This window comes from Vicia villosa, unplaced genomic scaffold (assembly GCF_029867415.1).
Source record: "Vicia villosa cultivar HV-30 ecotype Madison, WI unplaced genomic scaffold, Vvil1.0 ctg.000685F_1_1, whole genome shotgun sequence".
Lineage (NCBI taxonomy): Eukaryota > Viridiplantae > Streptophyta > Magnoliopsida > Fabales > Fabaceae > Vicia > Vicia villosa.
In genome coordinates this window covers 487,886-559,974 of record NW_026705307.1, presented here as the reverse complement: position 1 = coordinate 559,974, position 72,089 = coordinate 487,886, and the positions used below count along the sequence as shown (strand labels likewise).

Genomic DNA, 72,089 nt, shown 5'->3' with positions numbered 1-72,089 from the left:
TTAAAAAACTAATAAAATAAAAAATAAAAATAAAAAATTGCTAATTAAGATATATAATAATAAAGAAATAAAGAAATAAATATAAATTAGAATTATGAAATTACAAAGTTAACCTCAATTTTGACTCCAAAATTGTGAAGAGACTTAACAACTTTAATTAATAAGATAACAAAGATCAATACTTATAATAAAACAATAAAAAAATTAACAATATCATTAAAGAATAATGAAAATAAGAAATCATCTACATATATTTTGTGATTTTTCAAATTTTATATCTATAAAACTAACATCAATAGAATTAGAAGGAAGCAAAATAATTTAACATTAGATGGTAAGAAACTAAGAATTGTAAAAACAAAAAATAATTTAGGGCCAGTTTGTTTCAGCTTTAAAAAAATAGATTTTTTCTTTGTATTTTTAAAAATAGATTTTCCAAAACCGTTTTTCAAAATATTATAAGTTTTTTTATATTTGTTTTTTCTAAAATGAAACACTAATTTTGACCTCCTATAACATAAACATACATATTGAAGACCAAAACTTAGTCAAAATCGCAATTTTTTCAAAAAGTTGTATTTCGAAAATGATTTTTATGAAAATCTATTTGAAATAGCTTCAAAATTAAGTGATTTTTTGAAATTTTGATATCCAAAATTTTTCCCCATAAATAGATGAAATACCTAAAATCACATTTTAAGAATAACTATTCAAACAAAATTTTCATTTGAAGCTTTTATAAAAAGTTTCTTTATAAAATTTTTTTTCACAAAATTATGTAACACTATAAAAATCATTTTTAATAAAAGCCAAAACAAATGGGCCCTTAATCTTCTACATGGATTTTATGAACGTGTAAATTATTACTCCATGACAAATTAAATATTTTATTGAGAGAGGGAAAAAAAACCCATAAATATAGGAATTGATTGGTTGATTTTATCATCCAAGACATTGAATAACTTAGCTTAATTTTTAAAAGAGAAAATGAAAAGAAAAAAAATAAAGAGAGAGAAACTGTGTAGGAAAGAGATAGAGACAAAGTCATTATAAATTTGCTACACAAAGTCACTGAAATTCATCCCAATATAAAAAATGACTTCTATTTATCTTGTCATCTCTTTCTAAGAATGTTCTTTGTCACTGAAATTCATCCCATTATCTTGACATCTCTTTCTAAGAATGTTCTTTGTCACTGAAATTCATCCCATTATCTTGACATCTCTTTCTAAGAATGTTCTTTGTAATGTTTCATATACAAAATAAAATAATTAAAAATTATCAAATACTAACATAAATTGAGAAGAGAAAACAAAAATTATATAAAAAGAAAAGGAGAAAACTAAAAAGAAGAAGGAGAGATTTACTTTCAAATATAGATTACCTATACAAACAATCCCTTTATTAGAAAGAAAGGTATATATATATATATATATATATATATATATATATATATATATATATATGACATATCATATGAGAATTCATTTTTTATATGAGAATGTGAGAATGAATCTGAACCATTGGATTTTAAAATAAATGGTGGAGATTATGGGTGAATCTTTTTTTTCTCTCTCCTACTTCATTTATTTCAAGATGCAGGAGAGAGAAAAAAAAGATTCCCCACAATCTCCACCATTTATTTTAAAATCCAATGGTTCAGATTCATTCTCACATTCTCATATAAAAAAGGCATTCTCATATGATATGCCCCCTCTCTCTCTCTCTCTCTCTCTCTCTCTCTCTATATATATATATATATATATATATATATATATATATATATATATATATATATATATATATATATATATATATATATATATATATATATATATATATATATATATATATATATATATATATATATATATATATATATATATATATATATATATATATATATATATATATATATATATATATGTGCGATCACCATTTTTATTGTTCAAATCTAACAATTTTTTTCTGTATAATAAACAACTAGATTTTTCTTCAAACTCACTATCTTTTTGTTAATATTTTTTTTATATCTTCATTTTTTTTTCTATTTAATTTTCAAATCAATTTCAAAACGCCCTCTCTATATTCTTAATGTTGTATCTGCAATCTAATTTTGTAGAGATTTTTTTCCAGATTCTCCATGAAAACCCAAAACAATGAATATTAGTTTTTTCTTTCGATTCTTAAAAAAAACTCAATCCAATTCTCACTTTCTTGGCCATTGTAGATACAATACTCTTGAATCCAGTTCTTCCACATGGTAACAGCAACGAAAACTTACAGATAATATTTAATATTAATTCTAAAATAAAATAAAAAATGTTTAATGTTATTTTTTTAAAAATATAATAATTTTTTATTTTAAAAACTTGCCATTTGGAATCCATGTCATCAAAAAGTATAAGTACTCATTCAAACAATTGGTACCTAAAAATTTACCATAAATAAATATTTGAATAATAAATTTAAGAAAGTAAAATTATTATAAATTTAAGAAAGTAAAATTTAAGAAGGTACAACATTTAAACACCATCTTCTGTACTTCCTCTTCACATCAGAAAGTAAAATCAACAAAAAGTCCTAACACTCTCACTCTCTACATATCCCCCCAAACACCAATAATCCTTATCTTATATGTTCATACTCCGCCGAGTCAGTAAAAAAAGAACTAAGACATCAATCTTTCTCTCTCGCTTTACCTTCACGACCCTTTGTTGTTTCTTCTTCCACTTAGCTTCTTGCTCAACTCAAACATCAAACAGCAAGACTCGCGCGGTGGTCTGTGAGAGTAGCTTCGTGGTTGACGTCCGGTGGTTGATGCTATATATAGGTTCACCTTTAAACCCAGCCTCTACAGTCTTACAACCACCATTTTTGGATGTTCAAAGAGAAATCTTTGCAACAAGAACCAAATTACATGAGTTAGGAGATTTTATATTTTTTTGAAGTTTTAACGTGTTTCACCGATCTACTTTTCTTCTTTTGTCATGTTAAATATCCAGATTAAGTAGGATTTCACATTTTGAGTGTTATTGGGTAATAAAGTTTGGATCTTTAAGCATTATCTATGAGTTTTCATGAGATCTGTTTGAATTTTTTTTGGAGAAATTCTTTTTGGAAGATTACAGAATCTGAATAGTATTTGAGAATTGATGATTCATAGAGCAGGAGAAGATACAAGTTGTGATTTTGTTAGAGATTTCTAGAGATTTTTTATGGAATTGTTTTGAAGATTTTGTGAGATCAGTTTGGAGTTATTTCGAAAAAAGTTGTTTTTGGAAGATTATTGTATCTGCGTAGTATTAGAGAACAAATGATTTCTGGAGCAAGTTGTGATTTTTTTGTGTGTGGAGATTTTTGAGATTTTTTATGGAATTGTTTGGACATTTCATGAGATTGGTTTGAAAAATTTTAGGAGAAATTATTTTTGGAAGATTACTCAGTCTATTTGGGTAGTATTTGTGTTAATCAATGCTGGAATGGTGTTGAATATGTCTAGATAGTATTTGTGTTAATTGATTTTTTGGGAGTTAATGAAGAGCAATGATAATTCTGATTTTATGATCAATACGTGATTTTATACGGGATGAAGAAAACTGTTAACAAATTTTCTGGATGGGAGAAAATATGATGATGAGCTCAAATTAAGTTTTATTAAAGAATTATTAGTTTGAGATGATGATACATGGATCAGTGATGGTGAAATTCAATTACCGAAGATAATTTAAAACAAAAATAATGATAATTCTCATAACTTGTGTTAAAGATGATCATCTATAATATAAGAAAATTAGTTGTAATGAAAAACACCAAAATAACCTTTTGTCTTTGCCCTCTACCACATCAATTTAGGGGCATTTTGTGTCCAAAAATTATTTTTTTGCAACCGATGATATCATGTTGTTGAATTCTAACTATATTGTTATTGTATTATGCCTTTGCTTATTAGGTTTGAATTATTTGATGATGTCACTTTCTTCTTGTCTTGTTTTGTTGACTGAAAAAACTAGGATTTTTTACTCTGATGATAATGTCTGATGTACCCTTTTTTTTTTCTTGAAATGTGTAGGATATGAGATTATTTAAGGTTGTTTTTTATACCAAATACTCTTTTGTAAAGGATATAGAGTTAATATATGAAGCGCGGGGGGGGGGGGGGGGGGGCATTTATGCTATAAGTGGTCAAGACTCTGATTATTGGTCATACTTTGAAGCCTGTGACTTAATTAAGGGCATGGATTCTTCGCTTAAAATCGAAGATGTTAAGATGTGGTGGAAGGATGAAAAGAAATGTCTTGAAAATGATCTTAAATCCTTTGTTAATGATGATGACGCGACAAAGTTAGTTTGTATGCTGAGGAGACTAAGTGTGGTGTTGAGATATATATATACAGAGGCAATATTATCTGGTGGTGAGAAGACTTACATGGAGAGGTTAATAGAGAAAGAAAAAGGCCATGCTAGTGTTGAGGAAAATGAAGAGGTTGAGGATAGTGAATCATTTGAAGACTCTTTGAATGGTATACACTTTGAAGAGAATGCACGATTTTGATGAAGTCACTGGTGAAGGGTTAAACAATGCAGTGGACAATGGTGTTGGTACAAGTCATATGGACATGGTTGATAGTACTAGTCAAGTGGATGATGGTGTTATCATAGGTCCACCATTGATCATATTTAATGAAGTTCAAAAACTTAGAAAATAATTCTTATTCAAGGTGGTAATGGAATTTGCATCTCTGAAGCAATTTAAGAAGGTTGTACTTGAACACAATGTGTTGAATGGTAGGGAGGTGATTTCAGATGCTTTTGAATGGCTAAATTCTATACCCAAACATAAGTGGTGTGAGCATGCATTTCCCTTTTACTATAAGTGTGAAGTTCTTATGAACAACCTTAGTGAATCCTTTAATGCAACAATTTTGTTGCAAAGGGATAAACCAATTATCACCATGTTTGAGTGGATTAGAAACTATCTTATGGGTAGGTTTTCCACTATTAGGGAGAAGGTAGAAAATTACAAATGAGAGATCATGTCAAAACCACTTAGGAGGTTAGATATGGAGATAGGAAAAAGTGCAAATTGGTTGCCAACCTATGCAGGTAGATTAACCTTTCAGGTAACTCGGGTAATGTTCACAAATAGTTTTGTCGTATACTTGGCAAAAAATACTTGTTCATGTAACTTTTGGGACTTAGTTGGGATTCCCTGTAGACATGTTGTTACAGCCATACATAGAAAAGTTGATGATCTCATTAAGTATGTTCACAAATGTCATCATAGGAATACTTATGTATCATGTTACAATGAAGTTATCACTCCCCTTAATGGCCAAAACAAATGTCCAAGAACCACCGACCCTGACATATTATCACCTAGTTTCAAGAAAGGTCTAGGTAGACCCAAGAAAATCAGAAGAAGAGATCCAGACGAGGCTTCCCAAATCAGGTGGAAAAAGACAAACACAAGTCATAGGTGCAAGACTTGCTTGGAATATGGGCACAACACAAGGAGTTATAAGAAAAACAAACAACTAATAGTTGTTGAAGGTGAACTACCAAGAGATGTTGTAGCCACCCAAGAAAGTCAAACTCAAACTGTGGAGACAAGAAAAAAGAAGGGTTAGTAAGTCAAACTATCAACAGACTTTATTTCTGAATGTATTTTTAATTTCTCAGGACTTGTTTTAATTTTCATGGTTGCAGGGTAGACCAAAGGGAACAAATAAAAAGGAGGCACAATTAAGAAATCTAAGACTTCTGCCCCTGTTGAAGGAACTTCACCACTTGAAGCTACTACGCCAGTTGAAGCAACTGCACCACTTGAAGCTGCTACACCAATTAATGTTACTGCAAACAATGAGGCAAATGCACCACCTGAAGTGACCACTGCACAACCTGAAGCAACTGCACAATTTAATGTAACCACTGAACAACCTAAAGCAAATCCTACATAATCTTCTGTAAGCTCTGCTGAGGCAATGAGAATGTATTATGGTATAGATCCTGATGAATTGGAAGCATTGTTGAATGATGATGACATACTAGATGTTGAATCATTGAGTGTTAATACAAGTCCTGTGAAGTCAAATAGCGCTGGTCCCAAAACTTTTGTAGGTCGATGTCCTAAGGTACCAAAACCTTCTGTCAAAACCAACAATGGTCCAAGACCTAAGGCACCGAATCCTACTGCCAAACTTGTGTCAGCTGAAGCAAACAACCCAATTGTGACAGATCCTATAAGTGTGTAAATAATGATATCATAGGCACAACAAGCCAAGTGTATTTAGATGGATAATTCTCTTCTTATTATAACAGGTGAAAATAATATATCTCCAAGGAAAAGTCCAAGATTGTTGCATCTCCTAAAAGAAAAAGTAACAAACTTAATACTTCGAAGACAAAGAATATAGTGGGACCTAGGAGGGATCCAAAGGATCCACTTGTAATTCCTGAAGAAGAAGAAAGTGTTCGCAGTGCTAGGGGGAATAACAAGTGGGATGACATCCAAAAGAACATGACTCAATGAAGACCTATAAGTGCTTTGTTTTGGAACTTATGAACATTATGTGTTTTGGTTGAAACTTATGTATTATGAACCAAGTGTTTTGTTATGTACTATGAACCTTATGTATTAGAGCTCCACATTTTGTACTTTGCAACTTATGTAATAGAGCTCCACATTAAGTATGTTTTATTTTGGACCTTATCATATTGCCAATTACAATCATGTTACAAGTTTTTTATACCAAATTTTGCAAATTCAGGTAAAATAGCCAAGTACATTACACATAGTTCAACAACTTCACTTCATTAAAAATCAAGTTCAACAACTACATTACAACATTAATCAAGTTAAAAAGTTACATTACAAAATCCAATACATCACACCTAGTTCAACAACTACATTTCATAACAAAATACACATTGATCATAAAGGACACAACAAGACAAAACATCTTCAATCTTCCATTAAATTTCTCTGTTTTCAACTTGGTCTTCAAGTTCTTGGTCTTCTTCATTGATTCTTCATACAAGGACTTCATATATCCCACAAATGCCATGGCTTTTGAATCCGTGTTTGTCATAGGTGCATCTTCAGTTCCAGATTTTTCTGCAAAATCTTCATTCCAGATGAACAAATTACACATATTTGCACTCCTCCAATAAGGACATCTCCAAAACAACCTACCTTTGTTTGGTTCATTCTTGCAGTGATATGACACCATACGAACCTGACACCCACAAAACTTCTCAACTCGAGATTTTACCGAAGCAGATGACGTGATGTTGGAGAGCCGAAGAAGAAAGTAAGTAGAAGGATGAGGAAGACGAGCAAATGGGAAAATAAATAGGAAGTATGATTTTGACGATTTTCCGAAAGAGGAGAGGAAGAAGAAGATGAACATGAGGAATGAAATTAGGGTAAATGACAAGGAATTCCTCTTTAAATTGGACTATTGTACACGCTGTCACTCAAGGAACTTTAATGAAGAAATTTTTTATTCCACGTGTGCTGCCACATAAGCAGCCGTTGGTGGCATTTGACGTTAGGGATCAATTCTTCAAAAGGAAAATTTTGGAGGGACTAAAAACAAAATTTGGAATATTTAAATGGACCAAAAAGTTCATTAACCCTTAAATTTTTTATATAAATATGTGGTATCTCTAAGAATCATCTCTACTATATCCTTGACTAAAACACTTTATAAATATCTATAACCTCAATATTTTAAAATTTTATGTAAATGTTTGGTATCTCTATGAATCATCTCTACTATATCCTTGACTAAAACAAATTTGGACACAACTCCCAATAGAAGAGTAATTCAGGCTAAATATAGATTTTTTTTTACTCAAATGTCACATGAAACAAAAATACCAATCTGCCATAATTTTTATAAAAAAAAAATTCCAATCTGCCACCTTTTCTAGTTATGGTTCGGCCAATGGTTGGTTGAACCTATACATGCATTTTTTTATGTTGGAGTCGGCCAATGGTTGGTTGAACCCTAACGAGGAGTTTCTTTTTTGTTTTTTTTTTTTTTAATTTGTATGAATTTATTTGTAATGTTTTTAAACTATTAATAATATTAATTAATTATTTTAAATATTAGTTTAATTTAATATAATATAATATATTCGGTAATTCAATGGCCAAACAGTTGAAACGAGTATATCAAAGTGTCACACGTTGAAAAAGTAATTTAGGTAGTCATATTTTTTGAGCAACTTTGGCCGAACCTATGAAGATTACATTTTTTTTCATTTTCTAAATAATTTGAATCAATTTATAATGTTTTCCATTTCAACTGAGGAGGTGCATTTTGCTGAGATGGACTGTCGCCCATTACAAATTCCATTTTTTCAATAGTGTGACATTTTGGAAAACAAACAAAAATCAACCTTCATAGGTTCGGCCAAACCTGCTCTAAAAATGCGACTACATGAATCACTTTTTTCAACATGTGACATTTTGGTATACTCGTTTCAACTGTTTGGCCATTAAATTACCGAACATATTATATTATATTATTTTATTAACTTAAATATATTATTAAATAAATTATTAAATATTTATATAAAATTATTATATTAAAAAATTATATTAAATTAAATTAATATTTAAAATAATTAATTAATATTAATAAGTCAAAAACATTAAAAATAAATTCATACAAATTAGAAAACAAAAATAAAAAACTTTTAGTTAAGGTTCAACTAACTATTGGCCGACCCCCAACATAAAAAAAAATGCATGCATAGGTTCAATCAATCATTGGCCGAACCATAATTAGAAAAAGTGGCAGATTGAATTTTTTTTTTCAAATTGTAACATATTGATATTTTTGTTTCATTTTTGTGGCATGAGTAAAAAAATCCTAAATATATATATTTTAAATATTTTAAAAAGAATGTGTTCCTAGTACTATCCACTCTAAAATTACATGACTTTTTAGTTTAAGACCTCTTTTTCCTTCTTCAATTTATAAATTAAAAACAATATTTGTGGGTATTATTTATTAATTGATACTAAAAGGTAAGCAATTGATGGATTCTTATTTGAATATAGGAATGAACAATGAAAATATGAATAGAAGAATTAAAAGAGTGTCAATTATAGAAAACTAGCAGTGATGAACATAACAAACTGATAAAGAATATCTATCAGCCCCTAAGCACGCCGTGCTCCCCTCACCAAGACGGTGATTTTCAAAACCTAAGTAGAATCCTAAATCCCTTATTTCTACCCTCTTTTATAGCCCTAAGCTTATTCCTATTTTATAGGAACAGACTCCTATAAATAATAACAAACTCCTATAATAACAAAACTCCCATAATTATAGTAACATAATCCTATAATTATTCTATTCTTTTATTCCTTTACCACTTCTTCTAGTATAAATCCTCCAGACTTTTGGCTTAGGTCCATAGTTAAAGCCCACCTCGTCATCCATATCTCTATCAACACCTCCCTCCTTAAAACTAGCCTTGTCCTCAAGGCTAAATTCAGGAAATTGTCCCCTCAGATAAGCATCATCTTCCCAAGTAACATCATCCAAAGACTTATTCTTCCACTTAATAAGACTCTGTGGAACAGTCACACCTGCCTGTACTGTGATCCTTGTACCCAACACTTTGTCAGGATAGATGTCATCAGTATCAACAACCTCCAGTTCTTTAGGAAGTTCTCCTTGACCTTGTAATACAACAGATTTTCCTTCATGCTGAAATTGCATGGACAAGGCCTTCCAATTCATTATCACTTTACCCAAAGTACATAACCAAGAGACGCCCAAAATCACATCCATTCCTCCTAAGTCTAACACTAAAGCATCCACCACCACCTCTATAAGACCCAGTTTCAATTTAACTCCTTCACACACGCCCTGTGAAACCACATTGTGACCATCTCCCAATTTAATTCGTTTAGCTGCCATGGGTGTAATAGGTAAACCCAAAGCAGCAGTAATTCGGGAGGATATGAAATTGTGGCTAGCTCCGCTATCCACCAACACCACCACATCAATACTTTCTAACTTACCGCCAATCTTCATAGTGTGATACTCCCCCATGCTCCCTAAAACTCCCATCACTTTACATTCAGCTTCTGCCTCTTCCTCCTCAATTTCATTAACTTCCATGGATATAATCTCCCCATCTTCGTTCACACTTTCCCCTTCACCCAGAATCAATACTCTTAAACTCTTCTCAGGGCACTTGTGAAGGGTTGGGTGGAATTTACCTCCACACTTAAAACAAAGTCCCTTTGCTCTTCGTTCAGCCATCTCTTCATTGTGGAGACTCTTCACACCCTTCCATCGCTCCGAAGAACTCAGACTGTGGTCGGAATCGCCTTTTCGTCCTGTGGAAAGCATCGAGGAATTGTAACTTTGATTGTACCCAGTGGAACCTGTATTTTGATTCGGGGTGGATCCACCCGATTGAGACACTCGGGTTAAATCCTTGTTAGACAGGTTATACCCACTTCTATTTTTGTTTGTAGGCCCAGCCCACTCACCACGACCCAAGCGGTCCTCTCCTTGCTTCTTCCTGTAACTTCTTTCTCCGTCTTCGTCTTCCTCATTCAATTCATTCTCTACATCTTTAGCAATTCGCATTATCTGCATCCGTGTCATAGGATTCAGAGTGCGAACACGCCTTCTAATTGGAGGTTTCAACCCACTCATGAAATACCCCAAATATTGCTCCTCGGGCAATCTCCCCACTTGTGATGACAGTAACTCAAACGCCTCAACATATTCTTCCACGCTGCCAGTTTGACACAAGGTGGATTGCTCCTCAAATGGATTTTCTAATCGGCGACCGCCGTAACGCGCGATCAACGATTTCTTCAATTTCTCCCAGGACAGATCGTCCTCTGTTTCCATGAGTAAGTTGAACCAATGGATTGTTGTACCTTCCATGCTCAGTCGAGCCAATTTCACTCGCATCGCATCCGATGTATTCTGAACATCGAAGTAAATTTCAGCTCGTGTGATCCACGCCACCGGATCACCCCCTTCGAACAAGGGAAGTTTCACCTTCTTCCCCTTAAGACGCGATTCGCTCTGTGATGAATCACCAATAACTGTCTCTGCTTCCAGTGTTGTCTTACTAGTCTGTTTGCTTAATTCAGTTAATAGCACACTCTGCTGTTGCATCTGCAGAACCAGCCCCTGCAGAGTCGTTGTTACATTCTCCATCTGTTTCTCCAAAGCTTCAACCCGGTCTCCCATCTTAGGTTGCCTTGGCATCTACAATCTCTGTTGGTAGGGTTTTCGAATCCGGTAGGTCGGACCAATTGATGGATTCTTATTTGAATATAGGAATGAACAATGAAAATATGAATAGAAGAATTAAAAGAGTGTCAATTATAGAAAACTAGCAGTGATGAACATAACAAACTGATAAAGAATATCTATCAGCCCCTAAGCACGCCGTGCTCCCCTCACCAAGACGGTGATTTTCAAAACCTAAGTAGAATCCTAAATCCCTTATTTCTACCCTCTTTTATAGCCCTAAGCTTATTCCTATTTTATAGGAACAGACTCCTATAAATAATAACAAACTCCTATAATAACAAAACTCCCATAATTATAGTAACATAATCCTATAATTATTCTATTCTTTTATTCCTTTACCACTTCTTCTAGTATAAATCCTCCAGACTTTTGGCTTAGGTCCATAGTTAAAGCCCACCTCGTCATCCATATCTCTATCAGCAATCAATTCAGTTGACTGTTAAAAATACAAAACAATTCTTGAACACCAAGAAATTTGTGAGCCATTTCTTTCTTTTTGTCACTTTATAGTTTTTGAATATTGTTACTGTTTATTTGGAATATTTGCAGTTTGCAGAGCACAAAATGTATCAGAAGTTCCCTTTCTGTACAAAAGTTGCTCTTTTAGGCCAACACTTTGTACTTGACTACATCTTTTTTGAATTGACATTTTTGTCATCTGCTCAATTATTCCACCAAATCTTTTCTAATCAACACCTAATTTCAAACCTTTTTGTTGGCCTAAAACTTCAAACCAAGAATCCACTTGCACTCTCTTCAACAACTTTTTTACATAATCTCTTTTCAACACACTTAACAGTTCATTCTAGCACACAAAAAACTCAAGTACAAAGGTTGAAAACCAAAAAGGCCAAAAAGGTAATAACACTTTTCTTTTGACATTCTGCACAGTTAATACATCATTTGGTATTAAAGGATAATGCTTATTTACAATACAACCTTTAAAACACTAAAGTGAAAGGGTTTGTCAGAAAACTTCAGGCAAAGGGGTTCCTTCCAAGAATGATTTGAATAGCACGAGTGATCTTTCTGGCTGTGAGAAAGGAGCTTCATGTGCAGCACCTCTCACTGTGGCAAATGACAGAATATTTCCATACACTTGAGTCCATCCACCAACCTATGTTTCATTCAAATTCACATTAGTTTCTCAAAACTCAAACCAGATAAAACAGACAATACTTCGTAGTCGCAATGCATTATACTCGAGGGCTTACACAAAACTCGATGTGATGATAGATAATAGTGAATAAGTGCTTTCCTTGTACTATTGTTGTGAATAGAGACATAAGAAAGTTCAAAGAAAGAATAAAATCTAAGTCTACACAGAAGCCAATTGACAAAGACTAAAGCCAAGGGAAAGGGATCTTTCTACATTGGGGGAAAGACTAGTCAGTATTCCCTAGTCAGTCCACTGAGGGCTTTCTGTTCTCTTAAATAATGGAGCCAACATTCTTGAAGTGATGATTTCTCAACAATTCAAATAAGCAATATTATATATATTTACCTGTTGTCTTTCAAACCAGACTCTGTAAGGGACTGTTGTATTCAGCCCTATTTGTCTGGCCAATTTTTGAACTAAGGTTCTGCTTCCAGTCAGTGGAATCACTGAGTCTTGATCTCCACTATAGCAAAAAAAAAAAATATTAGTGCACATGGTTATGTTAATTTAGCACTAAATCAAATTGAGAAGGAAAAGTTTAGGTTTTAGCCTTTAAGGTACCTGTAAATTAGGACCTTAATTCCAGCTCTTATTAGTGATCCAACAATAGGAAGTGTTGGCACTTCCAAGTTAAGCAAATCATAGTCCAAAACACTGTCATCAACCAAACAAAGAACAGTCATTTCATAGATCGATTGCGAATGAGGCCGTAACGATTATGTTTAAATGTGATTCCGTGTAATATTTTGAGAAATACGGACGCAACTGCAATTTAAAACTTTGAGAATGACTTACTTGCTGCATACATCCCACTTGCGAACTCCGACTAGCTTTGCATGAAGTGCTTCTTGCACATCTCTCCTGTTTAAGTAGTTTGTAACCTTGTCATCCACACACACATCTATCATCTCTTTTGCTTGCTACAAGGACACATGACAACAATCAAAATACATTGGTTATTAAACTTGACACTTCACATCGGCACATCGGCACATCGGAATCATGTCAATATGTGAAGTCATGTCAACGTGTGCACCGACCGATGAAATTTATAGGTGTCAACAAGTCGTGTCATGATTGTGCTTCATAGTTCAGAAGTGATGGAAAAACATGTGAAAGGAAAGAGTACTAGAGAAGAGACTTACTTGAGGTTGAGGAGAAATAACCTTAGATTGTGACAACACAGAGGAAATACAAACATCAAGAGTGACATCATATTTATCCACAAATCTACTAGTTTCCTTGCTCACCAATCCCATAACATTTGAACAAACAGATGAAACAGAATCTCTATTGTACTCACGAACATAGCGAGAGTAATTACACACTCTAGTGAACATGTTGTAAGTTGAATCAGATATCAGTCCATGAGACCAAAAGAATTCAGCCCTTGAATTGAAATCAGTTGCATATTCCAGAACAGGATTCCCCAACTGCAATCCAATTTTCACATTAGCATCAATTATCACAAATCGATAACAAAACAACAGAATCATCAACATTTCTTACAGCTATGCCTTTGAGATTGAATATCTTGTTTCTCTTGTTCACTTCAATCATAAGCTTTGCAAGCTGAGGAACATAATGACCTGAAATGAAACATATCATAAATATTTTCAACTAATAAACAAAATGTGTGAACATTAACATGCTTTTAAGTGTTAGAATCAAAGGTGAAAAATTTACCTGCATAACTTTCACCAGTTAGAAACAAATCTCTGTTTCTATATTGAGGAAACTTATCAAACCATCTTTCCAAGAACACAAGATTGTCCCTAGCTTAACAATTCAAAAAAGCACCATTTCAGAATACAAAAACATGTACAAAAAAAATCATAACCATCATCATTATCATTATCATACATACTGATATAAAAAGTATATAACAGTTTAATGTTTGATTAAAGAACAAGACATGAAGAATAATAATGTAAAGTGGCATATAAAAGTTAGTGATGACATTACATTATACACAATAAATCACTGTTTTATCTTTATCTAAACTTTTTAAAAGCCTAAGAAAGTATAAATACATAAATATATACTACTTTTGCCTATAGAAGTAGGATTTAAAAGGAAGTATCTAAAGAGAAACATTTTTAGTAGTACCAAAAAAGATTCAATAATGAATACCTGTTTCCTCATCATTCACTGTTGTTGTATAAGCAGAACTACCTTTTGCATAAGAGAATCCAACTCCAATTGGTGTCTCCAAATACAGCATATTGGCCTCTGAACACACAAAATAAAAAACCAAGTCAATCACTTGAAGAATTCAAAATGAATGCATGTATGTCATTGTGGAAGAAGCTATATACCTTTGTTCCAACTATGTTCATTTTTGATGAGAAATTCACCATTTGGTCTAAAGGGTCCATTTTCTGAGAATGCACCAACTCCAAGAGAAGAACAACCAGGTCCACCATTGAGCCAGAGAACAAGAGGCTTTGAAGAAGGGTCGGTTTCTGATTCAGCAAAATAGTAAAAAAGTGACTTGTGTTCTTTGTCATCAACTGTGACATAGCCTGAGAATTGTTGAAAGGCTATGTTTTGATATTGTCCAGGGAGGGAAATGATTCTGTCTGCATGAGAATGAGGATGAGAATGAGAAGAGAAAACTTTCAAGGTGAAAAAAGTAAGATGAAGAAGTAAGATAGGAAATGCCATGGTTTGAGAAATGAAGAGAAGAAGAAGAGTTGTTTTGGTGGTAAAGGGGGAAAGAGTGATGGGGTGTATTTAAAATGATGAGTTGTTGGTACAAGGTTGGGGGGGTAAGTGTGGTGGGGTAATGAGGTGGGTGGAATTTGTGTAGAATTATGATTACAATTTTTACTTTTTTTAATGGCAGGCCTGAAAAATGGTGTTGAAAGAGATGTGACAGAGGCAATGACCAAGGTGTGCTGGGTCTTGTCTATAAGTGAGTATACCCTACATCAAAAAGAACAAAAATATATTACTATAGACTTGGACTTGAGCTACATTTTGGAAGGTTTTTTTTAATGGTATTTCAAAGATTTAATATGGATGGAATGAATTTGTTAATATTTGAATTTGTGTTCATAAATTAACAGATTTAATATGGATGGAATGAATTTGTTAATATTTGAATTTGTGTTCATAAATTAACTTGGTTTTTAAAATTTTAAAATCATTTAAGGAGTCGTTCAATTTGATTGATGTCCATCAAATAAGAATATAAATTTCGTTGTTAGTTAGATCTAAGATTGATATATTTATGAGAAGGTCTTCAACGGTGATATGGAGGCTTTCAATTGTCTTTTATCAAATTAATCGCTTATTTATTACATATCTAATTTTCCTCTGAGATAAGTCTTCCGACATGAGAATTGGTGAGTGACATGCTCTCATTCTATAAGGGAACGAAAGAAGTTGTGGAAGAGGTAGAACATGTTCCTGTGAATAGTAGGAAACAAATTACTTATTTTCTTAATGGTTGCTATTTTCACTGAAGTCTTAGATTCAGGTCAAATGCGGTTATAAATGCCCAAATATTGTGGTTAAGGTCAACCTAACTCAAATTCAGAAATACACACATATGGAACTTCTCACCCCTACGCGAATTGGCTCTCAACTTCACAATAAACCTAAGGTTTTGTTTGCGAGTTTGGAGAAGAGAGGAGGGAAAGGCTTTCGAAAACGAAAATTTAAAAAATTATAGGAAAATATTTTACATTTTTTGAAAAAATGATTTTGTTTAGAATGATAAAAGAGTCATTATCATTACTATATTTTTAATTTTCAGAATACTATAATAACCTAAAAGATATTTGAAAATTTAATGTAAGCCCTCCAAAACCCTCATTCAATACAATTTTTGAGTTTCCCATATTAGGGGTTTTTGGTGTTATGAATAAAATCAAACCCTTCAAAATCCTCATACCCAAAATCTTTATATTCTTTTCACCAATTCCTTCATATTTTCAACGACTCGTTTGAACATGTCGCCTCGATCAACACTCATATAGTCATCATTGGGGAACTTGACTCTTTAAAATTAAAACTTCTATCTGGCACCTTTAGACACGCAACTCTGAGGTGGTTTATGGGCCTCCCCTTGACTCTCTATCACCAACTATTAGGATTTAGTGAAGACGATAGTCTGTCAATTCTCAGTGAATAGGAACATAAAGATGAATTCCATTAGCCTATTCAACGTTTGCCAAGCCCCGTCTGAATATTTAAAGGATTACCTTGCTTACTTTAACAAGGTTGCAGTCAAGGTGGTTCATCTGAACTAGAAGATGTTCGTGGGAGCGTTTAAGAATGGTTTCAGGATAGAAAATTTCAATGAATCAATCGCCCAGAGACGAGCTAAGTCCTTGGCGAGGAGAGCAATGATGAAAAGAATGCCTATAATGCAAAAGAACACACCCCTAATGCGAACATCTCACGAAAGGGCCAATACACATCGCTTATGAGGGACAGAACAATGTTCAAGCAAAAATGGAAAGCCCATTGAAAGCTTCACTCCCTTGATTGCCCGTTGGAAGCATATTTGGAGAGTGGTATTACATATGCATAACATCCCCCATCCACCATATCGATAGATGTCATGGGGCTAGATCCCCACTGTTGGTGCAAGTTCCACAAGGTTAAGGGACATCAGATGGATGACTACTACCAACTTAAAAAGGAAATAGGGTGTTTCATCCAAGAGGGGCACCTAAAGAAATACGTCAAGGGCAGATCTGCCGGATGACCAAACAAACATAATTCGCAGGGGTAAGACTCCTCACGCAGCTCAAAATCCAAGAAAGGGAAGGATCCAAGCAAAGGAGGCGATGACAATTATGTTCGCCATACCCTTAACACAATCACAAGAGTATTCGCCAAAGGATGAGAGACCAATTTCGCTCATAAGAGATATGCTCTCCAAATCCTAGTTGTTAGTGATTTACACAATGAATCAGAGGCAGGTGAATCAGAATCTTTGGAGGCCAATATCACTTTTTCTAAGAAAGACGTAACTAACATTCACATTCACAACGATGACTATGTGGTTATCACAAATTGGGAGATCAAAATAGTCATGATCGATCAAAGGATATTTATGGATATCCTCTTGTGGAATGTCGAAAGGCTTCATCTCAAGTTAGATGACCTCAATTTGTTCAAAGGATCATTTGTTGAGTTTTTCGGCGAGCCAGTGCAGGAGAAAGGTTATATAATGATTTAGTTCACATTATTTGTTGCCTTTTTTGTTTAGGCAAGTTATATTTTGTGCCATTTTGTAAAGGTAATAACATTTTCTTGTTCACGAGGGCACTCTTATTCCGGGCTATTAAAGTAGCACACAATTTTTAATGAGACTATCACTTCATTTATATAAGTGTTAGATTATTGTTATTTCACTTGTAGGATGTTGAAGAGCAAAGAAATCTTACAAAGATTTCCTTTTAAGACTATTAAATATGTTGGATTCCTATGTGGGAATTCTTGTGCCTTTTGAGGTGATTAAATATATTTGATCTTTATGTGGGAATCATTGTTGCCTTTTAAGGATATTAAGTATGATGGATCCTTGTACGTGAATTATGACCACATTTTAATGTTTTTAGATATGATGGATCCCTATGTATGAATTCTTGTCGCCTTTAAAGGCTATTAAATATGTTGGATCCCTAAGTGAGAATCATTGTCGCCTTTAAGGCTATTAAATATGTTGGATTCCTGTGTGGGAATTCTTTTCGTCTTTTAAGACTATCAAATATGATGGATCCCTATGTGGGAATCCATATCGCCTAGTAAGACTATTAAAAATGTTGGATCCATATATGGAAATTATTTATGCCTCTTAAGGCTATTAAACATGTTGTACGCTTACAAGGAATTCCTTGCCACCCAGAAGTAACGTTAACGGATCATGGACCTCCAAGGACCATCAAAGCTAAAGCTTGGTTGGGGAAATTCCCCAACTGGTCATAGTAGAGACAATGACATTTTAACAAGATCAAATATAATAAAAACCTTTAAGAGTAGTATTCAAAATTACATAAAGAGCCCTTTGGACAAACCACTAGAGGCATAATTAAAAATCCTGGAAAAAATGGAAGAGCATTTAGTTCACTAACCCTCTCCATAAGACATCCTATCACTTCAGTGTTAGCTTGAGTATTCGTGGCAGGAGAGGCGACAACTTGGGCAGACTAGAAATCACCATTATCCTCCATTAGCTGGTCTCCACGAATAACTTTGAACATATTTATGGGGCTTAAGTCTAGATCAAGATAGAATAAGATCATTGGCTCCTTATCCCTCTCAAAGTAGATGTCAAAGGCGTCTACCAATTCGTCCTTGAGCTCTCACATCTCATTTTATAGCTTTTTATGAGCATTAATGGCTTGATCCAAGGATTCTTGCAAATTTTGCTTTGTGACGACGAAATCCTTGGCCTTGGTATCCACATCTCGAAGCATGCCCAAGATCTAGGGACGTCATCCCTTTCTATAGAAATCACTTGGACTGCCCTGCCCTTAGTGGAGGATTCAGCCCCTTCCTCTGGATATTCGGGGCTAGAGACTCAGTAAGTGCTCGCCCTCATGTTACTGTTTGACCCCCTAGTTACAATACACCTTTGGGGTGACTCCGAGGGTTATACATGCCTCAGTAGTGAGCTTTTCACTTGTTCAGGTGCTCTTTCATCTCGTCTAGATGGATTTTAGACATTTTTTCTACAATAAAAGAAGAAATGATCAACTTAAGTTATGTAAGCATAAACATACTAAACATAAATCAACATCATTAAAAATTATATATTTTTACATGGGTTCATCATCTCCCTGGTCTAAAAAATCATGATGCATGACTCCATGACTTTAAACTCGTCCAAGGTTCAGACCATCTTAGTCGTATCAAGAGTGAGGTAAGTATAATTATATTCAATTATCATCGTGAGACTATTCATCTGGGAAAAGGGAAATCTAGAGGCATTATCTGCTCTAGTGGAAACTTAAGAGGAACTATCTCATACCCTCTTCCCCACAACCTTGTCCTTCCAACATTTTAAGTGGTTTAAATAAATCTCTCTCATGCAAAGTGGCTAGGGTTACTCATCCCTAAGAAACAATACTTTGGTAGGATAAGTTCCTAACCACTGGCATATAAATTTTAAATTCCCTAATCAGGCCTTATACATTGGGTGTGATTTGAGAGGGAGCCATATTGAGCACCATCATAACATATACCTTGAAATAATAGAAAGAGATCCAAATCCCAACCTCGTAAATGATGGGTAGGAATAAGTAAATGGAGGAAGAGGAAAAGGCTCAAATGTGACCGTGTTGGTCTTGTCCGCCAAACAACACACATCCAATTAATATCTTTTTCGTCATCACAAGAAGAGAAAGTCAGACAATGTTGAAGATGGATTACTTGGTCCTCAATGGTGTAGATATATCCAACTTCCCTAACCTCCTTAGTATTGGTGTTGGAGGTAGCCATAATCTTCCTATTTCCAGAGAAAAAAGAAGGGAAAGATGAATCACTATCCCTACCACCACCAATGTTATTACTATGAAAATTAAAGGAACTCTTGTAGCTTCCAAACAGGCCTAGTTCCACTAATTTATAGTCAGTAGTCTCGTCAAAATGCCTAGCATTCCTATAATAGTAGTTCCACATGGTTATATGCTCGGCACAAGTTAAGGGGTGTATCAAATTACCATTCTCTTCTAAATACTTAATGATACCATAAAGAAAAGGGAAAAGAGAGTACTAAACCTATACCTATATAGGGCAAGGGCGTGAGCTCATGGAGATACAAAAAAATGGAAGACACAAGAAAAACTTTGAAAACTTTAGCAAGAGAGTATTTAAAAAATGAAAGAGACGGGGTTTGATCCTTTAAATATGAAAGGGAAGCTAGGGAAAATCAATGGTCTTCTAAGTTTCCCATCAGACGAAAGGCTCTATAGTTTTTTACATGTGTTTGGAAATAAGGCCAATTGGGCGTCCCAAGGCTGAATCATCATTGATAGCATTAAATTTCCCACAGGCTTTTCCCTCCAACCGAAGTTTTTTTATTTTCCCATCTGACATATGAATCATAGTCTTGAAACCTAGAGACATTTCTCGGAGTCGTGCACGTACATAAATCACGCCTCTCGCCTGAGGGATTTAACTAGTGTCTTACTGATGGAACACAATTAGTTTCTCACTAGAAGGGACTCAACTAGTGTCTTGAATACATATTTAAACTTTAAAATGTCTCACTCACTATCCCCCTATAATATCTGAATGAGGAAGAGGGAACTATACCACTTCTCCTTGTTACAAGCCCTCGTGCTTGTGGGACTCTGTATTGGTATATTTGTGATAAGGTCTTCAGAGAAGTCGTGGGGGAGGTAAACCACGCTTCTATGAATATCAAGAGACAAACTATCCATTTCATGAGTGGTTTCTATTTCCAAGAAAGCCTTAGATCCAAGACTAATATGGTTATAAATATCCATGGTCGAGGATACCCTAACTCGAATATAAAAATACATGGATATTGAGCTTATCACCCCTACTTATGCTAGCTTTCCACCTCACGATAAACCTAAAAGTCACCTATAGCCCTTAGTCACTATGGGTTGTCACACATTTTACTTTTAGCCAGTATAAATACCAACATAAGTATTACAAAGTAATGAGTTATTTCTTCAAATACCAACATAAATATTACTATCCCTTATTTAGGCCCAAATAAATTATCATTATCTACGACCCCTTATTAATATGCCTTATAAGGGACAAAGTGATTTAACTCTAGTGTATCTCTATCTTGAAATTCCAAAAATTCCTCAAGCGAGGCATGGGACGAGTCCCTTAAATGAAGCAGCGTACGAGTCCCTCAAGCGAATAATTGGGAAAGTCCCTCAAAATAAGCATGGGGATGGTACCTCAAACAAGGATTGGGGATATTTCTTCAAGCAAATCATGGGGAGAGTTCCTCAAGCAAACATGGGGAGAGTTTCTCAAGCAAAGTATAGGTGAGTCCCTCCAGAAAAGAGTGGATGATTCTATCAACCATCGCCTAGGGCAACACATGCCTCATTAAATACTTATAATGATGGATCTTCCTAGAGAAGCCAAATGTGTATAGTACCCTTGGTTCCCTAACCAATGTCAGGTCATGAGACGTGTGGCAGTGCATTCTGTTAGAACAAGATTTGTTCTTATCAATTATCTTAGTTTTGATGATAACAATAATATGAATTTTGCTTAAGATAATATGGTACTCTAATCCAATGCAATTTCCCTTTCAGGAAATATATAAAGAGTACGCATAATTCAGCGCTCAGAAGATGTGTCTCAAATGGTTCAGCATGCAACATCAGAACATGGTCTGGCAAGACATCAGAAGATGGTCGAAGCAGAATCAGAACATGGGTCTATGGAAGCATCAGAAGAACATGAGATCAGAAGCACTGAAGATCAGAAGATGGTATCACGCTCAGAAGCACTTCAAGGTCAGAAGATCAGAAGATGCTGTGCACCAAGCTGTTTGACTCTGATGATATTCAAACGTCGTATTCACAAACATCAGATCAGAAGGAAGTACACGTGGCAGACTACGCTGACTGACAAAAGGAACGTTAAAGCTACTAAAGGCTACGTCAGTAGACACAGCGTGAACAAGGCTCGAGGTAGTTGACAAAAGCGTATAACATTAAATGCGAAGCTGTACGGAACACGCAAAGCATTAAATGCATTCAACGGTCATCTTCTCAACGCCTATAAATATGAAGTTCTGATAAGAAGCAAGGTTAACGATCCTGAACAAAGACAATTCAAATTAACTTGCTGAAACGCTGTTCAATCAAAAGCTCAGAATCTTCATCAACTCACTACATTGCTGTTGTAATATCTTAGTGAGATTAAGCTTAAATTGTAAGAGAAATATCACAGTTGTGATTATCGCTTTTAAGAAGCATTTGTAAACTCTTGAATAGATTACATTAAGTTGTAAGGAACTAGAGTGATCGTGTTGATCAGTATACTCTAGGAAGTCTTGGCAGTTGGCTGAGAAGTTTGTAACTAGAGTGATCAGGTTGATCAGAATACTCTAGAGGAAGTCTTAGGAGTGAACTAAGCCTAGAGTGATCGTGTTGATCAGTAGACTCTAGAAAAGTCTTAGAGGGTATCTAAGCAGTTGTTCCTGGAGTGATCAGTGTGTGATCAGAAGACTCTGGAAGACTTAGTTGCGGACTAAGTGGAGAACCATTGTAATCCGTGCGATTAGTGGATTAAATCCTCAGTTGAGGTAAATCATCTCTGCGGGGGTGGACTGGAGTAGCTTCGTTAACAGCGAACCAGGATAAAAATAATTGTGCATTTTATTTTTATTGTCCAAGTTTTAAAGTCACACTTATTCAATCCCCCCCTTTCTAAGTGTTTTTCTATCCTTCAATTGGCATCAGAGCGCCGGTTCTAAGGTGCAAGCACTTAACCGTGTTTAGAAAAGATTCAGGAAGAGAAAAACGCTTCATTTAAAAGATGGTTGATGAAAGTGAAAAGACTACATCTACATCTGGCTCTGCTGAGCAATACAACGGTAACAATGGTTATACTAGACCGCCGGTATTTGATGGTGAAAACTTTGAATACTGGAAAGATAAACTGGAAAGTTACTTTCTGGGTCTAGATGGTGATCTATGGGATCTTCTGATGGATGGTTACAAACATCCTGTAAATGCCAGTGGCGCAAAGCTGTCAAGGCAAGAAATGAATGATGATCAAAAGAAGCTTTTCAGGAATCATCATAAATGCAGAACTGTTTTGCTGAATGCTATTTCTCATGCCGAGTATGAGAAGATATCTAACAGGGAAACAGCCTATGACATATATGAGTCCTTGAAAATGACTCATGAGGGAAATGCTCAAGTCAAGGAGACAAAAGCTCTTGCCTTAATCCAGAAGTATGAAGCCTTCAAGATGGAGGATGATGAAGACATTGAAAAGATGTTTTCAAGATTTCAAACTCTTACTGCTGGATTGAGAGTTCTTGACAAGGGATACACCAAGGCTGATCACGTAAAGAAGATCATCAGAAGCTTACCCAGAAGATGGGGTCCGATGGTGACTGCATTCAAGATTGCGAAGAATCTGAATGAAGTTTCTCTGGAAGAGCTTATCAGTGCCTTGAGAAGCCATGAGATTGAGCTGGATGCAAATGAGCCTCAAAAGAAAGGTAAGTCTATTGCATTAAAATCCAATATCAAGAAATGCACTAACGCTTTTCAGGCTAGAGAAGAAGATCCTGAAGAATCAGAATCTGAAGAAGAAGATGAACTGTCCATGATTTCCAGAAGGCTAAATCAACTCTGGAAGACCAAGCAAAGGAAGTTCAGAGGCTTCAGAAGTTCAAGGAAATTTGAACGTGGAGAATCTTCTGATGAAAGAAGATTTGACAAGAAGAAGGTCATGTGCTATGAATGCAATGAGCCTGGACACTACAAGAATGAATGTCCAAATCTTCAGAAGGAAAGTCCCAAGAAAAAGCTTCATAAGAAGAAAGGTCTTATGGCAACCTGGGATGAGTCAGAAGATGATTCAGAAGATGAGCAGGCCAACTGTGCGCTGATGGCGACAGAAGATGACGGATCAGAATCTACATCAGAATCAGATTCTGAAGAGGTATTTTCTGAACTTACTAGAGATGAGTTAGTTTCCGGATTAACTGAACTTCTGGAATCCAAGTCTCAGATTTGTATTAAATACAAAAAGCTGAAAAAGCTATTTGAATTTGAAACAAAGAGGCTTGAATTGGAAAATTCTGAATTGAAAGATAAACTTTTAAAACTATCCAATAATGTTGGATCTCCTTCTGATTCAGAAAAATCCACTCCCAGTCTAAACCATATTCTGAAAGAATATGATTTAAGTTTCAGGAAGTTCCTATCTAGAAGTATTGGCAGAAGTCAACTAGCTTCTATGATATATGCTGTATCTGGAAACAAAAGAGTTGGCATTGGTTATGAGGGTGAAACCCCATACAAACTTGAACCTGTTGATGAAATGAAACTCACATACAAGCCATTGTATGATCAGTTCAAGTATGGCCACTCTCATGATATTAGGCACACTTCACATGCACAAAGTTTTCACATTACACACACTAAGAAGCATGTGACACAACCTAGGAAATATCATGAAACTCACATTAAGAATTATCATGCTGTTCCTCCTATTGCTTACAATGTTAAATCCAAGTTCAAACAGAACTTGAGAAAATCTAACAAGAAAGGACCCAAGAAGATGTGGGTACCAAAGAAAAAGATTATTTCTTTTACAGATTCTCTTGATAACAAAGAAGACAACATTCAACATGACATGACACCTGGACTCAAGTTGCTCTCAACACTTGAAGGGAAGAAAGATTGTCTTCCAAGTTCTGGTTCTTAAATCTGTTGAAGAAACTACGTTTGTAGGATTTCAGAAAAGAAGCTTATTAGTCTTGGAACCATCTATGATGTTTGCCTCTAAGGCTTTGATGTTTTTTTCTTGATTACTCTGAATGCTCTATATGCTACAGAATATACAACATTGAAACATTGATTGTGGACAAATCAATAAACATCTGTTTTGATGATAAACTTGTTCCTGATGAAACAAAGAGCTTAAGAATTTCTGCAGATACAGTTTTATCTTATCAGAAGCTGCAGAACAAAGAAGTGAACCTCCAGAAGCTGTGTACATCAGAAGTAATGGATCTGAAGATCATTCAGACTTATATCAGCACACTTCAGAAGGAGTATTTCCAGAAGAGAAACTTGATCAACTCAGAAGCAGTGATCAGAATCTGGAGGCGTAAAATCTCTCTGATATTTACAGCTGTCATCTATTATCTGATGATGAACACGTGTCTGTACGGTTTGTACAAAGCGTGCAGTTGAAAAGACGCCGACCTAGGTAACTGTTTTTAAATTATTTCATTTACCACGTTCTCTCTCCTCACGTCACTCATCATTTAATAAAATTGATTTCCTTTGATTCTGGAACTGTTCAATTTATATTTTTTTTTTTAAATCCGTCCCTATATATGTTTTTCAAATCATATCATACATCTTTTTCGCTCCTTTGTCTCTCTCTCTCTCTTCTTGCATTCTCTCGTTTGAAAAGTTTTTAGCCGTTTTTCTAAAAACCCTAATCGAAAACCTAGTTCGCTTCTCTTGCTCGTTTTCGTTCATTCTGCATCAATGGCTGCTTCTTCATCTCTTTTTGCTGGTTCATCTACTCTTCTTCATATGCACGATGAAACACACCAGGAACTCACCCCTGTTGTTGCATGCTCCATCCCCAAAGATAAATTGGAAGTTTTGTGTGAACTCATGGTCGACTTTGATAACCTTGAAGAAAATCAATTTCATCTTAAAGAAGACATCATCTTTCAAGGATGGACCTCGTTGTTTGCTGAGTTCGTTGGCCCTGTTTATCCGGATCTTGTCAAAGAATTCTAGGTACATGCTGTGGTTGCACCAAAAGCTATACTCTCCTTCGTCCATGGAAAGTCTGTTGTTGTTACTGAAAACATCCTAAGAGTGATGTTTGATCTGAAAAATCCTGAAGGGGTTTTTGAGTCTGATCAAAGAGAAGATGTGGAAGATATTCTATCCACTCTCTATAAAAATGTCAAGAAAACTACACATGTTAAGAATTTGAGAGATATCTACAGAATCTGGACAAAGATCCTTCTCGGGTGTTTCTATCATAGGAAATCAACTCATGCCTCGGATTTCATCAGTAATGATCAAAGGTATGTTCTTTATTGCATTGCCACTCAGAAGAAGGTTGATGCGATCTACATTATCTTCAACCATATGTGGAAAGCAGTAAAGGATTCCAGGAATGCTTTCAGAAAGGAAAATGCTGGAACAACCATTCCTTTTGGTAGGATTATTACAAACCTTCTGGTACATTCCAAGATTGTTGAAAGTCTTGAGTCTGAAGGTATCATCAAAGATCTTGTTGTCACCACTGGAGCTTGTCTGAATGCCTTCTCTTTAAAGAAGATGAAAATCATTGAGTCTTTTATCAAAGTTCCTGAACCTCTAGCTGGAACAAGAACCATAAGAGAACCAGTTCTGGCTGACTTTAAAACCTTCTTCAATAGTGAGGTACCTGAAGTCAAAACTGTTTATCTGAAATCTCTTGAAGAGAATAAGAGTTTTAAAGATCAAGACAAAGGTGCCCCTTTCAAAGTAAATCGCAAAAGGGAAGAAAGGACTAAAAGAAAGCATGATTATCCTTCTGCTGTGTCTAAGAAACAAGAGGCTTCTAAAAAGGTGATTGCTAATGTTGTTAAGGCCGTATCTGATGACTTTGAGAAAGAGAAAAAGAAGAAGAAGTCAAACAAAAATGAGGAGATAGTTGAAGCTGTTGAAAAGAAGATAACCAAGAAGAGGAAGATGATTATTCAAAGCTCTGATGAAGACAATATCCCTCAAGAAGCTGAAAACCAACAAGAAGTTCAGACTTATGTCAGAAGGAAAGAAATCTCTAGAGGCAAAGCAAAGATTATTGAAGAGCCGAAGAGTAAAAAGCTGAAGAAAACGGAGGATGTGACCAAAGCGCTTCTGAAGGGTTCAAAAGGTATATGCATTTCTGAACCTATTTCTGTTCCTGTTGTTTGTTCAGAAGCTACACCAATAGAGGTTGTACCTACCCCTGAACCAGAAAAAGCCTCATCAGAATCACCCGTTGTTGTCCATATTCTTACACCACCATCTTCCCCTATACCCATTCCTTCTTCACATGCAAACAAATCCAATTCTCTTCCTCCCTCACCATTTCCCTTCACAAAATCTCCACCATCTCCTCAATCCATTCCGTCTCCCTCACCCTCCACTAATCTTGTCTCTGACCAAGCTGTTGACAATCTTGTTCTGAACATACAACCCCTTCAAACTCTCTTTCCATCTCAACCTTCTCCCAATACCACTCTTGAACATACTCCCTCCACCTCTCAAAACATTCCTTGTGATTCTCCTTTTCCAACCTCTGCATCACATGAGCAACTGCTCCGTGATTGCAACTACACTCCCAAGCCTCGTCCTGAAGCTGAAGTGGTAGTGTTAGATTCTGATACTGAAGCAGAATCTTCTTATAGGTTGGATAGAGAACCTCTTCCATACTTCACCTCCAACCCTGCCTTTTCAAAAACCCAAATAAAATCCCGCCCTGTATATCCTATTGGTGTAGTTTTTGAAAACATAAAGAAGAATCTCAGAAGTACCTTGGATACTCTCAGAATTGCTGAAAGTTCTGGATTGAATGATGTTGCTATGCGGAACTTCTGGAGGATCTTTCGCAGAAAATCAGATGCTCTGTTTTTAGAACTTCAAGAAGCCTGTGTAGCTGCTGCTCCAAGGCCTCGTGGAATTCTGAGGAATTATGAAGACTTCTGGTTTGCTCGCCTCAAAGGAAGATATCTTTTGGAAGAGAAGCCCTTTGTGGATGAATTGGAAGTTTTGAGACTGGCTGCTGCAATGGAAGCAAACCCATGCAGGGACATGGTTCTCTGGATTCCTGAGTATCCTGTTCTGCTAGGAGACTTCAAGACTCTCTTTGACTTTCTGAGGGAAAACCCTTCTATGAAAGACCCTAGCTTGGTCATTCCAGAAGTTGTTGATCCACCAGTAGTTGAAGGTCCTTCTGCTCCCAGGAATTTAGCTGCCATTCTTCAGGCTCTAGAGAATGGAGACTCTGAAATTCCTGCTGCAGAGTATGGAGATGCTTCTATGCAAGAAGCAGATGCTAAAGATCATGTTGCTAAATCAGACCCTGTTGAGGATATCCCAGCAAATGATACTTCTATGGAAGCTGCAGATCAACATGTCATTCCTGTGGTTGAAAGCGGTGAAACTTCTCTTGATGAACCTTCTCGTCTCGCAAGGACTCTAGAAGAAATTCAGAAGAGACAGGATGAGCAAAGCTCACTCAATGAGAAGTATGATGCTTTCATTGAGAGGCAAGAAGGACACAACAACGATGTTAAACAGATGCTGGCCAAGATCTTGTCAAGACTAGGGCCATCTTAGTTTGAGTCTATGTTGTTTCTCTCTTTTCTTTTGCATCTGTTTTGTTTCTGTGCATCTGATTTTTTTTCATCCTGTACTTTTGTACCCTTTGGTTGAACCTTAATGAAATCATCTTCTTCCTCCATGTGTTTCTGTTTTATTCATCTGAATCTTTTCTATTTTTTTGATGATATGACAAAAAGGGGGAGAAATACTGTGATAAATGATTTGATTTAATCAGTTGCATTCACTAACAAGAACTGCAAGTTCTATATGGTTTAAGTGTTTTGCAGGTACAAAGAAGTGAAGTGAATCTTCAGAAGCAAACACTAGAAGCAAAACCATAAGAAGTGTTATTCTGTAAAAGGAATAAGCTCTTGGAAACTGAAGCAAGCTGAGTGCTGTCAAGCTTCAGAGATCAGAAGCAAGAAAGAAGAATGAATCAGAAGCACTGATAATAGAATTTGAATATCATTGTCTATCCTGTTCTGACAAAATTCTATTTGCTCTGATACATATAATGTTATGGCTCTGATACATTATTTGCTCTGATACATTATTTCAGCCTATATGGCTCTGAAACATATAATGTGACCAAACATACATTTTATGTTCTAACTCGTTCATGCTGACTTTTGTCGTTTAGTTGTTGTTCTGTAACATTTCAGGATGTAGAGATGCTCTGATGATGCTCTGGTACATTCAACAATGTTCTGATACAAATCTAGCATGAAGTGATGTTGGTAGACATTCAAAGTTCTGAAGCTATCCGAGGGAAGCAGAAATCAGAAGATGTGAATGTTCTAGAAGATCCAGAAAATTCAAGTTCTGAAGCTGTCCTGAATGGAAGCAGAAGTCAGAAGCTGTGAATGTTCTGAAGATCAAAGAAACTCAAGTTCTGAAGCTGTCCACGATGGAAGCAGAAATCAGAAGCTGTGAGTGTTCTAAGGATCTAAAGAAATTCAAGTTCTGAAGCTGTCCAATGGAAGCAGAAGTCAGAAGCTATGAATTCTCTGAAGGCAGAAGCTTATATGATCGTCTCTACCGAAATAATCAGGGAAGTCTTTTATCAAAGTTCTTCGAGTATTTATTTCAGGGGGAGATTATTTATCTCAGGGGGAGATTGTTAATCTCAGGGGGAGACATATTCATATGCTTATGCTATAGCTGTGTAATTTGTCTTTTGCCGTCTACTCTTTCTGATCGCAAATTCATATCATTTATATATGTTTTTGTCATCATCAAAAAGGGGGAGATTGTTAGAACAAGATTTGTTCTTATCAATTATCTTAGTTTTGATGATAACAATAATATGAATTTTGCTTAAGATAATATGGTACTCTAATCCAATGCAATTTCCCTTTCAGGAAATATATAAAGAGTACGCATAATTCAGCGCTCAGAAGATGTGTCTCAAATGGTTCAGCATGCAACATCAGAACATGGTCTGGCAAGACATCAGAAGATGGTCGAAGCAGAATCAGAACATGGGTCTATGGAAGCATCAGAAGAACATGAGATCAGAAGCACTGAAGATCAGAAGATGGTATCACGCTCAGAAGCACTTCAAGGTCAGAAGATCAGAAGATGCTGTGCACCAAGCTGTTTGACTCTGATGATATTCAAACGTCGTATTCACAAACATCAGATCAGAAGGAAGTACACGTGGCAGACTACGCTGACTGACAAAAGGAACGTTAAAGCTACTAAAGGCTACGTCAGTAGACACAGCGTGAACAAGGCTCGAGGTAGTTGACAAAAGCGTATAACATTAAATGCGAAGCTGTACGGAACACGCAAAGCATTAAATGCATTCAACGGTCATCTTCTCAACGCCTATAAATATGAAGTTCTGATAAGAAGCAAGGTTAACGATCCTGAACAAAGACAATTCAAATTAACTTGCTGAAACGCTGTTCAATCAAAAGCTCAGAATCTTCATCAACTCACTACATTGCTGTTGTAATATCTTAGTGAGATTAAGCTTAAATTGTAAGAGAAATATCACAGTTGTGATTATCGCTTTTAAGAAGCATTTGTAAACTCTTGAATAGATTACATTAAGTTGTAAGGAACTAGAGTGATCGTGTTGATCAGTATACTCTAGGAAGTCTTGGCAGTTGGCTGAGAAGTTTGTAACTAGAGTGATCAGGTTGATCAGAATACTCTAGAGGAAGTCTTAGGAGTGAACTAAGCCTAGAGTGATCGTGTTGATCAGTAGACTCTAGAAAAGTCTTAGAGGGTATCTAAGCAGTTGTTCCTGGAGTGATCAGTGTGTGATCAGAAGACTCTGGAAGACTTAGTTGCGGACTAAGTGGAGAACCATTGTAATCCGTGCGATTAGTGGATTAAATCCTCAGTTGAGGTAAATCATCTCTGCGGGGGTGGACTGGAGTAGCTTCGTTAACAGCGAACCAGGATAAAAATAATTGTGCATTTTATTTTTATTGTCCAAGTTTTAAAGTCACACTTATTCAATCCCCCCCTTTCTAAGTGTTTTTCTATCCTTCACATTCTGCAACTATTAATGTATAATTAGAAGAAAGAAAACCATATCCTATATGACCTAGATTTTATCCCTTATAAAAAGGATCCTTGTACCATTATTCTCTATGCTTATTCCAAAAAAATTCTCTAACAAGTCTAATTGTATTTAAGGTTTCTCTAGTACTCATCTTCTTCACAAACAATTATAATTATTCCCCCTCTTTCTTAAACCTTCTTTTTTCTGGCAATGGATATTATTAGGGAGTTAGACGAGAGAGGTAATGCGATTGAACCTTCCAATAGTAGAGAGCTCAAGAAATTGTATGAACAATGCTAGGAGAGTGGATGAAACAATCGATTATAGGCTCCTCAAAGTAGGAATGTTTGGGAGTTACAAGAACACCTTTAATTTTAGTAGTAATATTGACTCTCTTTTTGCTTGTTCTTTCTCAAGAAATTCGATTTTTCCATGGAAACCAGTTCATCAAATTGCTTTTGGGCGGAGGACTTTGAGACACACTACACATGGGATGAGATAGTAGTCACATTCAAGAGACATCTAAACTTATTTGGAATGGAAGGTGAAGGGGAGGTGACCTTGGGTATGTGCTTCAAAATGAAGCATATTAAAATGGTCCCAAGAGGATCCGCACGCTGTCTTTTACATGTACATGTCAGTCGTTAACGACTTATAAATGCTCAACCATTCACCCATTTTGAATCATTTCTTGCTACCATTAACGTCATTTCCTCATAAATAACGCCTAATGGTTGGGCCTTCATAAGGGTATTCGAGATCATCTTCTGTTACCTAGAGGTTAACCCCACCATTGGGGTCTTCTTGTCATTCTACAACACTAAGGCAGGATCCAAAACTAGTTAGGGGACAATAGGCAAGCTTTTAGGAATAATCTTATCCACCCCTTACTTTAACCATTATAAAAACTAGAAAGATAGGTTCATGATAGTGAGGGGATAATGGGGTATTTATGGTCGCCATCAAGGAAGATGGTACTAATTGTTTTCCCTAATATCGCATGGAGATTCCATTGACCATAAATGGCGGTGATTTTGAGTTCTTAACCAAAATAGAGAGGGATGTGGTAAATACCTTGGATGAGTTTAATGCCATGGGTTATAGGAAGATCATGGAGCTAGATCACGGAGAAGGTAAAAAAAATTGATGAGTACTTGCTAAAGTTTAATTCATGTATGCAGTTTTGGTTAGGGTTCTCTTAATGATTTAACCATGAAATTTTTTCTTATTTTTGCAAAAAGATCGTCCCCTTTAAATTTCTTTGAAAGAAAAGCACACCTGGCAAAGAAGAAGGTTTCTTAGGGAAAGCAAGAGACTGACAACCCTAAAAGCCACCAAGGCGGAATTGTGATTAAAGGCAGCAAGAGAGGCATTATAGATGTCAATGTGAGTCCTAGTCCCTTTAAGATGATGAAGTCCGAGAGACTCGGATAGGGTTCCACCTTCGTCCAAAATTAGAAGAATAAGGGCACAATGCATGTGTAGATTATTATCCTACATGACATGTTTAAGGTAATGACTAGAACTGTTTACCCATTTGGCAAGAGGCCCCTAAAGGTTAACCTGAAGATATAACCCAACTGTTCTTATGGGATACACATTATGACGTTAAAAGGTACGCTAGTGCTCACCTCCCTTTTGCTGAAGATTTCCCCTAATGACTTCAAGGTCATGAGCCAAATTGGGATCAAATATCTACTGAATATGGTGGAGAGCCATTTAGTATAAGGCATAATGTTAGAGAGGGTTCTCTTTAGTACTCATGATCATGCGGCCACGTCCGTCGACGAGCTGAAGGTTGACTTGAATAGTGAAAATAAGGTACTGGATCAAGAGCAAGAATCTTTTGAGGCTGTCATTGACGAGTCATAGTGTTTAGAGGCGAAAATAAAGGTAGCCATGGAAAAGGCATAGAATAATTCCAATGATTCATGCAAAAAGCTTGCTCAGGATGAGGCTAAGCTAAAAGTGTCCCTCTTCTCCTAAGAAAAGATGGAAGGCAAGTTGCCAGAGTGTCATAACGAGTTGGTTAAGACCTCTAACGAATATTTTGAATTCGCCAAAGAGAAAGTGGTTTTCTTGTATCCTAGCATGGAATTAAGGCAACTTGATCTTCTTGCTTAATCGTAAAATGTTTTTAAAAAGGTTTTTAAACTCTTAAAATAATTGTAAATGTTTTTCAAATCAAGTTTTTTTGAAACACACAATTCACATATCTTACATGGCAGACTGACCAACATTCCTCTCTTTCTGTTTGTTCCTTGTCCTTTTTGGATCATGGGTTCTTTGTTGGCTTTCGCCTTGAGATTTGGATCCTTTTCCTTATTGGTGAGAGCCGCCCCAGACGTATATCCTCAGATAACCCTCTTGAACGAGCCTTCAGACGTATTCCCTCAGATAACCCTCTTGAACGAGCCACCAAATGTCCTTCATCTTGTGATACTTGTACCATTGACTGGGATCAGGTCCCATGGTGTTAAAATTAGGGGCTGGTGGAGGTGTGATATCATAATTGTGGAATAATTCACACCATATATGTTCCTGAAGAGTGTTGAGCAATGTGACTCTTATTTAGTGTCCCGCTGTATTTAAGGATTGTCTGATCCCTTACACATGAGGTGTAGTGATTCTGACATTTTTATTATGATGTGTCGGGAGCGCCAAATGTGCGTTCATTGGCATCCCTTGCTTTCTTCTATGTGTTACTTTTCTTGTCTTAATATAGCATTCTGCTTGCGCCATGATTTTTTTCATGAACTCTTAATTTGGATTTATAATTTTAAGGGTCACCTTATTAAAATGGACGAGATATTCCCTTAACGACTCAGAGGACTTATGTCAAACATTGAAGAGACTTGTGGTTGATAACTTATAGAACTTACTTGTAGAAAACTAATGGTTCAACTTCTTCACCAAATTATAGTAAGTAATAACCAACAAACATGGTAAATTCAAGTACCATTTCAGACAATTATCAAAATATATAGACGTCATCCTCCAAAATTCTTCATTCTAAAATCATTAAAAAAACCCAAACTTATAAGTATATGGTAAAATAATAAAGTCAAAGTTTTTATAAAAAGTTTTATTATTCTAAAATTGAATGTATTTTTTTCCATTTAATGGTGAAACCAAATCATTCCTTAATAAAGTGTACTATTTGTTAAGAACCTCAATGGGTTGGCTCAGTTGGCAAATGAGTTTTCTCTAAAAAGGGACGGAACGATCTCGGCTGGAGTCAAAAACGCTCTGGGGCCACGGTGCCGTCGCCTTCGAGCCCGGGTTCGAATTAGTCACGTGGGGCCCCTTTCCCCGCGGATACCGGTCGGTTAAAAAAAAATGTATAAAAAGTGATGACATATCTCAAGACTAAGTGCTTAAAAAAAAAGTGTATAAAAAGTGATGACATATCTCAAGACTAAGTGCTTAAGAATCACCCACAAAAAAAGTTTCACTTCGGCAAAATTGAAAGAAATAAAATGGAAGTTTTCATTTTAGTACTAGTTTAGAGCATCTTGGAGAGATGATGACAGGAGATATGCAGAATACAAAACAAAGATACACAGTCCCTTTTTAGTTTTCCAAAACAAATTGCTTGATTGCTTAATTTCTCTTGATTAGAAAGTACATAAAAAAGATTTGCACATAGACAAAATAAGTGGTTGCAGAAAAAAGATTCCAAAGAAATTAAATACACATAAGTGGCTTGTAAGACAAGTTACAAAATCAAAAGCACACTCAAATACATCATTAACCATAACACTATGCTTTCTTTTCATGCAAAGAATATTATCTTAAAAAATGAGTGAGATCTAGAATGAGTATTATTTTCTCATGCCCACAATAAGTGTGTTGTTGAATAAACCCAAACATTTATTTAAGTAGCAAGTGGAAATCTTATGAGATTAATTCTATAAAAGTGTAATATTTTTCTTGTGGTGGTTAAAGAGTTATCTTTATGTCCTTATGTGGGAAATGAACGTGTTCTCTTTGACCATTTTGTGAAAAGGTTTTTCTTATAATCATAAGGAAACTCTTGATGTTTTTTTCAAAACCTTTTTGTTTGTCCTTGTGACACAAAAGTAAATACAAACTCACATGCTAGTCTCTAGGGCGCCACATGTTCCCATCGTGCCCTCTAACCTTTCCACGCTGGTTTCTCATGGTGCCTTCCACCACTCCACATATTACTCACACAACATGATATATATTGCTTATAAAGCATCATTAGTCATTCAATAGCACATTTTATTACTGGTAGCAAAAGACTGTTCCGTTTAGGTCCGTAACATTTTAATTAAAAAAAGTTTAAATAGTTTTTTATTTATACTTTGACTTTTTTTGATTTTTGTCCTTATTTTTTCTTTTTTAAAATAAAATTCAATATTTAATTTTATTTAAGAAAATAAAGATAAAGGGACAAAAATAAAAAATACCTCAATTTACAAGGATGAAAAACAATTTAAATAAAAAAATAAAATAAAATGGTACAATAAACTTCGTTGAAAGTAAAAGGTTAAAATTTTATTTCATCCTATTTTTGAAAAATAAGGCAAAACGAGATTGACACGCACACTTTGCATTTTTAAAAATTAAAAACTATTAATACTGCAAAATCACACAAAAAAATAAATAAAATTATTTTTAAAAAAAGAAATATATTTAAAATGTGTTTTCACTTTTTCGTTTCTCTAAAATTTTTATTAAATTTTAAATTTAGAAATTTTTAATTTTTGGTCTCTCCTACAACTTTGTGAATGTTTTTACAACTTAGTAATAGAATTAGTGACATTTTACTACTTAGCGACGATTTTAATAAGAGAGATCAAAAGATAAAATTCTTAATTCTTTAACAATTTTTTTTTGAAAAAAACAAAAATATTAACTTACGGGAGAGTTTTAAATATATTTAGAGAAAAAGAATTATGCACTGACAATGTAAAATAATTTTACACTGTCATTCAATAAAATATTATTAATCTGTTATATTATTTAAAAAATAAAAATAAAAAAGTAATTTAATTGAATATATAATTGTGATATTCATTAAACCTATATATCTAACTCTTAAAAATAATACAAAATTAAAATTAAAAAACACATAGGAAACTTTGCCATCTAACATTTAAAATATTATTAATCTGTTATATTATTAAAAAAATAAAAATAAAAAAGTAATTTAATTGAATATATGATTGTGATATTCATTAAACCTATATATTTAACTCTTAAAAATAATACAAAATTAAAATTAAAAAACACATAGGAAACTTTGCCATCCAACATTTAATGGCTAGAGATGATCAATGAGAAAGATGGACTAGTCATGGAATAATAATACTGTTAAGACCTTGTCCTTGAATTGGATTGGACCAGTCTATTGACAAAGGTATATAGGTTTATTTTTAGGTACAAAAAGGTGTATAGGTTTTAATCTTGTTTGCCTAAGACAAGGTAGAAAAGGATAAAAGATAATGAATGTGAAAAAAAAGAACAAACCATAAAAAGACAAATATAATAGAGATCGATATAATGGTGGATGGATTCTGAGGTTTATCTGTTTTATATGAGACCTCAAAGAAGATGTAAATGGTCCCTACTTAAAAACAGCTTTTACAAAAGATTTCAGGTTTTTCATCATTACAAGCACTAGTATTGTCACTGATTTTCTAGTCCTACCCACCCAACTCTTCAACAAAAACAAGAGTACTTGATAATTATAATGGTTTGTAAAATTTATGTCAAGATTGAATATTGTAACAAAATATGCTTCTTAATCGTTGGTTTAGTTTTATAGTAGTAATAATTTTGGGTACTTTTAGAAGAAAAGAATAAAAAATGAGAGAGTGGAGAAAAAGTTGATTGACTTTTACTATTAGAAAACGCAGGCGTTGGTTCTTTTGATAATCGGAGTTACTATTCACAAGACAGAGACTGTTGGCTCCACCAAGATGAACTGAAGAACAAGACCCCCGCGTGAGTACTTACTTACTGTAAAATTGTCATTTATATATTTGATTAGACATGTATATATTGTCTTTAGTTGTCTCTTGTTGTATCACAATAAATATAAAATTTTAAATTTGTAATGGAATCTTTGACAAACTAACTATGGAAAACATCAAAATTTTAATTTAAAAGATTTAACATTGTTCAGTTTTTATATATATATTTTTTGTTCGAGAAGAAAATGCTGATTTACTATACATTTTATTTTAGGTCAAAAAGAAAATATGGATTTACTTTTTCTTTAGTGAGTGTTGATTTACTATATATTTCAGCTTAAGTCAAATTAAAAAAAATCTAATTCATACTATATGATTTAAAAAAAAAAAGGTCATGATGACTAGTTCAATTGGATGAAAAATTCAAATCGATGAATTGATTTAGCTATTTTATATTTAAAAAATAATTTAAAATGACACTGGAAGAATTTCACTCAATATAATATTTTTTTCTGCTTTTTTTATTTATCAACTCAATATTATTTTTTTTTTTTAAATCTTGGTATTCCGTCTTGCGACCGATTAAATTAAGAGGATCAATTTCAGTCCCCTAACAAGATTCGAATCTAAGACATTGAGAGGAGCACCCTCTCAAAACTCAAACCTCAACCACTAGATCAATCATCGGGGGTCAATATTATGAAAGAGGCGGTAAAGTAAGTAAACTCAATCATATTTTTACTAAGTCTTTGATTAAAAAATAGTTGATATTTCATAAATGATAGATTATACATGTTCTGTTGTGAAATTAGAGTTGTTCGATGAACGATTGAGTAGTATTTGTTTCGGTGGATTTGAGCTTTTGATAGTGAAATTGGGTTGATCTGCGAAGTTAATACTATAATGTCCTAGTCAATAAGAGAATAAAAAGTAATGTGAAAGTGAGAATGAAATTAAATACCTAAGAATGATGTGTCTTCTCTTTTAAATAGTTAAATTAAGGGTGGCCAAACGGGCCGCCTGCCCTGCGGTGAAAATCGGAGACCAAGCTATTGATTAATTTGACTTGTAAAACAAGAGTTCAACATCAAACTTTATTGTTTCCAAGAAAAAGGGGAAAGATCGAACAAAACCCACAAATAAATATGCAAAACAATAAACAAGGCTAAAATCTAAGTAATAAAAGAGATCAAAGGTACATGATAGACTATACAAAGGGAAGGTACTAGCACACTATGTATCTATAGTACTATATAAGAACCTCTTGAAATATTTGTGTAAAAGGCTAAAATTGTTTGTTTGCAAATGATTGGGGAGATGAGAAAAGAAGTTAATTTTATTGTTTTTGTGTTTGGAAAGACATAAAGTCTTATGCCTACGTACCAATGAAGGATCAAAACCTCGTAGTATGTGGTACAAATAACAAAAGGGTTTGTTATGGTTGATTTTAATTGAAAATACATTTTGTCATCTTAAGGAAAATACTCAACTAATCACCCACAAATTATGAGAAGATGGGTCTTTGCATCATCATGAGGGAAGAACTCCAGCTTGGATATAGAATCAACAAGTATGCCACTAACTCCCTCAATTGAAAAAGAAATCAACATCATTTCAATCAACAAGTGTGCTACCTTTACTTTATCATTGGGCCTTTCGTCCTGGGCCTTGTGGGCGGGCCATAATAGTTGCCACACGAGCCCTTGTCTATTTTTTGCAGGATGTGGATTTTTCTTGTATGTTTCAACCTAATTGTTAGATCCGTGGAGGTGGAGAGCTCTCATGAGGGTCACTATCATTAGGAACAGGCGCATTGAATACTTTTGTTGTAATAGGAAACATTCTACCAGGAATAACTGTCATTTGTCCCTACGCTAGTTGGTGATGATGTTTCATCTTCCTTACAGTACTTGAGTATTTTGAACATTTTTCGATGAAATCTCAACCGTTGATGGTGCACAATGGATCATATGATTTTAAAAGGTGAGGCGTATATAAGAGGTTCTTAAAGCCTAATTTCCCCCTTTTCTGTCATTCGTGACACCCAAAAGAATTCCTTTATGCCTTTATCGACATTCTTTCTTGCGAATTTGTTCTCCCAGTTTCTGGTTAGGCTCATACATGATCTTCGCTCATTGGTACTTGACATGCATGAGCAATCGATCCATTATCCTTAAGATAGAGTCAGCGTCTTCTTCTTGCTTTTGCCTCCTTTCTAGGGTTTCCTAGGATGTGAGTTTTTACTACTTCAACTTTTCTTTTGAAATATTTTGTTGTTTTGACACTTTTTATATGGGAATTTGTGATTGAACTTGATTTCTTATCCCATTTTGTTCATATTAGTCTCTTTTTGCAAATTTTCTAACTATGGAGATTGCGTCCACTATATTTTGGAAGGAGAAAATAGATATCTCAACCGATTGGGTGGACTAGGAAACATTGGAGATCACCCCTCTTTCGTCTACGAGGATGGCTTAGACTACACTTTGACTGTGGGGCCTTTGTATGACTTGGGAAAATTTTCATCCAATGGACAAAAGAGGATATGTAGTGAACATGACAAGTGTGTCATCCTCTTCCGCGAATGCTTATTTTTCCTTTTGGGCTTTCATCTTCCATTTAATGACTTTGAGATTGGTTTTATGAAACACTTGATTATCACTCCCTTACAACTGCATCCAGTGAGTTGGGTGTTTGTCAAGATTGCTTCATCTTGGTTACTCCCCTTAACAAAGAAGCGCATACGAAAAAATATGTAAAATAGAACCTAAGTCTTTTAATGTGTGAACAAATTTATTTCACAAGTTCTAGAGTCAGGGTCATTTTTTGAAGGGGAGCATACTTTATGTTTACAAGGAGGGGGGTCTATCTCAAGAAGAGGTATATTTGAAAAAGCAACGGGTGGCCTTTTACAAGGAGTTTGGTCATGTCAACAGCATTGTCCCTCCTGATTGAACGTTAAGGAAGCGAGTAAAAAGGTTAATTGAGACCCACTGATTAATGGACAATAGAACCGACGGGGAGATGAATTATATCTTTGGTCAATGACATAAGAATCTTATTCTTCGACTACTTTCTTAAATAATTCCTTTTCTTATGTGTCATTTATTGTCTACGCATATGCGTTGACGAGTGAGGAAGCAATGTCGCAGATTAAAAAAGATTTTTGAGTTATCTTTTTTCTGGTGGGTACTTCAAATACTCTATTTATTGAGGGAGTTTCTACTTCGGCCATTATGATTAGGCCGCCTGTTCGAACTACTCCTTCCTCAAAACAAGTGGAAGATTGGGTTTCACCTGGTGGACGAGGGTGTATGCTCATCGTAGCTTGAGGTTAGGAGAAGTCTGACTCTTAGCTTTGAAATTTGAGAATTTTGGATAGAAATACTGCTTATTGAGCGTCCCCGACTGAAATATGGTGAGATCATGCATCGGCTCCGATTGGGTTATCTCCTATGCTGCTAGCTCACCCTGGTCCAAGAACTATTAGGGAGTTCCTGATGACAATTATTTTTATTTTTCAACTATTTTGTTCAGTCTCTTTTTTTTATTTAAAATTCAGTTTAACTTCTTAAATTTTACAAAATGTATCAAGTTAATCTTTTCCATTTAACCGGAAAAATCGGTCACTACAACTATTTGTTAAGTTTTTTATTCTTGTTATTCATCATCATCATCATTTCTCATATTCTATCGGAATTCTAAACCAAAAAAATATCATAAAATCATAACCATGGAATAAATATAAAGTCTGCGCGTACTTTGCACCAATTTGTACCTGGTGCACAATCCCTTTATTCACCTCTCACCAACGAATATGCAGAGCAACATGGTTATGAATAAAAAAAGTGTTATTTTTCTTTATAAAAAAAAAAAACTTGTGCTGGCTTACCTAATCAAGATTACAGATCAACTTTAATACATCTAATTGATTTTGGATGTTGATCCATATCATATGTTTTGAGAGTATTACGCATTTGCCGCACCAAACCCATATCCCGTTTTGAAACCCTTTTTAGTTTTTAGCACTCTCTCGCGTCTCATCTTTGCAATTCGCTGCTCCACTTTAGCATCCCAAGTTCTCAACCCATCTCACAGTTTCAAACTTTATGACTTTTCTTTCTCATTTGCAATTTAGTGTTTTATTTATTTATTTATGGGTTTTTTTCAATTTGCAGAAAATGTATGTTTTAGGATTCCAAAGTTTTATTTGGTTAAAATTGAATTTTGAGAAAAGGGTTTAATTAGGGCAAGTTTTGAGAAAATTTATGTTTCTGGATTTTTTTTTCATTTTGAAGAAAATTAATGTTTAAGGATTCCATAATCAATGTCAAGATTGAATTGATTCCAGAGTTTTATTGTGAACAGGTTTAAATTAGAGCTTCAACTTTTGAACAACACAAAATTGATCTCACCAGTGACACTAGGTCTTAAGGATTAACTTTGATTAACAGAAAGAACTAATGCGAAGGATCAAAATAGTTTTTTGAGAAGTAAGAGACCAAACTATACTTCGAGTTTAAAATATGAGACAAAAAAGAATATTTAACCTATAATTTAAGAGTCTCTCATCTCCTTGTTAGGAAGTAAAATTAACATATTTTAAAAATAAAATAAAAAACATCTTCACAAATTAAACAAATCTTAAAATATGAGTCAACAGGAGAACAAAATTTCCAAGGGTCAATTTTTATGAGTTGGTAAATTGAACTTCTCATTTGAAAAAACTGATGGTGTCTCAAGAGACAGTAAAATCCTACAGCAATTTCAAAAGTAAGATCTAGTGATAAATAAAATAGATCTATAGATCTTGGATATAGGTTGACCAAAAAAAGGATCTTGGATATGAGGATTCGAGTTCAGGTTCCACTAGTCCTTTTGGAGCAAGGTAAATAGTACAGTATAAATTCATTCGAGTATTTTCTTTCTTTGAATTGAGGCACCATATCCCACCCCCGCCCCAAATCCTTTCTAGGGAAAAAAAGAAGTAAAAACTAACAGCAATTAACCAGCCAACTCCAGTTAAAGAGCAAATAGCCAGCAAGTAAAAACACTAGCAAACTAACTGTAAATATTAACAAACAAGCTTCACAAGTTACAAAATTCAATTAAGAGAACGAGGAAAAGAATCTCAGTTTAATGTAGTTTATTACCACAAATACCGTCTTCCTTCCATCGTAAGATTCTTACTTCCTTTCTATGAGACCCAAATATAATGTTGAAAACATGGTGTACAGAAAAGGAAAAAAGAACTTGTATAGAAAACTAAACAAAAATTTACAAGCAGGGCAAAGAATCATTCAACAAATAAAGGGCTCAGACAATCACGATGAGGTATCTGAGTCAGAGGCAGGTTTATGATTGTCAAGTGTTGACAACCCTGAAGGCTGATCAATTCCCTTCCGCGAAGCTTCCCAAAGTTGCTGTTCTATACCCAGCTTCCTCAACTCCAACAAATCTCGCTCAACTAGAAGGAAGCAGAGTAAACAAATGAGTTCATATACAAAACATCCATTTACATCAAAGTAATATATGTTGAACATTTGAGCTGATAACTACACAATTCTCTCTTTGAATTTCCCACATTTACCTACCCAACAATAATATTACAGATTCATAACAGATGTTACTTATCTATTTTCTGAATTGAGGCTTAAAGCAAATGTTGTAGATTTAGATAACAAAATGAGAAAACCTGGCCAATTTGGGACTCACACGACCAAATCAGGCACACAGAGAATACAATTGGACATGGACTTGACAAAAATAGCCAACCATTTGACAGCCCGTACTAGCAGACATTTGTTTTTGTTTAGATGTGTCAGAAGTGTCATTAATTCCCATGATTGTCAAGAAATCTAAAATCTAAAATCCAAAATAGAAACCAATAAATAAGCAATACCTAATGTATGAAATGAACCTAGTGAAATTCAGATACAATGTTGTTTTCCATTGGTAGCCAAATATCAAGATATTCAGTATATCTTAGCTCCCTTGTATTAAATAATTAAATGCTATTTGCCTCAAACAGAAATTCATATTCGTGCATATCCAGTGCGAATGAACAATACGGAAATTCTGTCATGCTACATTAATCTTCTATATATTTTTATTGGAAAAAAAAAACATATAAACTGAAAAAGGTAATTAGGATAAATCAAGGTTCTTGGTGTATCCACATATAGAAGCTGTCATTGCAACATTTGCTGCTCATTGTCAAACCGATAGATGGTCAATATAATAAGTAGGGTACTTCAAGTTTAGATCAAATCAAGCCTAAAAATGAAGTTGTTTGACTAATATTTTCATCTGACGTGTTTCTTTTCTTGGTGAACTTCGTCCGACCTATTATCCAGAATAACTTTCTAAAATGACATCATAATCAAAGTAGGAAGCTTCTATGGGAGACATATACCAATCAGCACACAACTTAAAAACTATATATATACTAATTTGTTTGCACTCAGGAATTTCAAAGACTGTTCACTTTTAGCTTAAGAACATATTCACACTCTTCAGAACCAGAAAAGAAGAGATAAGAATGATGAGCTTACCATCAACAGCATCATGTGAAGTTGGTGACTGTCCACTGCGGGCAATCCAAAACTGAAGCCTGTCTTCTGCAATATCTTCTTCCACACCATGAAATAAAGCTCTTCTCCAGAAATAAATTAACCACGCCTACAAATATTTGTATTTTATAAATTGGTCATCCAAAAGCCATTATATAGAAGTGTCCACTCAATATTTCATCTCAAGGATTGCAATTAACGACTCAATTTCCTAAGACATAAATCTGACTTCATCAGAAGGATATTCAACAAAGAACACACATTTCTATAAAATAACTGATTGCTGATTCTAAGGAAGACGCCTACACTTGCTACGAGACTAATGCTAGTAGAAATAGAAATTCTATAACATTAATTGAAGGACAGGTATTACAATTTCATAGAACTAAAATCCAAGAATGTAGTGTGCAAAATTTCAGAAGCTTCAAAGAACAAGCAACCAACCTCTTTAAAAAGAACGTCTTCAGCTTCCTCTTCACTTAATTCTGGAGGAAACAGATAACAGAATATTAACATAGTATCATCAGGTGATCTTCCATACACATTACCATTCACAAATGAAGATTATTTGGCAAATGAAACTAAAAATAAAAGCTGACAACTTAACACTTACCAAATGCTTCCAAATATTTGGCATCACCAGGTGATTTGGAATCTGAAAATAAAATTAAAAGAAAAAAAATAATAATAATTCAGATCATCTTCTACAATACCATTCTGCTTTGAAACGGTAACATAACAAATGAAGTTAAGAAAATTAATCCAAAATAAGCACATGAATAAAAACAAACCAAAACATAAAACTCTCATTACTACAACTCGAAAAGATCACACACATATGACAAACTAGTAAGCTTAATATAGTAAGAAGTGTACCAACTGCAGGTGGAATATAGATAGGCGTCACAGATCAAATGAAAGAGTCAAGAATGACCAAATTGATTAACCAAAAGAGAAGTAGAAAAATAGATTTGAGACAGAGGTAATCATCGTACCTAAAACAGACTGCCGAATCAAATTTGGCCGTCTGTGTTGGGCTAATGCAAGTACAACGGCATCCTCAACCTAAAAAATAATAATCTTGTTTTAATAAAGATAGGAGCTGAAATTCTATAATAGATAAGCATGTGTTCTGGAGACCAGCTCCTTACAGAGGCATCCCTCTGTACAGAACACAATCAGCAAAACAAACACATATCATTAACTTAAATAATATTCATTAAAAACCTTCAAAGAAGCAAGTTCCCTCAAACCCATCTCAACGGAAAGCATACTCTCTATGTTTCCTTCCCCGGCAAGATCATTCACGTCGCGAACAATTTTGCTTCTATCTGAATCATCGGCACCTAGTCCATGCTGTTTAATTAGATATCGATGTAACTAATTTAAGAGATAAATTATTCAAACTTAAGTTTAGACTATCAACTCATGCTCACTTTTGTTCCAAGATTCCTCCTTAGCCTTTTGTCCAGCCGAGGTGACAAGTTCAAAAGGAAGAGGAGCTAAAGCGGACCAATGTTCATGCTTGGACTGTGCTATATCTGCACATATGCCTTAAAAAGCATGGAAATAATACACCACAAGAATTATAAGCACTCACTTGAAAGCGGTAATAAATGAACAGACCACTGTAAAATATGCTTCTCATATCTTTGTAAGCCGTGTTTTTTCAGATCAAAGGGAAAAAAATTAAGAGTGAGATTTTCTTTTTCTGCAGAAAGTAGGGAGCACAGGCAATTTTGTTACCATGTTTTACAGAAAGACCCCAGTAGCGGGCAAGCCAACATCTCTTTAGGACCACTTCCTCCTGAAAAATATAAAAAGAAGAATTGAGACAGAAGGAAAAAGTAACTAAATGTTCATTCTCATTTTAATGAAAAATACAGACCATTTCTTCTTGGGTCAAAATCATTCTCTCTGTCATTGTTCGAAGAGCCTTTGCTTCAGCTTCAGCTTCTTGCCGTTGTTCCTCTGCTGCTGCAGCGTCATCTTTTAGGTTCTGCACAAAGAAAATAGAAACTATAACTTGTACAGAATAATTGATCAGACCAGGTATGTGGTATAACAAAAAAATGAAAAGAAATTTATGCTTCCTTCAAAGCTACCTGAAGTTCGACACGAAGGGCTGTGAGATCCTCATCCCTTTCACTCCGTGTTTGTTTTGCAGCCAAGAGAGCAGCCTGTGACAAAAATATTGAGTACTCCGAGGGTATTCTGAGTGAACACACAATATAAAGAATAAAACTGCAACTGGAAACAGAGCTTTAGATACAAAAGCGTCAAGAATATACAGCCAGCTCCAAAACCGCCTACGGATCATATTCCTTTACACAAATATGCACACATGCATATTAATAATACTGAATTAAAACTTGAAGAGCTGCTATAGTGGCTTATCAAGCAAAAGTGATCAAATACTTAAACTTCCTATCATCAATAATTTTGTATTTTTGCCACATCGTAAACCCATTACTCTGCATACCTCTCTTTGACGCAAAGCAGCTTCTTTCCTGCAAATATACCAAATAAAAAGCATGACCTATAAAATAAACAAAATAAATAGTTTCAGATCCTATTAGCATATAAGGGAATTTAAAGCTAGGTTACCTGCTCAGCAGTTTGGCTTCCAGGGATACACCTTCGCCAAGAGAAGCAACCTGTCAAAACCAAAATGATCAAGAATCAGGCGTTGTTAACTTCTGATACACCCATCTCTACAGTTCCCACAATATGATCTCTAACTTCCTAACCCACTAACCTCCTATTGTTTATTCTATCTTGTATACACCTTTCAGACCCTAATTTTATGCTCAGGCTTATGCCTAACAGTTTCAAAGTTAATAAGGAAGCAAAAACATTCACCTGTTTCTCGAGTTCCCGGGATCTGATCTCCACTTCTTGGCGTTTTTCCTCTGCTAGTCTTAGCTGAAGCACAATTAGGTGTTTGCAGTCAACATCATATAACACGAACAAAAACTGATTTTTTTGGGTGTGAGTAAGCATACCTTTTCGAATAAAGAATCATTCTCTTCTTGTAGCATATCAAGCTGTGATATCAATAAGAATCAGCTTTAAAATCCATAATTTAAGAATTGCGATAAAAAATCTACTAGAACTAACAACCAAATATAAGGATCATCGGATTTAATTTTTGGAGACAAATTGATGCATGTTAATACTATACTTCATCACGGAGTGCAGAAGCTTCGCGCTGATCTCCCGTGTCTTTGGAGTTAAGTGGCCTTATAGTGATGTCTTGTGGAAACCTGAAATCGTCAACTAATGATTAAAATTCAAAGATTTAGAAAAAAAATATTAGCGAATGGCCAACAAAACTACTGTAGTGCAGTCCACATACACACAAAAAGATATAGAAAGATAGATAGATATATGACATCCATGAATAAAATAAAGATTGAGCACATTCATACATAAAAAATAATCAATTGCATGCATGTGCAAAGGTAATGTATGGCCTAATCAAGAATAGATCCCATGCACTAAACCCCCTAATGGAGCTTATTAGAAACATGGAGCAAGATGGTAAGATATTATACCTCTAATATTTGTCCAAATCAAACTAAATAATAGGAGAAACCCACTAACTTTAACTGAGGGCTTGGCATCGACGGCGTGCTAATCCACTTTATTATTTATATAAAATATTTAAAGAACATAGTATTTCAAGATTTCAAATAACTATCCATTACAACAGCCTCCAATCTTTTATATTTTGTTTGGGAGTTAGGAGGGGGAGGTAGGACTTTGAGGTAAAGGACTGAGGAAAGGGAAGCATCAGGGGTAATAGCCCTCCCACCACCCCCACACATTGTATGAGGATTGAGGAGTTTACATTTATCATATAACTAATAAGTTAATAACTATAACCCTCCAACACGGGGGAACTCAAACAATGTATTTGGGGAGGGGTTTAGAGGGCTTTGAAAGGTTTGGGAGAATTCTCCAGATCCTTTTCCTCTTTTTTATAATATCTCAAACTAAAAAAGTATTAATCATAAGCATTATTCTTCTCTCCCCTCCAAAAATATATTTTCCCAAACAATGTGAGAAATGTTTTTTTCCCTCCCCTCCTACCTCCCAAACAAAGTCTAAGGGTAATATTTGAACTATTCAAAGATTGTACAGTAAAACCCTACAAAAGCCAAATATGTTGTGTTATAATCATTATAGAAATTTCAGGTGTTCGTTCATTAGAGGGGGCTGGGATCGTTAGAGCAAGAAGCCACTGAATTAGTTTAACAAGTGTTTTGCATGCTATGACTAGGTCTTTAAACTAATCAAGAATCAGCTATACCATATTATTAGCTCAACCTGAAAGTGCTACGAAACACAAAAACTTGCTGAAAAGATACTAGTTAAGGTGGCAAAAATTGCACAATACCTTTTTTCTCTATTCCTATTGGTAGGAGGATCAATTGGAGGTACAGGCATAGGTGCTCGGATAGTGGATTTGGGAGGTGGCACCACCTGTGCTGAACGAACTGAAACTGCTGGTCTTCCAGCAGATGATGAACGCACTGACTGTGTATGCTCTACAAAGTTCCGACCTAACTAATAAAAACATCAAAATCATATTAGCTCAACAAGAACTTTGCAACATAAATTTTGAATAATTCCTTAATCTAGAAAATCAATCCATGACTCAGATCAGATCTAACTCAATCCCTAATGATTGCATGAATCAACGAAACACCACTAAGTTTAAAATCATATTCCAATACTGATCATTATTTGATTTTCTACATATCAATAAACGAATCCATGCAAACATAAGGTAATTGAATCGGAACATATGTGCATATATGCATAGGGAGCAAGAACAGTGAGAATTACCGCAGGAGAAGGAGATCTATTCGGCCTCGCAATTGAAATCGGAGGGATAACGTTAGCATTAGCAGTAGAACTCCTGTTGCTGGATAACGAAGAATGAGCAGACGCAGGCGGAACGCTGAAACCGAACTCGAGATCGTCGTCCTCATCATCATCGTCGTCAACAGTTCGAGTCGCCATGGCGCGAGCAAGGCGCTGCGCGGCGGCTTTAGCCGCCACGTTTTGGGTGCGCTTGATGGTGGAGATGCCGGTAGAAGTAGGACCGAGGCGCGACTGATGATGCGCCGGCGACATCACCGGCGATGATGAGCCGGTGCTGCTGGAATTCTCGCTCCACTGCCGCGTGTATACTGGACTATCGGTTCTCCTCCGGTCCATGACGGTGAGGAATCTATACAGAAGACTTCGCGGAGACTATGCTAGATTTTCTCGAGAAAATCGAAGGAAAATTGAGTCGGAAAGTTTATTCCGTTGGAATCGTGCGCTGGAATGTAGGACAAAACGACGCCGCTTCTTTTGTAATGTGCTCGCGGAAGAGAAGACTAAAGTCTACGCTTGAGAATGAGATATACCAATATGTGTCATTTTTCAGAGATTATTAGTAGATCAGATCATTTTTTACCTATAATATTAATAATAAAGTCATTTACTTTGGCTTGTACAAAAATAAATCATTTACTTTGGCGGCTCGGGAAACGGTGTCGTTTATTCGAAAGTTACATGAGATTTTATACTAATATATTAAGAAAATATTAGTAATACTATTCTTTTAATTTAATTTTTCATACCATTAATAAATAATATTTTGTTGTTTCTTTCTTATTCTTTTCTTTTGTCACTAACTCATATTATAGTTACACATTAATTACGTTCATTATTAGATAAAAAAATATTTTTTACCCATTATAAAAGGGATAAAGAATAAAAATATAAAAAAAATATTAATATAAATTTTAAGGATCTTGTTAGATAGTCTTATATAAAAAATTATAAAAATATATGTATTTAATGTATTGAAAAATAAAATATTTTTATATTAATAAATAATAATTTATTTTGAAATTGTAAACAAAGGTAGTTACAAAAATTTATTGAGATTATATTTGACTTGACTTATTGTTGTTTTTTAATAAAGTATTTACCAAATAACATTTCTTTAAAAAAAATATTGCAACAAGATAGGAAGTTTATCTTTTGTATTAATGAAATTAGATATAAAAAACTTTCAAAGACTTTTTAAATTAATTTTTCAAAAATCATGTAGGAGATTTTTTGGTAATATTAACTATTTTTTATTACTCAACTCATTTTCTATAAAAAAAAATGTAGATATGTTTATAATATATTTTAATAAAAATATAACAAATAATTTTCTTCTATTTTTATTCAATAAAACATATTTAATTACACTTGTCATATTTTTATTAAAAAATAATATAGAGAACGTCTAAGGAATTGTATCTAAGTTTTCTCTTAAAAACATCTATTATGAAACTAAAAAGTAATAAGAATTACGTGTAAACAAAACAACAACTTCAATTTTATTATTTAAGGTGTGTTTGGTAGAATTGATTTTATTAGAATTGAGTTTAACAGAATTGATTTATGTTTGGATATATTTATGTAAAAGTGAGTTGAATAATAAATTACAGTATAAAAATCATCCAGAATCAATTCTAGAGGTAGAAGCTACAAATTTTAGCTTCAAGTAGAATCAATTCTGGAAATACAATAAATTCTATTTTTATCTAACCAAACATCTTAAAATCACCCAGAATCAATTCTAGAATTGCTTTTGGCATTTTCAAAAGTGGAACAAACATGCACCTAAACTTTTATTTTTAGCTTTAAAGTAGTTTCTAATACAATAATCAAACGTAGTAGTGAAAGTATTCGTATTATACCTAAGTGAGCGTTTGAATGTAATGTTTTAAAAATCGAATTGGTCGATTGGATTGGTTAAATTGAAAATCGGATGGATTATTGGTATGATCTAATTGTTGGATCGGGAATGTTATTGAACCAGTAAGAACCGACCAAAACTGATAAAAATCAATGAACCAACAGTTTTGAAAAATCGGCTGATTAAATGCAAATTTTTTCTCTGACAAAACGATATCGTTTTCATAATTAAAAGAAATAAATTAAAATATAAGTAGACTTTCTTCAAAACTTATTTGAAACAAATTTTTTTATTTGCAATTAGACCTTGTTCAAATTTATTTGTATTATATACTATTTTGTTGTGTGATGACTATCTTTAGAATTTAAATTTAAAGAATGAACAAGTGAAATTATGATATTTTAAAATTTTAAAATTTTATAGGTGTTATGATAATTTTTTAGAGACTGGATTATTCGATTCGACTGATTTAATAAATATATAATTTTGTTATAAAAATCAGTTTATTCAAGAGTTATCCGATTTAATTATGCAGTTTGATCAGTGATACAGTGGCTCGACCAATGATCTATTGATCCAATATTCTTACTGATTTAATATTCAATTCGATTCTTAAAACTTGGATTAAATGAGACGGTAAAGAATCTCTTTAGACCAAAGTTTTAAGAAGTTTTTTAAAAAAAAAAAATTCAAAAGAAAAAGTTATCCAATATTGTCTTTAAATAAATATTTTGTTAAACAATGAAGTCAAAAGATAACAAATAGTATTTTTTTAATTAAAATGGATAATAAGTTATTATAAAAATGTTAATGTTTATTGTTTTTTTTGGCTCTTCCAGCTAAATTAACATTTATATTTCACTATTGACCACCTTGATTAAAATTATAACACAAGAGAAGTAAATAGACATCCATCATTGTATTGTACCAAATGATTTCTTTTAAGCGATGAAAACAAGACTCCCTCCATTTCCTCTTGACCACTCAATAAGCACCAAACTCATGACAATTTTCCACTTGCCACAATTATGTCTGTAACCTACTACTAAAAGCAACCAAAGTTTATCAACTATAATTTAACAACCATAAACCACAAATCACACAGTAAATTGAAAATGCTTCATTTTAGCTCAAATTGAAAATGCTTGCTAGAAATCAAATCAATTACAAAAGTATTTTGAAAATAATTTTTTTCTTATTTTTTTAGTTCATGCAAACTTAATTTGAGGGAGGAAATTGTTTAACTAGAGATGAACTACATGTTGTAACAAAAAAAAAAAGAAAAAGAAATGAAGAATGTTTATGTTAGTTATATAAGAATATTTACACAGTACTGTATCATTTTTTAGTTATGATTAATCGTAATTTTTCTCATGCTATGAATTTTTTTATATATCATATTATTTTGTTGTGATTGGTTTCTTTAAATCAAAATATCCAACAACCTGTATCATAGCTTTTTTGTTCTTAGTTTGTTCTGAAAAAAATAATTGCTTAGAAAAGATTTGATCTTAAATGTGTCGTCCATTGTGACTTCAGTTTAGTTTTCTAAGGCTATGTTTGGGAGTTTGGAGGGGAAGAGAGGGGAGGGTTTTGGAAAATAGGAAGAATTGGGTGAAAAGGATAAAAGGATTTTGGGTTGGAGGGTTTTGGAGGATTTGAGTTTATTCATAACATCAAAAACCCCATAAAATGGGGGAACTAAAAAATTATATTGAAGGAGGGTTTTGGAGGGTTTTGAAGGGTTTACATAAATTTTCCAAATATGTTTTAGGTTGTTATAGTATTCTGAAAATTAAAAATTTAGTAATGTTAATGACTTTTTTAATTATCATTCTAAACAAAATCATTTTTTCAAAAAAAGTCAAATATTTTCCTATATTTTTTTAAAATTTCGTTTTTGGAAGCCTTCCCCTCCCCTCCCCTCCAAACTCCCAAACATAGCCTAAAAAAACTTCTCTGGATCACGGTTTACATGATGAATCTACCTATATCATTGAAATTAAAAATGAGAAATGCTAGCCCTACACTACATGGTGACACTTACACTGTAGTTGTATACGGTTTTATTTTATTTTTTTACACAAATAAATGCATAATCATGTTGTTGTTTAATTGGTGTAACATAGGGTGTAAGTTTTGTGGTGTACAAATAGCAACTCTCATTAAAAATTTCAACGCGAATTTTGACATGCGAGACAAAGTACAATGTATTAAATTAAATAAACGGTCTCAAATAACAATAAATACATTGTTAAATTGTGTAAATAAGATCATGAGAAGAAAAGAAAAATAAAAGACAATCACTCGTTAAAATTATTTATCTAATTTGATCAAAATTATCTATTTGGAGAAGAGAGTAACTCTCCGATCAACTATAATTTAAGAATTGTTATAAGAGATTGCAAGATGAGTTATAAGAAAATAATCTTTTAAATTCATAAAAACATTTTCTATTTTCTACTCAAGTGGTTTCTAATATCTCATTCACTCAATATATATAGCACATAAATTCAGTGTGTTTAGAAGTATTTCTCAATACTCTAAAATACACTCAAAGGTCTTCCAATTCTTAAAAAAATAAATTCTAAGAATCCATTATTTTGTCTCTTCAAATTTCTCTCTTTAGAAAACTCCCTTCTAAAACTCATATCCAAAAGGTTGAAAAGCGCCTTTTATAGGCATCAAGCAAAACAGATTGTGCTTTCCTGAGACGCACTATGTTTCCAAAAAAAATGCAAGATGCATCACGTCTTCTACATGCGTTTCTTCCTAACGTTGTGCGTTCTCACGAACTTTTTTATGAGATTTTGAAGTAAACACCATAATTCTTCGCCTTGTCTTTAAAACTTATGGTGATGTCAATTTATCCATCAACCACTTTGTCGCTCTTTCAAACATTGAATCATTCTTCATTGAACTTGAACAAGTCCAAGCAGTGTTGAAACCTTAATATAGGAAATAATTTGGTTAATCCATATGTTGAATTCTTTTTCTTCTACTTGAAGATCCATTTGCATACAACCACCCTTTGTTTCTTAACCATTCGCACAAGCACTTAAGCATGGTTCTTCATCAGTGAATGCATCTCATCATTAATCGTCTTCAACCATTTTTTACTCTATTTACTTTCGAATGTCTCCCTGAAGATTTTTGGTTTTGAGTCTTGCAACCTTTCAGCTAGGGGTGGCAAAATGGGTCGTGGGCCATCAGGCCGGCTCGCGCTCCCGCCAAAAAATGGAGGGTTTGGTTTGGATTTTGGACCTTCCACCCACCAAAGCCCGCCCCGCCAAAATCCGCCGTCTACCATAGCCCGCCCTGCCTATTCGTTCAGTCTGTCTCGCCTTAAGTCCGCCCTTTTTTAGTTAATTCTAGTCATTCCTATTCTTGATAGTTTTATTTTATACATTTATTTGTGAACATATGCAATATTTTTTAAGTAAAATTTGTTAAAAAGATACTTTATAAAAATTGTTCTAAAAAATAATTGAAAAATTTAATTGAAAGGTAACAAAATTATTAATCTATTAAAAAAATGAAAATAAATAAATAAATAGGTGGGCAAGCCCTCCACCCGCCAATTAGCAATTTTGGCGGGGCAGACTAGAATTTTATGCCCATTTTCACGATCCGTTTTGCCACCCCTACTTTCAGCCATATTCAAACATAACAAATAAGATAAAAATAATTGTATCTCTAAGTTGCTACAATCTCTCTCCTAACTCTATCACAAGCTAGCAGATAATCAAGAGCAAACGTAGGTTGCCATTCACTAGAACTAGAAGCGAGAGCCTTAATTTTCTCAGCGTCTGTAGTTTCACTAGTAGGAACCTCCACCCCCAAACTGAGTATTCTCCATCTAGTTTATGTTTCTTCCACTTCCAAGTCTTTGAATTTCATCTCCATATGGGTCTAATAAAAAGTAACATCTCTACTAATGATAAATTTTGATCCTCCAAGTTCCATATTTCATAGCTTGTAATCCTTCACACCTTCAGGATAACCAATAAAGACACACTTTACACCCCTAACATAAAGTTTGTCTTACTTGATGTGCACAAAAACCAAAGCTAGAAATACCTTTAAATTAATGTAGTCTACCAATTTTTCACTTCGAACTTGTATAGGTGTATTTAAGTCTATTCCTATGGATAAACATATGTTGATTAGGTAAGTTGTTGTAGAAATAACTACACTCCTAAACCTATTTAATAACCAACCTCATGGAAACATTTACCTTACCATCTCCAAAATGATTTTATCCATTCATTCAAATAGACCAGCAACAATGTTATGACCCTTTTATACCTTGTTTCCTTCAAAATTCATTAAACTCTCCAAAAACAAACTTAAGGTTATTGTTAGTTTTTTTCACTAACATTCCCCTATCTAAAATGCCCTAGCTTACTTTTATGGAAATATTGACTAGCAAATTATGCATGAATAATAATAATGGAACTATCTAAATCATACAACCCACACATTTTAGACCTTTTAACCATGATCAATTCACCATACTAAATTTTCAACACTACATGTTCTGCTTTAGTGCAATAGATCATCTAACATATTTTTAGGAAGTAAAGTTTGCTTAATCTTGGTAACATAACTCATATTATGTAGAATAAACTCACAATTATCAAACACTTTAAGTCTAATTTTATCAATTTCATGAACTTTGCAAACCTTATTGTTACCGAGTTAAACAACTCCACCTTTTTTCAACTCCAAAGTATCAAAGTATTATTTTCTTAATCACATGTGACAAGAGAACCCAGAGTCCATGACCCAATTATTCTCTATCCCAAAACTCATTATATCTAGAACACTAACACTTTCATAACCTTCTTCATATGAGGCTACCACAATCTGAACATAATCACCAATATTCCCCATCTCGACACAATTATTTTGAAGTACCTAATTTTATGACAAATGTAGCATTTTTAATTTTGAAAAATTGAAATATTTGGATTTGGACTTCCCTTTTTGGTTTCCTGTACTCTCACCTCATTCTCTTGAAACAAACAATCTTTCATCACAGTCGTCAACCTTCACCTCTTTCATCTTAGTTATCCTTTTGGTTCTTATAGACGATTGGATCTCCTCCAAGGTGGTATTTTCTTCCTTACCATAAGTAAAGGCAACCTTGAAATTCTCTAAAGATCAAGGTAATGAGCTCAACATGAGCATAGTCATGTCTTCATCATTAAGTTTCACCTCAATATTTTGCAAGTCATAAATGACCTTGTTCATAATGGATTTTTTTTCTCCACCATTAGATATAAGTAGAGTTTTTGTTTCATACATAACTTGTGAGCCAAGGACTTGGTCCTATACAATGATTCTATTTTGAACCACATCTCCGACATAATCTTCCCCATGACAACTTCCCTAAGGAATTTATTTCCGAGGCACGAGATAATGACCATCCTAGCCTTATCCACTTTTTGGTTTTCTCGCTTGTGTTAAGATTGCAGGCATCAATGCTTCACCCTTTAATGCTTTTGCACACTTGTGTGGAATTAAGATTGCTTGCATCTTCACTCTCTACAACATTAATTGGTTGTCTTTGAAAAACTTCTCGATATCTCATTTATTACTTATGGTGCTCACTTATAAACTTAACCCATTTATCCTGCAGTGCACATCACTTGATGTGAAATTGAAAGATTCAATGAACACCAAGAACTTTGATGTGTGGGATAAAAAACAATGACATTCAAAATAAATGCACTACTAAGAAAAACACATATAACAACAGTTGTGAAAGACCTATAAATACGGTTGACCAACCGTTTTGAGGTAGAGTGTGGTTGTAAGTGGGTTATTTACAATCACGGTCTACTGCCCATTGTAATAAATTGGATAGCGCGTTACATACAACAACGATTGTATTAATCAATCGTTGTTGTATGTCTTTTAATAAAATAAAAAATACAGCAGTAGAACAACAACAACAACAACAACAACATGATTCGAACTCATGACCATGCGTCACTTTTCACCCCGGTTGAAAGTTCCAACCGCTGTAAAAAGTGGCTTAAAAATAAATAAATAAACAAAACTGTAGATGTTAGGATTCGAACTCATGATCAGGCGCTACTTTTCACTACGATTGGAAGTTCCAATCGTGGTAAAAAAAGGCTTAAAAATAAATAAATAAACAAAACTTTAGGTGTTAGGATTCGAACTCATGACCAGGCGCTACTTTTCACTACGGTTGGAAGTTCCAACCGTGGTGAAAAGTGGCTTAAAAATAAAAATAAAAGAAAACTATCTAATTAAATATATTCTACCACGGTGGATCTTTTGGTCGTGGTGAAATGACGTTACGAAAGATACTTTTTATAGTAGTAATGACATCAATAAAGAAATTAATTCGCCAAAAAATGTCAGCAAAATCACAAGAAGAAGAAAATAAAAGATGAGTATTCGTTGAATTTGTTTATCCAATTTGATCAAACTAATATACTTTAGGGAAGAGAACAACTTTCTGACCTACTATAATTCAAGAGTTGTTATAAAATATTACAAGAAAATAATTTTCCATGTTCATATGAATATTTCCTATTTTCTACCAAAGTGTTATTCAATCTATCCTTCGATCAATATATGAACCATACAAACTCAATGTGCTTAGAAGTGTTTCTCAATCCCCTTAGATGCCACCAAAAATCTTCCTATTCTTAGAACAAATAATTCTAAGAATCTCTCTTTCTCTCTTTAAGGGTGTGTTTGGTATAGTAGAAGTAGAAAAGAGAGAAATATGTGAGAGAGAAGTTGAAGAGAGATTGATACCTTCTCATGTTTGGGAAGAAGAGAGATTAGAAAGAGAGATTAAAAAAAGAGCGGGTCCCACAACTTTTGTTTTAGAGAAAGTGAGAAAAAACAAATTAATAGAAGGAAGTGACTATTTTGTTCATTAAATAATAAATATATATATTTTAAATATTATTTAAAAGCTGGAGAGACTGAAATCTAATTTGAGGCTTTTTAATAAACCTATCTCTAACTTGCAGCTTAAGAAGATGGAGGCTAGACAGAAATTGGAAGAGGCTCATTTGGAGATAAGGAGGAATAGAATGAACCCTGATACTATTGAGAGAGTTAAAGCTTTGACTGAGGAGGTCATCAGGTGGAATGACTTGGAAATGAAGTCTATAAGCCAAAGGTCAAAAATAAATTGGCTCACAAAGGGGGATAGTAATACTGCCTTCTTCCATGCTTACATCAAAACCAAGAATAATGCTAAAAGCCTGAATTTCATTCAACAAGAGGATGGCACTGTGCTAAGTGAAATTATGGATTTCTATGGGAACCTTATGGGTAAAGCAAAGGATAGAATCACCCACATAAATATTGAAGCCATGAGAATGGGGAACCAGCTTACTATGGACCAGAGAGAGCATCTTATCAGCAGGGTTACACCTAAAGAGATTGAGGAGGCTCTTAAAGGTATAGGAGACATCAAATCCCCTAGGGTGGATGGGTATGGAGCAAAAAATTTCAAGGCAAGCTGGCATACAGTTAAGCATGATGTTATTGCTGCTGTTCAGGAATTTTTTGAGAGTGGTAGGATCCTAAAGGAGATGAACAAAACAGTTGTTACTTTAATCCCAAAGAGTGCAGATGCAAAATGTGTGAAGGACTACAGGCCCATAGCTGGATGTACTACTATGTACAAAATTATCTCTAAAGTCATGACTAATAGACTCTCTAAAGTTTTGCCAAGTATTATTGGAATTAAGCAAGCAGCATTTATCCCAGGGCAGATTATTCATAATCACATAATGATGGCTTATGAGATGATAAGAGGATATACAAGAAAAGGTGGCACTCCTAGGTGCATGTTACAATTAGACCTTCAAAAGGCTTATGACATGGTGGATTAGGGTGCTCTCCACACAGTCCTCAGGGAACTTGGTTTTCTTAACATGTTTATTCAGTGGATCCTGACTGTTCTGAACACAGTGACTTATGTTTTCAACATCAATGGTGCCATTTCTTAGATTTTGCAAGCTAAGAGAGGGCTAAGGCAAGGGGACCCAATCTCCCCCTTGCTCTTTGTCATCATGATGGAGTACTTCCATAGGCTTCTTGTAAAAATGAAAGCTAACCCTGATTTTCATCATCATGCAAAGTGTGAGAAAATTGATCTCATTAACCTCACCTTTGCAAATGATGTTATACTTTTTTGCAGGGGTGATGTGCAGTTTGTGAAGCTGCTGCTGGATAGCATAGAGCAGTCCTCCAACTCAACTGGGTTTATGGTGAACCCTAAAAAATGTAGATTCTACTGTGGTGGCCTTAGTGCATATGAGAGACTAGTTATGAAAGCTATCACTACATTTGAGGAGGGCCAGCTTCCCATGAGATACTTGGGAGTTCCTATCACTAGTAAAAGATTGACTATTTATCTCTACATGCCTTTAATAGAGAATATTGTGCAAAGAATGACTCACTGGACTTCTAAACTGCTGAGCTATGCAGGTCGTATCCAGCTTGTGAAGAGCATTAGTGTGGCTATTACACAGTATTGGATGCATTGTTTACCTATGCCCCAATTTTTCATCAAGAAAATTGAAGTTATCTGTAGGAGTTTTATCTGGGCTGGCAGTACTGAGGTGACCAGGAAAAGCCTTATGGCCTGGGACTCTATTTGTAAACCCAGGAAGTAGGGGGGACTTGGTATATACAACCTCTCTTTATGAAATGATATTGCTATGCTTAAGTGCTCAAGGAATCTTTGTTCTAAGGCTGATACCTTATGGGTTAATTGGGATCATCATTACTTCTTAAAAGAACATGATGTTATGGAAGTTTCTGCAGGTACTACCAGCTCGTGGATTCTGAAAAAAAATCATGAATATGAGGGAGCATGTATTGAGATATCCGATGATTTGGGAGAAGATGGTGAGTAAAAGAAGATTCAACATGAGCCAGTGTCATACCCTAATTTTTGACCCCCCCCCCCTGAGATGACATATCTTCAGGATTTTCATCAAGTCAAAGTAAGTACCCAGAGCAGTCTGACATTCAATCAAGGGTGTTCAAAACTCAGGCAAAGGATCAATCAATAGAAGGATTAGTCTCTAAGACTCAAGAGCTTCATTATTTCACCTATGATTGATTAGACACCCAGTCATCTAAGTACAGAGTTACTCAATTCACCAGACTAGGGTTTTTTGAGCCTATCAAGGACTAAAATCAGGGATCACCTTTGGGAAACCCTAAAAAGCCCTAGGGGACCATTCAAAGACATCAATCATCTTCAAATAACTCATATGACAAGATCCACTGGATATTACACCTCAATTCAAAGTCTACAGTCATCATTGTCCTCTGGTCGACAATTAGGGTTTTTGACCTAATTCCCCAAGATAGTTGACTTTTTAATCAGGACATGAATCCAAAACTCAAGACATGATTCAAGAGTCTCTACTACCTCAATATAATCCATTTACATCATTCATTTGAGGAAAAGATCTTGATTCTACACAAAAGTCCAAAATCTCACCTTATCTGGAAAAAGTCAACTGTATGGGATCACCATTGACTTTTGAGATTTTTGGTCAAACCATGGCTTTCAAGGATCAATATCATCAATATATGGATATTAAAGTCATTTGACCAAAGAAATTCCAAGAAAATCATCAAGGAGCGAAAAGTCGGGAATTAGGGTTTTTTGAGGCATGGTGAGAACTCAAAAATTCACCTACACAACTCAAAAAACTTCCAACATGAAAGTTGTAGATCTTGCAAAATAAAACAACATCTTACAAAGGAACTTTTTTCAAAAGATCAATCATTTAAGAGTTTTGGAAATTTTGGAGTTTTAGGTCATAAACACTTAGAAATTTTTCTAAGTATTTTAACCTAGTTTTCTTCCAACTTTGGCCTCATTTTTCACAAATTTGCCAAAGGATTTTGAAGAAACTCCAAACTAATGATTTGAATTAGATGTTTAGGGCTTTCCAAATTGTGTTCAACCTTCTCCAAATTCATTTTGAGCTAAGAGTTATGCTTGTTCAAAGTTGGCCTCATGAAGTGAAATTATAGGTCATGTACAATTTGGAACTTTGCAATTTTGTGCATTTTGCTTCACTAAGTGATGCTACACGACCTCTAATACATCTGAAACCATACCACACATCCAAATTCATCATTGCATAAGGATTAGAGAAGATTCCCAAAAACAAAGGCATGTGATTATGTAATGATTGCATTTTTGAATTTATGGCAAATGATGAATCATCAAGGAATCTTGTTCTAAGCCAATTAGAACTCTCCTCTGAATCAGAAATGTTCCCTTAGATCATACAAGATCAATGGTTGGGGAAGCTAGCCCGAAAATGCATCATTGCATTTAGGATCTTTTCAAATTTTCTTCTTGGCTAAGAAACCAAACTCACTACACTAAGCAAGCTTACTATGTTCAATTGCTCTGAGCCAATTGCCTATAAATAGAGGCCTCTTTCTCATTCAGAAAACACACCAAAGCAACCATATTCCTTGCTTTCTCTTTCTCTTCTCATGCTTATTGTTTTTCAAAGTTCTTTGGCAAGAAGAATCGTTTTCTTCAAACCAGAGCTTATCTTTGGAAAGTAAGCATTCTAACATCTCAAGGGAGGTCATTTGAGGTGATCCAAGCACCTGGATCACTTCTGTAAGTAGAGGAACACCATTGTTGCTCTCACTTTGGAGCAGTTGCAGTTGGAGGTCCATAGCGCAATTCAGAAGGTTTCCAATCAAGCCAAGCATCCAGGCACGTTCCATAGGAGGTAGTGAAGCTGTTCAGATGGCTGCAGCTCATCTGTAACTCAAGAATCATCACTCTCCATGTTCACTTGAAGCTCAAATCGAGGGAGGTCCATAGAACAATTCAGGAGGATTGAGGTTACAACAAGCATTCAGTTAGCATCACTGAGTCACAAGGAAGCTTTTGGGATCATTCATACAAGCCCAGTTGCTCTCTATCATCCTCACGACCTCCATTTTCAGAGGTAAGTTTCTGAACTCCACCTCTTTAATTTAAGCATGCTTTAAGAAATAGCTCGATTCTATCTTGTTCAGCATCATCAGAGGATTGAAAACCCTCTATCATCATTCATTTATCTTTCAGTATAGTCATTTAATTTGATTTTTAAGTTTTAGGGTTCTTCACGATTTCTGGTAAATTAGTTAGATGTAGTTAATATAAATATATATTAGTTACATATTTAGAATCGTGAGTGAATTTAGAACAAGTTTCATGTTTACACCTGGGCCATTGGTTGAGATTTGAGAGAATCAGAATTTCAAAAATGTTGGAGCTTGAGGTTGAAGACGAAGATGGAGGGTGGCGCCATTTTTTTAAATCTCTGAACAAAGTTTATTTTATTTTGAATGATATGCGTTTTACAAACGAATTCATCGTTTGCCCTAGTGGCCTCCCATACGCCTTTAGTCTCCTCATGCCTCAAGTCTGGGGTTCGAATCCCCCTCGCCCCAGACTTTTTGATTCTTTTATTTTTCAATGATTTATCACTTGTTTTGAAACATAACCAAATGAGTGAGAGTTGCTATCACCATGCGCGCGTTGGCTCAGTGGTGTTGTTTTGGGTGTGTGACCTAAAGGGCGTAAGTTCAAGCCTTGGTGGAGACATTTCTAAATTTTTTATCACTTTTCACACCTATTCTCTTCACAACTTCACATGATTATTTAACCTATCAAATTAAATCATTTTCACTTCATTTTTCACACACTTTTTATTTAATATACCTATTTTGTGAATAACCAAAAAATCATAAAAAATATTATTTATTTCATGTGTTTTAATTAGGTTTAACATAGTATGTTTTAAAGTGTTTTCTTAAAAACTTTAAATATATATTTTCATTTTTTGTTTTAACCTAATTATTTTGAAAATAAATTTATGATAAAACCCTAATTGTTTAGGTCTTAATTAGGCATAGATCTTTATTCTTTACCTTAATTAAATTGACCTTTTTTTGCAATTTTCAAAACTGTTTTCAACCTCCGTTTAAATCAAATGATTAAGGTTTTCAAACAACAAAACCTTATATCATTTCAAATCATTTTCAAAACTGCTTTTGTAACCAGTACTGTAAAGTACTGGGCCTCTAATAGAGTGTAAGTCCCAAACACCTTCTCTTCTTAGCTTGTTTTCAAAACTGTATTTTCAAAATCTTCTTTCTGTTTTCAAAACATTCTTCTCGTATTTGAAGGGCATTATTCCCGGTGAAACTCTTCAGATACCTATGTGACCTTTGTCCATCTTCACTTCTTCTGTTTTCAAAAAAACCCTTAACTGTTTATCATATACATATTCAACTGTTATCCACCAATTACTGTTGAGGCTCTGTACATACTTCTTCAATGGCCTCCACTCCATCCAGGTTAGGCTTTACAAGCTTTCAATTTACAGTCTTTATTTAAATTACTGTCAAATATAAATTGTGCATATATATTAGTTTAGAACTACGTTTGAGTATAAACCTTAGGACAGTTAAACTATATATATATATATATATATATATATTATAGGAATATGACCTAGGATTGAGAATGTCTTCCTGGTGAAGGCTCTTTCCTAATTAGAGATCTGTAGTTCAAACCCCCAAGATGAATTATTCCCGGTGAAACATCTTGGCAAAAACCTTAGAATCCAAAAAATAGGACACATCCACCCAAAGAGGAATTATTCCCGGTGAAACCTCTTACCCATTTGCTTATAGCCAAAATAAGTTCAAAACTACATAGCTTTCTCTTGTGCTATAACAAGGACCCTCGATGACCCTCGATTAGCCTCCTCTTGGGCTTTGTACAAGGACCCACAGGCTTCTTAAAAGCAATTCCAGCTTCCTCTTGAGCTTGTATACAAGGACCCATCAGGTTTCTTATAAACATAGGAACAGGTCTTTAGTCACCTCTTAACATACCCTGTTGAGTTTTCTTCCAATTTAAACCAGACTTTAAACAAGCTAAGTTTGTCTCAATTTCATATTGAGTACACCTTTTGGAATGAGAGACATGGACAGTCTCTGTCACCCTTATCTTCATCAATCTTCCTTAGCAGAGTCTAGGATCCACATTTGCTTATCCTCAGCATGTGTCAGCCTTCATCTTGGGCTTTAAACAAGAAGTCTCCGCTAGATAATCTTTCTGCCATCATTTTAACAAAAATCCCTGGAAAGGGTTAGCCTCCAAAGTCAATTAAAATCAATCTATCATTTCAGTCAAAAACCCCTGGAAAGGGTTAGCCTCCAAAGTCAATTAAAATCAATCTATCATTTCAGTCAAAAAACCCCTGGAAAGGGTTAGCCTCCAACATCATTCTTTCATTTCAACAACATCAGTCTTTCAAAAACCAAAGATTCATTCTCTTAGGAGATAATTTCCCCAAAAGAGTCAAAACCCCTGGAAAGGGTCAGCCTCCAAAAAACATGATAAAGTCAGTCTTTTAACAGACAAATTCACCACCTGAGTCAAAACCCCTGGAAAGGGTTAGCTTCCATCAAAAAACAGTCCTTTAATAAATAAAATCTCCTCAATAGAGTCAAAACCAACAAAAACAGTTAGCCTCAACCTTGGGCTTCATACAAGGCACCAAACAATAAAACTCTCATGTAAAGAGTCTGCCACAACCTTGGGCTTTGTACAAGGCAGAAAATAATGTTTTCCCTAGCTAGAGTCAGCCACAACCTTGGGCTTTGTACAAGGCACACAAAATAGAGTCATTCATAGTCTCAAAAATTCAGTTATCTTCAACAGTCAGCCACAACCTTGGGCTTTGTACAAGGCACACAAATATAGTCTCCCTAAGTAGAGTCAGCCTCAATTCTGGGCTTTGTACAGAACACCAAATAAAAATCCATCAAATAAACACTCTCCAAATAGAGTCAGCCTCAATTCTGGGCTTTGTACAGAACACAAAAATACCCTGTAATTAATCCTCAATGGAGTCATCTCCCAGAGTCAATAATCATAATCAATCAATCAAAAAGCCTCAAGCTTGGGCCTCATACAAGCCAGCTAAAGTCAAATCTTTTATACAGTAGATAGACATAGCTTATCTCTATAGAGAGATATTTTTACTACTCTACCACATTCAAACAAACAAACATTTCAATTTCAAATTTCAATCAAAGTCTCCCATTTAGGACTCTGAAAGACATGCTCTGGCACATCCCCAGACTTGTACACTTTCCCTAATTTGGACGAGCATCTTTCTTTCATTTAAGAGGCATCTGACTGGCATACTTGCACACACAAGTAAGGTCCCCCTCTTGAATGAAATGAATCCAGTTATTCTGTCACTCCTTTACAATGTTTGTGGTAGAATAGTACAAATACCTCTCTGTAAAGATGATTTCATGTCTCTTTACTGTAAACAGAGATTTAATTCAAAGCTTCAACCTTGAGCTTCAAGCAAGGCACCAAAAATAATTAATTTCCCTAGTTAGTTCCCCGAACTACATTAAGCTCTGACTTCCATTAGGGATATGTAGGCATGAGGTTCACAAGGAACCTCAGCGAGCTAATAAAATACCAAAAATAGTCAGTTTGTCTGTCTGTCTGTCTTTCTTTAATCAATTCAATTCCTTCTCCTAACACAAAGGAGAAACTTTCCCAATAATCATTAGCAGCAAACACAATCACAATGACATAGAGAAGGTTCCTGTAGAGTACTACAGATATGTAGGGTGTTTAAACACTTCCCTATGTATAACCGACCCCCCGGACTCCAGAATTTCTAGTCTAGGTGAAATCCCCACACTTAGCAAACTCCTAGGGTTTAGTTGAGATCTTTTTTCCCCTTTCCTACTCGTAGGACAATAAGAAAGTTCGTGTGATATCGTAGGAAGAACTGAAATAAAATTCATCCCGCCACGGGCGCATTCTCCTTCCAAATTTCGCGTGAAGGGTCTAGCGTGCCGTCCTCCCAAGTGAAACGGGGAGGTAAAGAAAACGACACCACAGCCAGATGTATGAGGCCTTGAATGGTGGTGGGATCAAGGTTGATTGGAGACATCTGTTCAGGAAAAATGCTGCTAGACCCTGGACCCTGCATACCCTATGGATGGCATGCCATGAAAAGCTTCCAACTAAAGAGAGACTGAAAAAATTTAATATGATTAATGATAACTTGTGCAGCATGTGCTATGGGGAGACAGAAACTATAGAGCACCTGTTTTTTCAGTGCAGGAAGACTAATCACATTTGGATGAATGTGCTCCATTGGCTTGAGGTTGAACACCATCCGAAAAGCTGGAGAGAGGAGCTCGATTGGGTCCTTCAGTCAACAAAGAGGAAATGGTGGCGTGCTAAAGTTCTGAAGATAGCATTTGCTGAAGCAATCTATGGGATCTGGCATTATAGAAATGACATAGTTTTTGGAAATAACAATTCTAGGAATACTATAAATAGCATAATAGATTGTATTGTGTATAGGGGATGGCAATCCAAAAGGATTAGACATCACATAGCTACTTTGATGGTATAATGTCTTGGGTTTTTAAGGGGTTGGATCTTTTTGATCACCTTTGTACATAACTTTTTTTGAATTAATATATCCTTATTTCTTCAAAAAAAAAATGTAACACTCATCTCTTCTCTATTTCTTCTCTCATTCTCTCAAACCAAACATTAATACCTCAAATCTACTTTATTTCTCATCTTTTTCACTCTTCTAATACTCTCTTTTATTTATTTCTCTCTTCACAACTTCTCTTTCAAGTCAAACACACCCTAAGTTTCTCTCTCCCTTAGACGCCCCTTAAGTGTTTCTTTATGAAGACACTATGTTCCTACCAAACGCAGTTCGTTCTTGCAAACTTTTTTCTTGAGATTTGAAGTTAACACCACATATAAAAAAAGTCAATTTTTACTTGGAAAAAATTCATCCAAAGATGCAATGAGTCTAATTTTTTTAATACCTAAATTATATATTAACACATGACACAAGATGTGTGGTGAGAATATATCAATGATTCAAAAACTTTATGTCAATATAAAAGTTGCACCTTGAATTTTCAAATTAATTTCTAATACGTGAAAATTATTAGAGTGACTTAACTTAAATGAAATATATTTTTGGGTTAAATATGTTTATGGTCTCTATAAATATTTCAATTTTCGCTTTTAATCTTTTTAAAATTTTCCTTCAAACAATGGTCCTCATAAAATTTTCCGTTCCCAATTTTAGTCCCTGCCGTCAATTTGGTCTAACGGAAGCTGATGTGGCATGCCACGTCACTGAAAGTCAACACTACAAAAAATGAGACAGACTGCAGGAGTTTGAAACTCCCTTTAAATAACTGAAAAACAATTAAAAAGAAATTCTTCTTCCTCCTCTCCCCCTCTCTTCTTCCACCCAAATCATCTTCTTCCTCTTCTCTCTTCAACTTTCTCATCATGAAATTAGATTTTAGAATTCTTTGAATGTGAATGGAAAGGTTCTTTGCATTCTCTCCATAAATTTCTCTTTTTACTTGTCTTGATTTACAAGTGAACATAAACTTTTCGACGAAATGCCTCAAAGAAATAAAATTAAATTCAAAGCTGCTATATTGTAATAGCTGAACTTATTATATTTAAAAATTGCAATGAATCGATATAAAGATATGAAACTGGAGAGTATATATATATAACCAAAATTGTTAATAAAGAAATGATTGGTTAAGTAGTTGGCAATGAGATGCAGCAAATGGAAGAGCTCATAAGAGAAATTTACATGCTCATGAAATGATTTATAAGCTGAACTTTAATTTCTCAATGCATGTACAGCGAGAACACCACAAATTATTGAATTAAATATTTAGAAAATTGTATAACCGGTTGTACATATTTGTTTTGTTATGGCCTTAGGCCTTTATAAATCATGCAAATTTGACTTCAAAATATATGGTTAAAATTCCATATATCCAACGGGTTATGTGCAACGTAGAAGAAATGGCAAAATTGGTATTTCGTGTGATCCTTATGTTGGTGTTGCTCACGTTTTCTCTTTTCAAAATACTGGATTTAGTTGATACCACACATCAAGTATTAAATTTATTTCTTTTTTGGATGATACTAATGTCAGTTTATAGAGTTGGTTCACTTTTTCTTTTTAATTGGATATACAAGATAATATCTACATGTTATTGGTTAACTTTAAATCTAAGCCTCTTTCTGAGATCTTTTCTGGATGAATTTTGTTTGACTCGAGGAGTTCTCCCATATAAGTAGTTCTTTTATTTCATTTTCAATCATCATTATCTCTCTCATAAAGCTCTACTGTTACAATATAGCAGCTTTGAATTTACTTTATATTTCTTTGAGGCATTTTGTCGAACAGTTCATGTCCACTTGTAAATCAAGACAAGCAAAAAGAGAAATTCATGAAGAGAATGCAAAGAACCTTTCCATTCACATTCAAAGAATTCTAAAATCTAATTTCATGATGAGAAAGTTGAAGAGAGAAGAGGAAGAAGATGATTTGGGTGGAAGAAGAGATGGGAAGAAGACTTTTTCGTTATATTTTTTATTGTTTTTCAGTTATTTAGAGGGGGTTTCAAACCTCCGCAATCTATCTCATTTTTTGTCTCATTAACTTTTAGTGACATGGCGTGACACGTGGCATGCCACGTCAGCTTCCGTTAGTTCAAATTGACGGCAGGGACTAAAATTGAAGACGGAAAATTTTATGAGGACCATTGTTTGAAGAAATTTTTTAAAAGGACTAAAAGGGAAAGTTGAGATATTTATAGGGATCACATACATATTTAACCCTATATTTTTTACAATAAATAATGATTATTCTTTTGAATTATGATTATGGTTGAAGATATAATGTAATATTCTTTAAATGATTTAGTTTAAAATTGAAATCCAAAATAGAGAAATATAATAGTTATTTTGAATTATAATTGGCACGGTAAACAAATGAATACACAATTTTTTTTTTAAATAAACATGGAGATTGTTGAAATTGGTTAAAATGATATATATTGAAAAAATATCGCATGGTTTAGTATGGTAAAGATATAGAAATATCAATACTTATATATGAGTTTTAAAGAAGTAACTAGTCAGAGACCCGTGCTTTTGCATGGGTGATTTTTTTTCTGGTGTAGTATTTTTGTAATGATATGAATAATATAAATAAAAGGAATTATAAGCAATATGCATAATTAAAAGGAATTGTTTTACTTGAATAGAGTTTGAGTTTTATTGATTACTCTGTTATACTCCTAATTCTTTGAAAACCGAATATCCATAGGAATCATTTTGAAATTTGAAAATAAATACTTTAGTTTTCAAATAAAAGTCATTATTGTTTAAAATAAAATAGGCATTGTATTGAAAGTGGCCCTTAAGATTAAACATTATTATCGTATTCATGTGCTAATTTTGTGTGTAATAAAGAACCATATAAAAAAGAACATGTGAGTTGGAGAAAAAAATAAAATTTTAACAAATGCAAATGTAAAATTTTAAATATAAATGAAAAATATAAAATAATTTACTTAATTGTAAATTTAACAATAATTATATAGAAAACAATGATCCACAAAAAAATGTTTAAGATAGGTTAAGAATACAATAGCAAAATTGGGTCAGATAATTTAATAATTGACGGTCCAACAACAATTAAAAGAAAATGATATAGATCACTATGGTTTAATTATAAATGAAAAATGATCATATAAATTAAATTATATTAAATAATCATATAAAAAATACAATAAGATGGAGATAATAAAAATGAAATATTAACATTTAAAAATAAAAATTATCTCTCAATTAATAGTAATTGTTGATTAAAATAAAATAGCTACTATGTTGATAATGACCCGTGAAATAAAAAATAATTTGATGCGATATAAAATATATTTAAAAACAAATGTAAAATAAACAATAATCATGGAAATTTAATTGTATTAAATAATGATAAAAAATCGTGAGATGGAGAAAAAAATAAAAATAAAGATATTATCTCTCAAATAAAGACAATGATTGATTAAAATAAAATAGACATTATGTTGATAGTGACTCGTGAGATAATAAATAAATAAATAAATAGAGAAAAAATTAAAATGAAAGTAAGAAAGTGTGAAAAAATGTGAGAGAAATTTGAAATTTTAATTAAGATAGAGAAAATGTGTAATGATCGATTAAAAAAAATTAAATATTGAGTTGATAGTGGCCCGTGAAATAATTAAATATTTTTTGGAATAATAATTAAATGATCGATTACCATAATAAGATTGAGTTGATAGACGTCCTTGTTGGATTCAAGTTGGGCATGTGACTTTATGAATGAGTTTGTTAAGCAATTGAAGTGTTCTATGATTTTTATAGTCTATCTATATAATCTTTACAGTGAGTATTTATGAATACCATAATAAGATTGTTGAGATATGATGTTCCAAAATTATGAATGATGGTGACTGCTGGGTGCTAATCATCGTGTTGTTAGCGACTTAATTGATACTAATTCGGTGAAACTGACTAGGATTGCCAACATTGTATAGTGATATGTCTCATTCATTTATTCAAAATGTTATCTATAATATAAGAAAATTATACATATGTGAATGTGATTGTATTTATGTATGATATTCCAAAAGTGTGATCAACTATTAGAAAACTTTTTTGATTGAGCACTGCCGCAACAGTACTCCACATATGGAAAAGAAAACGTAAAGCAAAAAATTCTACAATAGACAAAAATTAGACAATGGTTAAAGAACTGATTATCAGAAACAAGAATAATTATCTAAACATTTTTCATCGAGAGATGAGAATCAACACACAAATGATGTGTTTGCTATGAGGATTTATTTATCGAATAGAGAAGAATGATTAATTTTGGTGGTCCTAACAACTTTATTTTCCTTTGCTGCTATACAAAGAAGGTCCCAAGATATACCATTTTTTTGCCACCGTCTTCCACTTTTTATCTGATTCTATGATTTAAGTCATCATTTGTGTTCACCGCACCCCCTCTTTTTATGATCGTATGATTCTTTTAACGGTTGAGAAATGATCGCATGATTCTTTGTATGTAAATTCAAAATTGATACTAAACTGAGCAAAACTGAAGAGAATATAATACTAAAATCACAACAAAAAAATTTACATAAAAAAATTTCTGTAAAAAAAAACTACAAAATTTAGTCTACTAAAATATCTATCTATAACAAAGTGAAATTAAAATTTTTTTATACAAGAAAGTATCTCTTAATCTCATCTGATTTGGATGATATACAATATTTCTTAACTCTTACCAAACTTTGATGGAAACAAAACTCTGAATCTCCCAAAAAAAGATTGTTAGTGTGGAATTTTGTTCTAGAGATGAATATGCTTTTGATGATAACAATTAGGTTTCAATAAAAACAATTAAAGTCTAGTATAAAGCGGTTAAACATGCAATCGCATCAATAGAGTTTATATAATTGATTCTTTGATGGATGACACCCAAATGAAATATAACTCAAGCCTCATCTCAAAGTAAAGTTCAAGCAAATGTCTACAAGAAGTATTTGACAAGTCTTGAAGTATGTGAAAGCTCGCCCAAATGCATCTGACTGAATATATATTGTAAAAGCAAAAGAGCTTTCTCGTAAGTAAACGGCTAATCACACACAAACAAAAAATTTCAAGCTCATTTTTTTCTCAAGAAAATACTCCAAAAAGGCCTTGAAGTCGTGTCAGATGAGCGTGGAGCTGTTAAAAAAAAGCTCTGGGTAAATTTTAGTTCTTGTCAATCGATTGGCACCTCACCCATTCAATTGGATTAGTGCATGTGCCATAAGAGATTAAGACAACATCCTAATGATATGAAATAATTACATTTTTTTCTTTCCTTTTTAAACTTAATAACCTATCATTTTTAGGCTAAACAGTCGATTGACTCATCAATTTTTCCCACAAAAAATTTAATTATTTTGTGTCAACCTCTAGCCTATAAATAAAGATCACTTCCCATATATTTTCACATTTAGAAACGTGAGCCTTCATTCGTCACTCCTCACTCTCTATAAAAACATTTCTTCTCATTTCTCTCACTAAAGTTTAGCCGTAGTGCTTTCGATAAAATTATTTTGCAAGTGAGGCAATTGTAATTTTGGAAGGGTAGATTTGTAATTTCACCAATGGAGTTTACTTTTACCCTAGTTGAAAAATTCATCCATTTAGAGATTATTTATTTGGGTTCGAAGGTTAAAAATTTGGTTTTGGGAATTTAGTTACCAAGTCGCCGGTTCGGTTCGAAGACTTAGCCCGTTCAAAAGTCTTCATTTGGTTCAAGCTCAGTCCGGTATTAAAAGTTTATTAAGGTTAGATATCAACCCGGTATAAAATCTCCTAGGTTCTTAGTCAGTCCGGTATAAAACCATGGTCATGTTCGAGAGCTCAGCCTAGTATTAAAATCTCTCCCAGTTTCAAGACCAACCCGTGTAAAATCTTGGTTTGAAGCTTAAAAATTAATCACTCCAAGTTTCTTGTAGAAAGGAGACTAACCGCTTAATTCTATTGTTTAGAAGGAAGACTCACCGCTTAATTCTATTGGTTAGAAGGAAGACTCAGCGCTTCTCTCCTTGTGTGTTGTTTGGTTGAAAGTTAGCGTCAAACTTCATTTTCCTTGTATAAAGGGGTTTGAGAGTTCAACCTACTCAAAACTCTTAAGTTTTCTTGGATACTCTCAAGATCCAATTTCGAGGACATGACTAAGAATTTTTTGATTGAACGTGTATAATTCTTGATGTCTTATCTCTTCCCTTAACTTTTATCTTCCGTAATTTAAATTT

The 72,089-nt window shown here is 34.2% G+C and overlaps 2 protein-coding genes across 3 annotated transcripts; both read right to left on the bottom strand.

Annotated features, from left to right (window-relative positions):
- Positions 1 to 12,036: 12,036 nt before the first annotated feature.
- LOC131630480 (serine carboxypeptidase-like 45) lies at positions 12,037 to 15,198 on the bottom strand. The gene is made up of 9 exons (XM_058901251.1): positions 14,787 to 15,198; positions 14,602 to 14,700; positions 14,155 to 14,247; positions 13,978 to 14,057; positions 13,614 to 13,901; positions 13,264 to 13,388; positions 13,030 to 13,122; positions 12,814 to 12,931; positions 12,037 to 12,426 (listed from the first exon to the last, which is right to left on the bottom strand). Exons 1-9 carry the CDS (start codon positions 15,133 to 15,135, stop codon positions 12,277 to 12,279), a joined length of 1,395 nt encoding a protein of 464 aa, XP_058757234.1. The 5' UTR covers positions 15,136 to 15,198; the 3' UTR covers positions 12,037 to 12,276.
- Positions 15,199 to 41,993: 26,795 nt separating this feature from the next.
- Positions 41,994 to 48,966, bottom strand: LOC131630479 (coiled-coil domain-containing protein SCD2-like). Of its 2 annotated transcripts, none has more exons than XM_058901248.1 (17): positions 48,386 to 48,966; positions 47,934 to 48,103; positions 46,716 to 46,797; positions 46,537 to 46,578; positions 46,394 to 46,456; positions 46,139 to 46,188; positions 46,014 to 46,041; positions 45,637 to 45,711; positions 45,420 to 45,530; positions 45,278 to 45,338; positions 44,968 to 45,084; positions 44,759 to 44,877; positions 44,527 to 44,596; positions 44,145 to 44,186; positions 43,976 to 44,016; positions 43,514 to 43,640; positions 41,994 to 42,426 (listed from the first exon to the last, which is right to left on the bottom strand). In XM_058901248.1, the coding sequence occupies exons 1-17, from the start codon at positions 48,758 to 48,760 to the stop codon at positions 42,284 to 42,286; spliced, it is 1,716 nt and encodes a 571-aa protein (XP_058757231.1). In that variant the 5' UTR covers positions 48,761 to 48,966; the 3' UTR covers positions 41,994 to 42,283. The 2 variants fall into 2 exon arrangements, with proteins under 2 accessions (XP_058757231.1, XP_058757232.1); XM_058901249.1 differs by having other exon boundaries at positions 47,934 to 48,099; positions 48,386 to 48,524.
- Positions 48,967 to 72,089: the final 23,123 nt, after the last annotated feature.

Coding starts and splice junctions, on each gene's coding strand:
- LOC131630480 (XM_058901251.1), bottom strand. CDS start 15,135: ATGGCATTTCCTATCTTACTTCTTCATCTTACTTTTTTCACCTTGAAA. Junction 14,058..14,154: donor AACTGGTGAAAGTTATGCAG/GTAAATTTTTCA, acceptor GTTTCATTTCAG/GTCATTATGTTCCTCAGCTT. Junction 12,427..12,813: donor TCTGGTTTGAAAGACAACAG/GTAAATATATAT, acceptor AATGAAACATAG/GTTGGTGGATGGACTCAAGT.
- LOC131630479 (XM_058901248.1), bottom strand. CDS start 48,760: ATGGACCGGAGGAGAACCGATAGTCCAGTATACACGCGGCAGTGGAGC. Junction 46,579..46,715: donor CTTCTGCACTCCGTGATGAA/GTATAGTATTAA, acceptor TTGATATCACAG/CTTGATATGCTACAAGAAGA. Junction 45,085..45,277: donor GGGTCTTTCTGTAAAACATG/GTAACAAAATTG, acceptor ATGCTTTTTAAG/GCATATGTGCAGATATAGCA.